The 60,948-nt window shown below is 32.1% G+C and overlaps 4 protein-coding genes and 4 pseudogenes across 5 annotated transcripts; 4 read left to right on the top strand and 4 right to left on the bottom strand.

The window, feature by feature from the left end:
* Nucleotides 1-3,655: 3,655 nt before the first annotated feature.
* LOC145578470 (uncharacterized) lies at nt 3,656-6,163 on the bottom strand (annotated as a pseudogene).
* Nucleotides 6,164-6,820: 657 nt separating this feature from the next.
* On the bottom strand, nt 6,821-11,601 carry LOC145579673 (putative glycosyltransferase At5g20260; annotated as a pseudogene).
* A 2,746-nt stretch (nt 11,602-14,347) lies between these two features.
* LOC145579771 (protein transport protein SEC13 homolog B pseudogene) lies at nt 14,348-16,180 on the bottom strand (annotated as a pseudogene). The gene is made up of 2 exons (XR_014099193.1): nt 16,048-16,180; nt 14,348-15,572 (listed from the first exon to the last, which is right to left on the bottom strand). The product of XR_014099193.1 is annotated as a protein transport protein SEC13 homolog B pseudogene (transcript).
* Nucleotides 16,181-19,310: 3,130 nt separating this feature from the next.
* On the top strand, nt 19,311-22,371 carry LOC145578469 (putative 3-beta-hydroxysteroid-Delta(8),Delta(7)-isomerase). The gene is made up of 5 exons (XM_081635780.1): nt 19,311-19,466; nt 19,640-19,806; nt 21,443-21,589; nt 21,687-21,795; nt 21,899-22,371. The coding sequence occupies exons 2-5, from the start codon at nt 19,668-19,670 to the stop codon at nt 22,152-22,154; spliced, it is 651 nt and encodes a 216-aa protein (XP_081491906.1). The 5' UTR covers nt 19,311-19,466; nt 19,640-19,667; the 3' UTR covers nt 22,155-22,371.
* An 885-nt stretch (nt 22,372-23,256) lies between these two features.
* Nucleotides 23,257-24,332, top strand: LOC145578468 (putative 3-beta-hydroxysteroid-Delta(8),Delta(7)-isomerase; annotated as a pseudogene).
* A 2,068-nt stretch (nt 24,333-26,400) lies between these two features.
* LOC145579672 (S-protein homolog 3-like) lies at nt 26,401-29,503 on the top strand. The gene is made up of 2 exons (XM_081636909.1): nt 26,401-26,755; nt 29,376-29,503. The coding sequence occupies exons 1-2, from the start codon at nt 26,401-26,403 to the stop codon at nt 29,501-29,503; spliced, it is 483 nt and encodes a 160-aa protein (XP_081493035.1).
* Nucleotides 29,504-34,883: 5,380 nt separating this feature from the next.
* On the top strand, nt 34,884-37,718 carry LOC145578467 (heptahelical transmembrane protein 1-like). The gene is made up of 4 exons (XM_081635778.1): nt 34,884-35,451; nt 35,618-35,707; nt 36,771-36,828; nt 36,913-37,718. Exons 1-4 carry the CDS (start codon nt 35,195-35,197, stop codon nt 37,576-37,578), a joined length of 1,071 nt encoding a protein of 356 aa, XP_081491904.1. The 5' UTR covers nt 34,884-35,194; the 3' UTR covers nt 37,579-37,718.
* A 9,422-nt stretch (nt 37,719-47,140) lies between these two features.
* LOC145579769 (putative sucrose-phosphate synthase) lies at nt 47,141-55,919 on the bottom strand. The gene is made up of 13 exons (XM_081637013.1): nt 55,492-55,919; nt 55,203-55,292; nt 54,338-54,564; nt 52,445-52,508; nt 51,643-52,356; nt 50,665-50,778; nt 50,344-50,475; nt 50,065-50,241; nt 49,898-49,951; nt 49,745-49,807; nt 48,709-49,632; nt 48,500-48,627; nt 47,141-47,712 (listed from the first exon to the last, which is right to left on the bottom strand). Exons 1-13 carry the CDS (start codon nt 55,672-55,674, stop codon nt 47,433-47,435), a joined length of 3,150 nt encoding a protein of 1,049 aa, XP_081493139.1. The 5' UTR covers nt 55,675-55,919; the 3' UTR covers nt 47,141-47,432.
* Between the last annotated feature and the right edge of the window lie 5,029 nt (nt 55,920-60,948).

Raw genomic sequence — 60,948 nt, 5'->3', positions numbered from 1 at the left:
AATTTATAAATAATGTCACGCAATTTATTAATCATAAATAATTTTTATTTATGTATTTCCAACTAATTTTATTTAATTTTTCATTTATTATCAACTAATTTTATTTCAACTATAATAGAGATTCAATTTACATTCAGTTTATACATTATATATAAAAATATTAGAATTATCATATTAATGACAAAAAAAATTGAAATAAAACGTTTAAATACACCATATTGCGAAAAATAATCAATATCACATTAAATCTTTTTTATTTTGAGAAATCAAAATAATGAAAATCCTTAAAGAGAAAGATTTTTTATTGAAGAATTTAAGATTTTCATATTTGCTTATGGGAATTACTACAGTATACATCTTATACGAGCTTTTGTGAATGGATATATGAATACATCTGTCACTGAAAGCGATAAATGAAAACCTGAGAATATAGTCACAAAAATCTAAAAAAAGTGATTAGGTATATATGATATTTATAATTCAATTTTTCTTGGTTCATATATCTATATAGATTTTGTTTTTGTTTGTATAATTTATGTCAGTATAATTTAGGAAAATTCTCTTTGGTACTTACAAGTTTTTTTTTTTCTTTTTTGATGAATAGCAAAAATTTTAATTATCATTAGTAATCAACTATTAGGGTTACTAGTTTAAATATTGGGATGGGGAAGGAGGGTTTTGAAACAACCATCAGTTTAAGCAAACTCCCTATGCTAAACCTTTGAACATTTGACGGAACATAAAAATATAATTTGATCCAAAACAATTTTTTTTTAAAAAAAACCTGTAAAAAACTAGCTTCCGAAAAATAAGATGTTGTTGAAATAATACCTGTATTAAAATAAAAACATTAGTACTTGTTAAAATGGAGATTGAAATTTTAATTAACCTAATAATATTAAAATTAGAATATAATAAATTGAGTTTTAAAATCTCAGGTGTTACATCTTGTGGTGCATTCATCAATTAGTAAAGTAAGGTTGCATTTTGCACCCTTTTCAATATCGACATTGACATTTGTGTACTCAACAAAATTAAGATGTCAATATACATATTGCTACCAATAATGACTCTAACTCCATTCAAAGAAAAAAAAAATTCAATTTTGCATGAATAATATACATCAATACAAATTTTATACAGTTAATGATGTTTGATAGGAATCTCAATAATATTATTGATATGGTAATCTTAGATCAAGCCTCCTTAACCATATAGAATGTAACATCATATGAATTAAATCAAATGGCTTAGAAGGCCTATTCAGTGTAAAGTGCCACTTTACACTCCTTACTCCTTTAACCAACTTCAAATATTTTTTGGTGGAAATTCCTTTCAAAATTGTCTTAATCTCAGGAATTCTAGCCCCTGGAATATGGATTGAAAATTACATTTTTTTTTTGAGGAGCCCCCCATTTTTTTCTTTTTTTTGAATGTTTTGCTCAACAATCAGAGAGAGGGGATGAAGATAAGCAAAATCGACAAAAACTTGGAGTAAGTTTTACAAATCATATCTACCCACAACCATGCACCGCCCCAGTAGCCGCTTCCTCAGCCGTTGAAGCCACCAGTCGATACCCACTCCAATCGATGTCGTCTGATGGCCCACCACTCCAATTGTTGCCGCCTGAAGTTGCCAAACCAGCGCCACTACCGTCTTCGACACCGCAAAGCGACTTGCCCATCACCACCGTCTTAAAAACCGTAAATCTGAAACCTTAAATCTCCTTCCAGCCGCCACCGTCTTCGTCACCACCATCTTAAAGAATTTTGCTGTCTCCTTCCCCTTCAAAATCGAACAGTTTACCTTGGGTTACTTGTTGGTTAACAGAAGGTTGAGTTTACCTGAGTTACATTTTGGTTAACAGAAGGTAACTAGAGTCAAATTTTCCAACATAACGGCTGTTAACACTTCCCCCGCTCAATTTACTTGTATACCCTTACTCAGAGACGCAAAATGACGCAAATACCCCCGGATAAACACTTCAAGTTTATCGAGGGGATAAACTTGAATTTCCTCTTTTTTTTTGTTTATATTTTATATAGTCAACAAGTCAAGTACAAGTACGAGCCTTGGTGGGTCAGTTAAATACTTAAATTGGTCTGGAAATTTATAGATTGAAAAGCTAAGGTACTAAAAATAATAAGAGATTTACGTTAGGGTAAATAATACTTTGTAATAACTATTGAGTTGTATAGAAGTAAGGGTCTAAGGGATACAAAGTTGAAAATACTAGGTGTGAAAAAATTAAATGTTGAAATTGATCGTGGCCTTTTTCTTTGATTTTTATATATATATCTGTAACACTTTTCTAAAATGAAAACTAACGTTTTATTATTTTTAAAGTTATTATTGTATATATATGAATTTTTTTTCTTTATGCAATTATATGTATTTCATCCTTATAATTAACATCATAAGGTGTGCATGGAAGTGATAGCTCAGAGGAGCCACTCCCCCTTTCCGTGGCTTAGACCCGGGATCGAGGCACACCCCGCGCATTCCCATTCACAAACTCCTCCTTTGACAGGTTGGACTTTGGGCCCCGCTTACCATTAAAAAAAAAATAAAAAAAAAAAAAAATTAACAGGTCAATGAACAAGTTGTTTGTATTATAATTAGATGATTGCACTTCATTCATTCTTCACTTCACCTTCATTTGTTAACCATTATGTCCACGTCTAACATCTTCCAACTATCACTAAGCTAGTGGTTGAACTGAGTAGATAAAGTGGAAAGTTTATCATTCATACTTTGATTAAGTATTTAATGAGATATAACCTATATAGATTTTGATATAAGTGTTCTAAAATAATCAAATTATTAGTTTATGGTCATAATCCTTAGTCATCAAAGAAATGACCATTATAAATTTATAAACATATGTGTCTGATAATTGGAGCAAACAAATGGAAAGCTACACCTATGACTTCTTTCTTAAGAAGCTAAGTGTGACGTGAAACCATATATTGTTTCTTAAATTATTATTGCAACATTATTATTCTTTGGAATTTGATATTTCAGTGAAAACAACATTTGAACCTTTGTTAGTTGGTAGACTACATACTCTAAAAGCTATTTAAAATTTTCAAAATCTCGTGAAATTGCTCCTATAATAGGTGATGACACCGTGATTTAGTGAGTGAAAGTACGAAAGATGTGGTAGAAACAAGATGCATCTTTATTTTAGAAATTTTATACTATTGAGGATTTGGGCTTTAGTGTAAGTATATATTTGGGCTTAGTGACTTAGGTAATTAATTCGATGTATTATGACCCACATGTGTTTAATTGTAGCTTGTATAAATAGGTAAATTTGAACTAATGATGAACAGATTGATCATTATTATTTCACATACGAGTATATGCATATTAAGATATTTCAATTCATAGTAAACGCATATGATATACATGAGGGAACACAAAATGCACCAAAAGAACCTGTATTGGTTGAAAACTAATTCTAAAAATTATGAATACTCCGTCTACAGGGCCGTAGCATTGATTTTGGGGGCCCTGTTCCAAATCGAAAAAGGGGCCCTTAATAATGTTAAAATTATACATATTTTTTAATCTATAATTTTGGTAATGCACAATTTTCCTATATATACATTGCAAAATAAAAATGCTTTCATATAACAATGACATATTCAATTACGCAAAATTAAATTCGGATATTTTATTCATGTTGATAATAGTAACTAAATACAACTCAAGGCTCATATCAACTTAAGCTATATTATCTTCTATTTATTTGAAAAGTGATATTCTTCTAACGCTCTTTGAGGCAAAATCATCAATCAAGTCTTCATATTCCACTTTCTCTAGAATATCGTTCTCAATTGCTATCATCGCCAATCCATTAAGTCTTTCTTGTAGCATCGTAGAACGAAGATATGACTTCAATAGCTTTAACTTTGAAAAACTCCTTTCTGCAGTTGCAACTGTCACAGGAATAGTCAACAAAATTCTATATGCAATAGTAGCATTAGGAAAACAACCCACATCATTCGAAAATATCAAAATATCAAAAGGTCCTTTTATGTCATTGTGCAAAATTTCTTTAAGCAACTTCAACTCCACAAATAATTCATTCCCATCGATATCTGATTTTTCATTAGACATAAGTGCATTTTCAAATTTCAAACAAGAGGATTTCAAACTTAAATCATCCAATGACTTCATCCTTTGAGGAGTGAATAAGAAACCAAAAATATTTTCATATTCCTCAAATTGCTCAAATCTTTTATAAAGAGAACTAATAGCTTGATCAACAATATAAAGAAAGTAATCAACTCTAAATGATTCTTCTGGAGATAGAGGAGCATTTGATGAAGTGCTTGGATTCTCATCAAAATGTTTTTTTTCTTTTAATTTCACGCTTTTGGGGAAATATAGGATCAATATCCATTTCAATAGCAATTTCCTTAGCCTTACTCAAAGCATCATAAAAACCAGTTTCTCTATACCCCTCAAAAAAAGAAATCAACCCTCTTATTTTTTTTATAGCCACATCAATAAGCATATCCTTTGATTGTAATAGCTTGCTTACTAAATTAATTGCAAATAGTATTTCATACCAAATTACTATTGCAATTAAAAACTCAAAATCACCAAGCTCATTATTTGCTAAGGATTTAGCTTCACTCTTTATATTTTAATCCTTATCATTGCTATCGGCTACTTGAAGTAAAGCTTCTCGTATATCTGACATTTGAAATCTGATAGCCTTAACACTTTCAACACGACTTTCCCAACGAGTAGATGACAAAGACTTAACAGTTAGTCCTTTTACATTGTCTTTCAAGATTTGCCATCTCTTCGTAGAAGCTGTAAAAATTGTATATATACGTTGGATAACTCCAAAAAAGTCTCTAGCTTTACTACATGTGTTAGCCATATCACATAATGTCAAGTTTAAACTATGACAACCACAAGGAGTATAAAAAGCATTAGAATTTAAATCCAAAAATTTCTTTTGAACTCCTTGATGTTTTCCTTTCATATTAGATCCATTATCATAGCCTTGTCCTCGCACATCCATTATATCAAGATCAAGATTTTTCAATTCATTTTGTAAAACATCAAAAAGCCCTTGGCCAGTTGTATCATTTACATTCAAAAATCCTAAGAAAGATTCCTCAATGCAAACATTATAAGTAGAGACATTCACATATCTTAATATCAATGACATTTGCTCTTGATGGCTAACATCGGGAGTAAAATCAAGAATTACCGAGAAATATTTTGCTTGCTTTATCTTTCTAATGATTTCATTTTTTATTGCAGAACCAAGCAAAAGTATTAACTCGTTTTGAATTGTATGACCTAAATAATGAAAGTGAATATCATTATTAGTAATACGGTTGACATGTTCTTGAATGATTGGGTCAAACTCGGCCAACATTTCAATCAAGCCCAAAAAATTACCATTACTTTTTTTGGTATAGTTTCCCATTTGAACCACGAAAGGCTAGATTATGTTTGGCAAGAAATTTGACAATTGAAATAATTCTTTGCATTACTTTCTTCCAATGGTCTTTTTTTTTTTCAATTAGCATTTGAGTCGTCTTATCAATAGTTTGATTCTTTTGAAACCTAAGACGCAACTCATACCAAGTAGTCATATTCTTAACATGATCTATGCTTGTCTCATGCTCTTTAAGTCTAAAGCCTACATGCCCCCAATCTGAAAATCCTTCATTTGTCAATTGTCCTCTTCCCATCCCTTTTTTAAATATTTTACAGCAAAAACAATAGACTCTATCAAGCTCTTTGGAATAAACAAGCCAATCCATATCACATTTCTCACCGTTTGATAAAACTCTAGTATACAAGTTAGCCGTAAATCGTCTTGAAGATTTATCTTTAGGACCTTTCACAATAGAATTATCTCTTTTAGGACCATTTTTCACTAATAAATCAATCATTTTAGAATCAAGACCATCCCAAACTCTAGGATCATATATATTAGGCACATAACTAGTTTCACGGTGATCAACATTATCATTATCAGAAGGCATATCATCAATATTTTCAGCATTATTATCATTCTCAATAGGCACATCGTCAACATTGCAATTAACACTAGGCACATCATCAAAAATATTACCCACATCATCAACATTCTCCGCAATAGGCATATCACTAACAAGATCAACATTAACATTATTAATATCATCAACATTAACATTATTAATATCATCAACATCAACATTATTATTCTCAATAGGGACATCATCAACGGGCTCAACAAGAGGAACTTGAGGTTCTATTATAACGAATTTATCAAGAGAACCTTTTTGAGAATTAATTAACACTTCTAATTTTCTCTTTTTGTTACGCTTTTGAGACCCAGATTCATACTTTCTAGGAGGCATAATCTCAAAATCGCAAAAAAAAAAAAACAAAAATTACAGTATCATATATATGGATTGAAAAAACCTGGAAAGCAGAAGCTTTATTTCATTCAATTGGACGAATTGGCGAATTACTCGATAACTTTGATTCTCTGTTCAAAAGAATACGACCAATTTGGACCTTCAAAAATCAAAAAATAAAATTGCTTAGATTGTTAATTGGAAAAAAAATTGGGCCCTTTTAAATTGGGGGCCCTGTGCTAAGGGGCACCTTGCACATGGCCTTCTACGGGCCTGTCCGTCTATAATAAGAGATTAAGAGAGACGACCATTATTTCAAAAATAACAAATACGAGTCAATTAGATTATACTAATAAGTGCAATATCATGCATGAAAAAAGTGTATTTCGTATATATATATTTCTACCGTATTATATGTTGTGAGGTTTTGACAATAAAATTAATATGGCAATCTTATATTAAGCCTTCGTAACCATACAGAATGCAACACCATATGAATTAAATCAAATGGTTTAGCAGGTCTATTTATAGTAAAGTGCCACTTTACACTCTTAACTCCTTGTACTAATTTCTCATACTCTTTTGGAGAAATTCCTTTTAACATCGTCTTAATCTCAGGAATTTTCGACACTGGAACATGGATTGAAAATTGACTCCAATCAAGAACATCACTGAAAGGGAACGAATAATTATCCTTAATGACTACGGGTACACAATTTGCACGTATAGCTTCGACTATACGTGAACTTGCTACTTCGTAACAACTAGGGCATAAGCAAAACTTGCTTTTTCCTAACATTTGGAAGTAATTTAGATGTTTTGGAAGGTGTTCATGGAGTTGGATTTCGTCGTCTTGCTCCCATTGCTCAAATAAGAACTTTCTAACGTGGCCATGGTTACCACCCGCAAAAAATGCAAAGATTCGACGCTTACTTGTGTGCAAACCCAAGCCTGGTTGGTTTAATTGCCTAGCCGGGACATTTATCTCGGGGATTGGTACGTCTCTCACGGGTTGGAATCCCTCGGATGTATTAGCGTTACAAAGTGCTCTTATAAGATTTTTCAACAATTTTGGGTTGCCAAATGAAATGTCCGGTGCCTGAAATATATACAAACATAATTACATTAGCTAGGAAATTATATGAGAAACAAACCTCAAAATAGTATCTTAAAAAAAAAAAAAAAAAAAAAAAAAAAAAAAAAAAAAACCTCAATCACTATCGTTTGAATTTATATGATTTGTCACGTGTATATGTAAATTCATAAGGTAGCTAGATTAAATTACACTATTCAACGTGATGATAAATTATGAACAAAGAGAGTATTATGTTATAACGACTCACCCAGTCATGGCAAGAGAGCATGAAATGATCAGCTCCATGACTTCTATTCCAATAAGAGTACTTCTCAACCACCACATTGACATAGTCCAATGTCACTCTATTGAGAGGTCCACGATCGAAGTCATGGGGCTTGTAAAATGATATCCTTATGTTTACTATACTAAAGGGAAGAAAGAAGACATGCGCCTCGTTAGGGTTACTAGCCATAAACTTGTTGATCAAGCTCATTCCATCTTCCATTTCTTGAATGAAATGCCCTTCTATGCCATAGAAATAGCTCATTGGTCCTTAATTGGTGCACCAATGGTGGCTCCCCTTCTTTGTAGGTCCATATCTTGAATCTTTTTACCATCTCTATGTGACTCCCGCTTATTTTATCAATTTAGTTTACAATTAGTAGTTAAATATAGTAATTCTATGATCATACTTACGTATCACAATGAACACATCACATGAAACAACTATTTGATATAATAACCTCTAACAATTAAATTACTAAATGTAACAATAATTCCCATAATTAACAACTAGTTTTGCCGAACTAGGCCAATGTATGATAAAAGTCCTTACAAATCGCCGGGGCATGCACGAGTCATCATCACTCATGCCATAATCCATGATCGATAACTTAACCCAGACGAGCTTGGCATAGAATGATATGCATGCAGCATACAAGTGCATGTGTACTCAAGATGTACAACATATAACATATTTTACCCTAAAATTCATACAACTTCTCTTCCAAATTACTCCACCATTAATCATAATTTAAACCATCATTAATTCCAATAATAGAATCCTGTGCCATTTCAAATATAATGTACGTACGACCATCGGACCATGTGATATTGCTACTTCATTCTACAAGTAATAACGTCAAATTCAACGAGTGTAAAATTGAGTTAAGTATAAAACAAGGGATTCAATTCTTGCAAAATGTGGGGAAAGGGGACTCTATTTATTTTATAGAGAGAAAAGGGACTGGGCTAGAATGGGTTTGGGTTTTCGGTGGGTTCTAATTAAATAAGGGAAAGAATTGAGTCCCCTTGGTTAAAGAATTGAGTCCCCTTGGTCAACTTAAAAAAAAGGAGTATGTTTTTTTTGTTTTGTTTTTTTTTTTTTTTTTTTCTGGTAAATATTTTAATTTAAGACCAACAAAAAAAAAGAGTTCCTTCCTCTTTTTGGAACAAAAATAAAGCATAAAATTACAATACTTTGAATGTTTATTTTCTTCATCATCTTCATTACATTCTCGACCTTCTAACTCCACATTTCTCTTTAATTAAAATCATGACCATCTCATAAACTAACTCTGACTCACGTGGACTGTCAACCAACCTACCACCTAATATAATCACACCCATCCACTTGTTTATAGTTTGGGCATATTAGAAATATCATAAAAGGATGCTTGACTTTCTTAGAAACTCTCCTTAATGACCTTCTGTTGCAATATACACTAGGCTTATCGATAATTTTTTTTTTATTTATTTTTTATTTATTTTTTTTTTTAAAAAAAAATTAGGGCCCTACAAGCCTTCACTAAAATTACGATGTGTGCTTCTACTACAAATGCAAGACAAATAAGCTACAAACCAGAGAGATGAAGAACATTAAAAAATTATTGAAAGAATTTTTTTTTTTTTTTGGATAACAAACATTAAAAAAATTTCAAGAACAAAGCTTTTGTATTGTTGTTGTACTTTCTTAATTTCAAACAGCCATATTTTCAAAACAATCAGCAGAAATTATTAATGAAGGGATTGAATTTGTCTGGTAATATAATCAAGGCAATAATGAGGGACTTAATTCTTCTTGGGTTAAAGGTGAGTTAAGTCACCTGAAAATACCCCCTAACACCAGAAATTTAACCCTAGTCCTCTTTTCCTCTATAAAATAAATAGAGTCCCCTTTTTTCACATTTTGCAAGAATTGAGTCCCCTGTATTATACTTAACTCGTGTAAAATTATATGTAGCGATAATCGTGTAATCATCGTATAATAAGGTTTTATATTATCCACCTTCAATTTGTTTTCATTTTTCTTGGATCTCTCAATTCAAAAAGGAAGCGTGTTTACAGTATAGTTTAAGGTATTGAGCATTTTCGTACTTTGTTTTAATGAATTACTTCTTTTTGAGGATTATTATGTGCTTCACACCCTGTATGCTAATTAAATTAATTATTTCTAAAATCATGTGTATTAGTCTTCCTAAGAACTTTTTTTTTCACTCAAAAATTTTTGTTTCAATAAATATAAACAAGCATGATGATCAATAGTATATTGATTAACAAGTCTAGCAAAAAAGGACAAAAAATAGCTAATGAAATACAAAGAATAAAAGTGTTGCAAGTAAAAATTTATATCGTAGTTTTTTTTATGCATTTCCTGTTATGCTGGAGGTAGAACGAAATTTTAGAGATTAAATATATACATTTTTGAAGTGAAGAGATTATTAATATACGGAGTACATAATTTTTATATTTGGATTTGTTTGTTTGCTAGCTTCGTATATCATAAGCATCACGAATTAATCAATACATTAATTCATGTTTCCAAAGAAATTTCCAAAACTTAAGCTCTTTTTGCCTGTTTGTCATTTCATAAAATCAACTAGGGCACATGCTACTATGTGTTATATGTGCATGCATTTATTAGAATTTTGATTTATTTTCCTTCTTTACTTTATCATGAAGACCTTCCCATTAAATAAATTATTTCCTCCAAGTCTAAGATTATGGAAAAGCACAATGAATTAAAAATATATATGATAAAAAAACCTTTAGTCAACCATTTGGAAATTCATTAATATTATTCGATTATTCCCCTGAGTTTTCCGTCAAAGAAAGAAAGACAAAAGTCCAAGTTATACATATATAGACAATGTAAGAAATGTCATTTCCCCTCTTTCTAAGGTTTTTTCCTAAGCATACCATTGCATGTATAGAACTATGTATAAGTCTCAATGTACAATTTTCATCCTACACTCGAATATAATACATATATCTAATACGTCTTAAAAGTTGTTGAAATTCTTGTGCTTGATTAACCTATTCTCATGAGATTTAACAATTTAATTATTAGTCGACTATTCATATGAACGTACAACACCTCTAAGAAAATTATACTCGTACTAGGTAGGTAGTAGTACTATGCATATTTGTTTGAATTTAATAATTTGGCATATTAACATGAACAAGTTATATTATCAACGCAAAACTAAGTTATTCCATAACTTCCTAACAGAATAAAGTAATTTAAAGTGAATTATACGAGTATATATTACTTCAAGTTTAATTTGAAGGGGAAAAAAAGAAGAAGAAATGAATAATTAGTTTTTTAAAGGCTTACTGATGGAAAGCATATGGATTCCGGTAAACGGGACCTCTTGGAAAGAAAGTCTGTTCTTCTTCTGATGTATAACTCTGACTCCGGGATGCTTCCTTGATCGCGGCATGAGCTCGAGCCAATCCATCCTCAATCTTCTCCAAACTACGATGATCGTTGTTGTTGTTGTTGTTGTTGTTGTTCTTGTCTTCTACCTCTTTCTTCTATACATACACAAAGAAAGTTAATTAAGAAAAAAATTACCAAGACATTAGAAAAATAAAATTCAAAAACAAATTAAAGCAAAATAAGCAGTATATAATGAACTTACAACTAGCATGGAAAAAATTGAGATGTTATTATAATGAGAATGGTGTGTATGATTAATAATGTTAATGGGAGGATTATTATTAGAAGAAAGTGGAAAAAAATTAGGAAAAAGATTGAAATTTAAATTTAACTTGTTTTGGTGAAAGAAAAACAAGTAAAACAAGGTTAGAATAAGAAAAGAAGGAAGAACTAATAAAAATTTTGTGGGTGTGTTAGCCATGGAAGAAGTTTTTAGTGTTTTTAGGTGCTTTAAATTAATTTTACCTCTCTTTCATAATCTCTTCTTTGTTTTAATAAAGTAAGAGTATTTATTACTGTATATTTCTTTGCTTCTTTCAGTTGGTTGTGGTCTTATATATTATGGAGACATGGAGTGAATAAAAAGATTTGAATTTTTTTAATGATATATATACAAGTGGACGTACTAGTATTATTATTATTTTTTTGAAACCAGTATTATTTTATGTATGCTTGATTATTACGAAGTATATTATTACACTTATGCAACTTAATTAGTTGATTTACTTATTATAATATGAAAAAGTCAAAGTTCAGGGACTTAGGGGTATATGATAAGTATTAGAATATATGCATGAAGTACTAGAAAAAGTATCCCTTCGTATTTTTGTATGTTCATATTTATTAGTGTACTAGCAGGTTAAAATCTCGTGTAATATACGGTTGTTAAATATTTTATTACAAAATATAAAGTATATAAAGATATTCAGAAATATTTTATTTGGGTATATATGTAATATGATTGTCAAAGTAGAAAGAAAATATCATAATTAAGGTATAAATAGTTTACTTAAAGATTTTGCCAAAAAAAAAAGTAAAAAAGGCGGGAAAATTTTTCACAAGGTAATAACAAGTGTCATGGAATTATTTGTTTTTTTGAAGGTTAATAGATTTTTCACACAGAAATTTTTTTCACAAGGTAATGAAAAATTTACAGTAGCTCACGTTTCTAAGAGAGATGAGTACTGAGTACATGTAAGAATAAAGGAGTAGATAAAAATTACATAGTAAATATCTATTTTTTTTTTTTTAATTGAGTGAAAAACCGTACTAATAAACCTATACGAAATAGTTGATTGGCTATTTTAATTCCAATACGTAATTTGATATAAGATAATAAGGTTAGCTGATACTCGAATAACTCGATCAATTGATGAAATGCTACGCATCGAAGCTTTTAAAATTTGTTCGTTCTTAATTCTACGAAACTAGGAATAAACTTATACTAATTGACGACCTATGACATGAATTTTGGCTAATATTATAAGTGAATGATATATACCAAAAATCAAGGATCAAATCACATTTTCCTACCCTTAGGAACCATATTATTCATTTACATTTTTATTTTTATCTTTTTTTTTTTTGACAGGATTTACTTATATATTGTTGTCTATTACTTTCGGATGCATTAAATCAAAGTTAAGAGATACAAACCTCAATTAATGGCTAAAACTTAGAGGTATGGTCGACTTATAAACAATAATAAGCTATACCCAATAGTTTAATTCTCAATTAAGCATATAGCTAGTAGATTGAGATACCTAGGTTATTCCATAAATCCAAAGCTATTGTGAACTTTTGATGGTAGGTTTAAGTTAGAGTCAATTATGCATTTACCCATATAGTTGAACGAAATACTTCATAGTTTTTTTTCCCCTTAAAAGTGGCAAATTAACAACAATATCCCTATCTTAGGATTTATACACTTCAACTTATTTAAGGTACTTAGATCTGTTCACATTTACTGAACTGAACTAATTGGAGCTGAACTGATTGAAGCTGAACTGAATTGAACTGAACAGAGCTGAAATGAATATTTTATGAGAGAGGGAAATTAGGAGCTGAACTAAATTGAACTGAACTGATTGGAGCTGAACTGAACTGAAATTAAGTAAATGTGAACATGCCCTAAGTTCAGTTCAGTTCAGCTCCTAATTTCCCTCTCTCATAAAATATTCAGTTCATCTCCAATCAGTTCATTTCATCTCTTTCAATAAATGTGAACATACCCTTATACTTAATAAAATCAAATACTTGGTATAATTCACAAACTTTTAAAAGAATTAGATTGTACTTGTCAACAATTACCTTAATATAAAATAAAAGACATATAATTACTAGATTTACATTGTAAAAATCACTCGTAATGTCTTATGAGGCCGATTTACAATAACATTAACGTAAAGTGTATGTATACCAAAAGTTTTTGTTTTATCTTACAAATCAACGTTAATATATCATTTTATAGAACTTGTTCGAAAATTTTAGCTCAAACTCAATTTTTAAATTATCTATTTTTTTAAAATTACATGATTGGACATAATCTCATCGCAGTTATAAGTATCATTGTATATCAATGTTGGATTTGTATTCATGTGTTGCAAAGCCTAAGTTTGATCGAGTTACTGGCGAAGATTCACTAATTTAGTGAATGGAAACTGAACACCAACTGCTACAGCTACGCTGCTCAACTCTGTTCATCCACCACTAAAACCTATCATAATGCTTCAACTAAGGAAATCAATCGGTTCATCTAAGGACGAGAAAGATATCATTGCGACTACATAATCAAATTGTGACTTAAACAGGGGGAAAACAGAAACAGATGGCTCAATGCATCGATTCAACCCGGAAGATGACACATGAAATACTACGTAAAACAGAGACCATGTCTTCAGGCTCTGGCAAGGATCAAAGTTGATAAGAGGATAACAGAATGCACATGTCACTAACCAAGGCAGCATAATTGAGCAAGAAGCAACTTCTAAGACCTTAATAGACTATAACAGCTATTTTCTTACTAAAAATCAATTCGCAACTAGCAAGCTCAACCCCTAGCTACCTGCCTTTCTCAGATCTATGTTACATTATATCACAAACACAACATGGTAATTTGCAGAGATTTACTAATGAGAACGTAATCAACGAATTAAACAATGGGCAAATAACAAATTTGGAAGCTGTATAAAATCTAAAACAGAAAGGATCACCAAGTATGTCTTTCTCTACCTTGAGTGATAAAATCATAATATTGTAAAACAATATCAGCTAAAGCATACAATCAACAGTATTCACCACACAACAAAACTGCAGCAGAATCGGACTAAAAAACTAGTTCGGTCAAGTCCATAAGAAAAGAAATTGTAGTAAGGTAGAAATTACAAAGAGAATCTGCAAAAACCTATGGCTCCACCGTTGAAACCTGCTGCCACTCTCCATCAACCGCCTCTTTCCACAATGTAACGTTGTTGTCTCCGTCTGCAACAGCCAACAAGTTCCCAGTCAAAGACCAAGATACCCTCCAAACAGGAGTCTTGAAGTCCTTCAATACTTTGCCCTCCCATTGCTCCCCTTCTTTGCCAACAGTCCATACGACCACAGTTCCATCCTGTGAGGCGCTAGCAATTGTCGACTTTGGAAGCCCTAGATTAGGAGCCCAAGCAACATCCCTGACCCAATCTGAGTGCATCTGAAGAGCAGGGAAGCAGTCCATCTTCCATGTCCCATTGTAAAGCTTCCAAACTTTCACGGTGTTATCACAACCCCCCGAAACCAATTTATGGACGGGTTCAAGCAATCCAGATCCAACAAGAGCCCCTGGAGCTGTTGCTGGAGCCCATGAAACAGATGTTACCCCAACCGGATGAGCCTGATCAATCCTGTTTGTGTCCCAACTACCATCAGCCTGAAGGGTAAGAACAGAGATGGTTCCATCAGACGATCCACAGGCCAAACAAAGCCCTATTTCATGAGGTGCCCAAGAAATGGAATTAACTGAAGATTTGTGCTCATGGAACACATGAGCTTGTGCCCACTCATTTGGATTGCCCTCCTTCCAGATAATAACTCTACCATCATAGGAGCACGAAGCAAGAACTAAGCCAAATTTCGGGTGTGCCCACGCAACCTGCCAGACAGGCCCTTGGTGGCCGGTCAATGTGGCAAGAGGTTGTGTGGCGGAATTACTGCTCACACCAATTATCTTAATCGAGGTATCAGACGACGCAGTGGCAACACGTTTACCATAATAATCCATTTGAACATCATGAACAACATCATTATGCCCGGTTTCGATCTTCTGTGCAGGCATTTTCGTTTCTCAGTCTTATCCTTCCTCAACACAATACAATTTCTTTTCCCAGTCCTCAAATTCAGCTAAACTTCCACCAACTATATGACAATTGCATTACAATCCAAGTAAATTAATCAATCAAATTTCCTCAAACAACCCTAAATCAGTAAACAACCACTGAAACCAACATAATAAAAATGGTAAAATCACATCAAACATGAAATACAAAATGAATTGCAATTAAAATTCACCCTCTTAAAAACCCCAGATAAGATCTGACGTGGGATTCAACCATCCAACATCAAAATTCAATTCTTTAACCCTAATTCTCCAAATGTTCTTCAGTATGACTATAAAAATCAGATCTATAGCATATAAAAGCAAAAAATCTAGAATACCCAGAAACTAGTTTTAAAAAATCATGAATAACAGATCGGAATAATTCACACTAATCAAACAATCAGGCATCAGATTGAGCACAAAGAAATAAATCATAATATTTGGGTCTAAACTTAATAATCATCAAGTTTCATATTTAGAGATCTAAATTAGGAGAGAGGAAGAGAAACATACCTGAAGAAAAGAATGTGCGTGGCCAGAATAATTAGAGAGATGACTGTGAAAAAAACAGGAGAGAGAATTAGGGGAATTGGAGTAATAAAACGTAAATAGCTGAAGAGAATTAGAAACGGGGTTCATGAACTGCTGAAAATCGGTGTCATATTTTATTTAGATGCAACGAAAAAAATTGTGAAATACTCCACCCCGTTTTTAGATACTTGCTCCATTTCTCTTGGACATGTATGTCGATGTTAATTCTTAATCAATAATATCTTTAATTATTATTAAGTATAAATTCTAATAATTGAAAATTGATAATTTATTCATTGAGATGATTCCAACAAATAGTCACAAGATTAATTTTTTTCTTATGTATAAACACGAGAATCAAGGTTGGTCTAGTGGGGAGACCCTCCTTTTACCCTTGTGACTCTGTGAGAGAGATTTTCGGTAGTCGAGCTGGATAAGGGGTGTGTCGGAGGTGGGGTAGGGGTGGCACATGTGAGGTGTAGAAAGGGGTTCCGAAGTTTTGATGGTAAGGGTGGGGTGGCTGGGTTAGTTTTTCCTTTTTTTTATTAGACTAATACTACAGTGACAAGTGGACATTGTGGGCTCCATAATTTCTACTAACGGATTTCATCCAAGAATTAATTAAGTGGTGGTAATTTTTATAGTTTTTTGTGATTTTTTTTTTTTTGGGAAATTCTCAATGGTAACCTCCAACTTGTGTAACACTGAAATGGTGACCCTTTTTAAAAAAAAACTATACAAAATGATCTTCATTAAGAATTTATTCTCCCTTATAACCTTATTTCACTAAATGATTAATTTAAACTAAACTATGGTTAGGTTTTTTTTTTAAAAAAAAAAAAAATTAAAAAATAACCCACCAATCAGCCACCCAAACGCACATCACCACCTCCAAATAAAACCTGCCAGCCACCGCCACCATCCTTCATTCACCGCTGGCGACCCTAACCTAGGACCCAAGAACGCTCCCCTACCACCGCCTCTCCCTTTATGTACTCTGACAACACTGAAACCCACCACCGCACACCATTTCGAACACCAACACGATTTTGATTGTAGGTGGTGGTTTCGATTTCGGGTTAGGAGGGATTCGATTTCGGATTAAGAGGGATTCGGTTTCGGGTCTGGGTGTGAGGGAGGGTGTTCGTCTTGATCGAATCCAGGTGGTCAATGACTAAACGGAGAGGGATGGAGGTGCAGCGAGTGAAATGTGGGTCGTGGGTCGAAGGAGAGAGGGAGTGTCGTGGGTCTGGTGGGGGTATCGGGTTGGGGTGAGGGGCTGGTGGCGTCAAAGCGGCGACTGAGTGAGGTTGAGGAGGAGGCGTAGGTGGCGGCGGTGGCTAGGAGAAATGACGGTGAAGGTTGCTAAGGGGTTGGGTAGTTTTTTTTTTTTTAAAAAAAAAAAATCTAACCATGGTTTAATTTTTTAACCAAATAAGACTCATTAATGTCATAAGTAGGATAAATTTTTTAATGAAGGTCATCATGTATAATTAAATAAAAAGAGAGTCACCATTTCAGTGTTACACAAATTAGGGATTACCATTGAGAATTTTCCTTTTTTTTTTTTTTTTTTTTTTTTGTTTGTTAAAAAGCATTTCTAAGCTTTTATATGGTGTTCAACCTCAAAATTTCTCTCAAAAAAAACCTCTAAATTTCTTAATGAGTAATAAATTGAGCGTAACAAGGAACAACAATATGGTTTTAAGAATCGCTATCAAAGATGTGTAAAAGAAAGTATTTACCCTTGTACTAGTTGTACACCTTTAAGCTCTAACCACTTCAGTTTCCCTCAAAAAAAAAAAAAAAAAAAGCTCTAACCACTTAGTTATATGATGTTCATAATCATATTAGTAAAGTTGAAGGAAAAATTTTCTTCATACTTAGTAGTTTAAATAAATTCATAAGAACTTAAGAAGTAAAAGTGAAAATCAATTAGAACTGAACAAGCTCTTAGTAAAAACATTGCATGAAAATAATGTGGTGATTTTGACCAAATGAATAGGAATGTGATTGTCTAGAATGGTGGGAAAAGACAGTAAGGATTTTGAGCTAGATTAAAAGCTTTTTCTCACTAAAGATTTAAGCAAAATTTTTAATAAGTATTTTTTAAAAATTCGACTACATATGTGTATATTCATTGTAAAGTTACTCTAAAATAATCAAATTTATCTCGAAGCTTACTTGTATCTCATTGCCTGTTGATATTAAAATCATTTCTGATGTAAAGTTACCCTAATACTATAAATTGATTAAAAGTTACTCTGAAATTCTGAAATTGTTCGATATACAACAAGATTTTCTATAAACGGGTTGTACAAGTTTTTGAATTTTTAAAGCTACCTGGAATTTAAGTTAAACTAAAATTCATACCACCAAACTATCAAAGCAAATTTGCAGCAAAAAAAATATCAAAGCAAATCAATTACAATAAATAGGTTAGAAAAAAAAAAAAAAAGAGGAAATAGTATATGAAATCTGAAGAATTAACTATAAGAAGTAAAGATTGAAAAAAATAAAAATAAAATAATGACGTGTAAACATAAACTAAGCATTTATAGCATTATGACGCGTAATTTTATCATGAATTTTAAAATCAATATTTTACACGTTTTTATATACATTTTCCTTTTAAACCAATTTGATATTTATGCCTCCATCTTATAATACTCCGTATAAGAGCTACGGAGTATTAAAAATTGACACAATTGTATCAAACAGAGGGGATACTTTCGTATAGTATTTTATATTTATGATATATTCGTATCTTTGATCATCAATAACTATAAAATTTAATACGAGTAATTTATCAAGAAAATGGAAATAAAAACCATATACTCCCTCCGTTTTTAAATACTTGGTCCATTTCTCCATACACGGAGTTTTAGGAGAAATTGGAAAAAGTAATAAAATATAGAGGTAGTGAGGTTGGTGGATGAATAAAAAATTGTAAAAAAACCAAAAGTGGTGGAGAGAATTGAAGGAGAGAGAATATGAAATTAATATTGTTGGGTCTATTTGGTGAGAGAAATTAATTACATATTTTAAAAGATTTCCAAATTAAAAAATGGAGCAAGTATTTAAAAACGAGCGAAAAAAAATGAAGCAAATATTTAAAAACGAAAAGAGTATTTAAAACGAAGAGAGTAGCGTGACGGAAAATTATAAACTAAAATTATTGAAAACAAAAAACGATAACGAACCCGATAATTAATTTTTTATTCGATTAACTGATATGCCTACAGCCTACCACATATTGAATTCTTGAGAAAGGCAGAAACCAAACAGGAAGTCAGGGAAAAGTAAAACCTTTGACTATTCCATATTTCTGAATTTGGCATTTCCCCTCCATTTTTCTGCACTCAATCTCCTTACCATCTCCTCCATTAGCCATCTCAAAGGTCAAACTCTCTCAAACTCTAAATTACGGAGTATTAATTTAATTTCATTATTTCTTTCCAAATTGTTGTATGCAATTTATTTATTTATTTTTTTCCGTTTTCCATGAATTTATGAGCTGGGTTATTCCCTTTAATATTTCTAAATTCTCCATATTGTTTTTATCTGTTTGTAGGAAGATCTAGAAGAAATCTGGATTAAAAATGGAGGGTCATCATCCTTATTCTCCAAAAGATCTGAACTTGCCTGGATTTGTCCCTAATTTTCTTTCTGCTTCTGAAATTTTGGGTGTTTTTGGTGTTGCTACTGTCATTGTTTTCTCCGTCTCATGGATTCTTCCTGGTAATTTTTTCAATTTATTCTTAATTTTCTGCTTTTAGTTTTAAATTTTGCTTGTTTTTATTTATAAAGTTTATCATATTTCATTTTAAAAAAAGTTGAAATTTGATCCATATACGTTGACTTTTGCTCTGCATTGGTAGTGTGCGATGTTTTCTTAGATAATTGTGTTGTGTACATTGAATCTGCGGCTTAGATTGCTGACTAGCTAACGTATTGTTAGTGAACCACGATAAATCCGTGTTTTGTTTGACCGAGAACAAACTAATGACCTTGTTGTAGTTATTGATTTAATGATTCATGTTGATGTGTTATCTTGAATGTTTGTTAGAACCTCAAGCATTTCATTATAGGAGAGTTGGAAGTTTATCGGTTGTGTTCGAGTTTATGTATGTTAATTTTGGTTTCAATATATGCCTAATCATACTCATAAGTCATAACATCAGAAAGTTGCATAGTTTGTTATGTCATGTCCAATTCTGGTTAATCGTGTTTGTGTAGTGTGTTCATGTCGAATTTGTTGGTGCTCTTGTGTCATGCAAAGATTGCCAACTCCAATAATGAATAGCGTTTCAACTGGTTTGTACTTGAATTGAATGAAATGAAAAAGTTTAAGTTAAGTAGGACTAACCATATATCTGAACTTTGAAGTCGTTTGTCAAGTCTGGACAATATGGAAATTTCTTTATCAAGTTGGTTAGGAAGGGTCTTAGGAAATATTTAGTTGTAATTCATCCTTAAAGTAGTAGGGATTCACCTTAATGGTTTACTGTTATTTGAAATTAGAGGTCATGAATTCCTGCGAGTAGCAAAGTTTGTTATGCCATATCCAATTCTGTTTAATTTGTGTTTGCATTGTGTGTTCATGTCGAATCTGTTAGTGTTCTTTTGTCATGCAAAGATTGCCAACTCCGATAATGAGTAGCATTCTTTTACCAACTGGTTTGTGCTTGAATTGAATGAGATGAGAAAGTTTAAGTTGAGTAGGACTAACCATATATATGAACTCTGAAGTCGTTTGTCAAGTCTGGACAATATGGAAATTTCTTCATCAAGTTGGTTAGGAAGGATCTTAGGAAATATGTAGTTGTAATTCATCCTTAAAGTAGTAGGGATTCACCTTAATTGTCTACTGCTGTTATTTGAAATTAGAGGTCGTGAACTCCTGCAAGTTGCATAGTTTGTTGTGCCATGTCCAATTCTAATTAATTCGTGTTTGCATTGTGTGTTCATGTCGAATCTGTTAGTGTTCTTTTGTCATGCAAAGATTGCCAACTCCGATAATGAGTAGCATTCTTTTACCAACTGGTTTGTGCTTGAATTGAATGAGATGAGAAAGTTTAAGTTGAGTAGGACTAAGTGACTAACCATATATCTGAACTCTGAAGTCGTTTTTCAAGTCTGGACGATATGGAATTTCTTCATCAAGTTGGTTAGGAAGGATCTTAGGAAATATTTAGCTGTAATTCATCCTTAAAGTAGGGATTCACCTTAATGGTCTAATGTTATTTGAAATTAGAGGTTGCGAATTCCTGCAAGTTGGTTAGGATTGATCATAGGAAATATGTAGTTGTGATTCACCTTAAAGTATACTATTATCTATTCTCCATTCTTACTCACCAAGTTCTCTGTCGCACAGGTTTGTTTTCAAAGACCACAAAACTTGAAAGATTGCTCATATGCTGGTTTACTGTCACTGGTCTAATACATATGGTTGTTGAGGGATACTTTGCTTTCTCACCAGATTTCTACAAGGACAAGAATGGATTTTTCTTGGCCGAAATTTGTAAGGCTCCTGTTTCTTAATTGTATTGGTAGACATTTTTTTCCCCTTGACATTTGAAGGTTGTTTTGCAATTTGTCTGATAATATGGCTTTCACAGGGAAAGAATACAGCAGAGGTGATTCAAGGTATGCCTCTTTCGACTCTGCAATTGTTGCTGTTGAAGGAGTAACAGCCGTTATAGAAGGCCCTGCTTGCCTTTTAGCAGCGTAAGTAATTAGCATGCTCTTCATCTTTTATCGTGCTGATAATTTAACTGAGTTTTGACAAATGATTATTAACATGATTAGATCTATCGTATAATGCATGCAGGTATGCTATAGCAACCCGCAAATCCTATAGGTATGTTCTTCAGCTGGCTGTATCTCTCGGGCAATTCTATGGTCTTGTGATATATTATATAACCGCAATATTGGAAGGGGACCATTTCTCTGTGAGTCCATTGCACTACTACGCATATTACATTGGAGCAAATTCACCATGGGGAATCATACCGTTCCTCATAATCATCAGATGTTGGAGAAAAATTTGTGAATCTGAGGGTAGAAGTAAGATAAAAACCAAATGAAACTTAAGCAGTATTTAGGCTAATGTTACATATTTTTCACATCTATAGAAGCTTCCAATTCTTCATTTACTCAATTTAGAATGAAAATTTCGCAAGGAATGATTTTTTTGTAATCAATTACAAGTATTATGGATCTCTAATTTTTGAGTTTAAAGCAACTCCTTTTTCCTGCTTTGATATTATCATTATGTTACAGGAATCTTTTCATTATACAGTACTTTGTAATTCTGCTTGTGCTATTTTGATCTTACATTCATAATTCTTCAGTTGGTCATATCTGTGAGGCAAATCTATAGTATTGTGATAATACTTAAATAGAAATTTGGGAAGAGGGCAATTATTCCTCGTGCCCATTTTACTACGCATACTGCATTAGGTGAATTCACCTTGGTGTCTGATAATGTTCCTCATATTCAATAGTTGTTGGAGAAATTTGTGTTAATCTGATGGTAGAATCAGAAGAAAATTCAAATGAAGTTGATGGTAATATTACATTACCTGTTTGTTGATGACAAGGTTTGGACTTGGTAGACAGCGAAGAATGTTATAGATAGGCGGACTAGGTTTAAACTATGTTCGGATGGTTTTCTACAATGCATTGTTAGCTATAACTGAGTTTGATCTACACTGATAAATGTGTTCCCCTTGCCCTAACCTGTTTCGTAATCTCAAGAAAATGCGACATAATCTGTTGCTGTTTATTACTGCAAGTTTTCAATTTCTTCTGTTACATTGCTACCTCATGGAGAGCTGACAGTTTATTTTGTGCTATCAAGTAATCCTCCTGTAGTTACTGTCATACGGACTTACAGAGTACATCTTTGCCTTTGCTCGCATACAAAGAACTCCCACAGTATATGAGGCTGATGAGGACCGGGTAAAATCGGGGACCAGGGTGGTGACTGGTGAGACTATACAACTGCATTAGCTCAGGGACCCGATGAGTTTACGGCGGCCCTGCACTTAGTTGTGTGGCAGTGACCAACTAACCACATGCATTTATTTTGTAAACTATACAAGTATTATATAATCTTGCTTTTAATTATTAAACTACTTGTCCATGATTCATGATTGTATATTAATCTAAAACTTAAATCTCAAGTCAAACTTCTCTTTCTCTTAATAATTTGATATCATTTGGGGAAGAACAGAAAGTAGAATGGAGGTTCATCTTCCTAATTTTCCAAAAGATTTTAATGCGTCAGATTTTATCCCTAATCTTTACTCTGCAACAACAATTTTGGGCTGCCTCAATCGCTGTTTTCTGCCTCACATGGATTCTATCAGGTATATTTTTGTTCTACTCTGTTTATACTTTATCATCACGCCCCCCTTACATGGGATAAAATCTTGGTTCATACAGCTGACCCTATCTTTGGGATTAAGGCGTTACTTGTTGATTTTCTTCTTCAATATATTCATGTTCCTTAATTTATCTTATATTATTGCTAAGTAAATTTAGATGAGTTAATCTTTGTTAGTTGATGGGTTATTTGCTTTGTTTTCTTGGTTTAACTATAATACTATAAATACATCCCTCATGGCTGTTACAATTCGCACAAAAATGTTAGATTTAAATTCAGGTGTCATGGTCAGATTCATTAGCGTTAGGTTGGGTCAAGTTTAATTTAAAGTTGAGTCCTACTAAATCAATATGCACATATATACAAGTCAAAATTTAAATCGGGTTATTTTCGTGTTGGATAAGGTGAGTTTTTAACACATGAATTAACCATATTTAGCCATCATGAGTTCATCTTTTGTCACACAGGGTTGTTTTCAAGGACAACGAAACTCGAAAAATTGATCATATGTTGGCTAACCTTTAATGGTTTAGTACATTTGACACTCGAGTTCTACTTAGCCTTCAAACCTGATTTCTACAAAGATAAGACTGGATCCTTCTTCGCCGAAATATGTACTTCTCTTGCTCATATCAATTCATTCAACTCCTTCAGTTAGTTTAAAGAGTTATTATTCTAACATCACTATAATTTTACTACATTACCTTTTACTACGATATGCTAATACATTTTGATTTTATAGGGAAAGAGTACAGCAAGGGTGATTCCAGATATTTGTCTCTTGATTCAACAACAATAGCTCTTGAAGCAATTTCAATTTTTGTATTTGGTCCAGCCAACCTTTTAGCTGCGTAAGTAACAATTAAGCAACATTTATCTTTTAACTAGCTACTACGTAGTATACTTCTATGGGTGTGGACATTATACTCCGTGCATTAGCACGAGCACATGCTAGTTTCAACTTTCAACAATCACTTAAAAATTAGAATGTAGACTAATTTAAAATGAGTTTATCAAATGGATGGAGTTGTTCTTAGCACGATATATGTCGTGTATATATATATATATATATATGTACTTAAGGACTAAGGAGTATGGACTAATTTGATCTTTACACATGCAAGGGCAAAGGAGTGAACAAATTTATATTTATCATGGAGTATAGCCACTACTTCAAGTAGCTTTCTAAGGCAAAATCCTATTTTAATCATAAATATTACATTTTTGACCCTGTTGTGATAAATGAAACTTGTTTATTACAGAGATCAACTTGTATTTACTCATTATGAATACATTTTATGATATCAAATTTATATAATTTTAGATAATGTATATCTTAATTCATTTATACTAGTAGTGAAATTATACTTAATACAACCACCAATAATGGCATCTAATATAAATATAAAATGACTTGAATTTTATACTTGTATTTAACAAAGAAGTCAAGGTTGGTACCCATGCAATAACCTCTCTTAATTGCAACCTTAATTTAGTTCTAAAATATATAATTTACATAAAAATATACGGAGTACAAAAGACAGAGAATTATAAATTGTTATACCCGAGATATATATTTTTTATTTTTTAAAAAGACCTAGGTTATACTATAACATAGACATCCAATCCAGTTTAATACTCATTGTATCTATCTATATAGTTGACACATTATTAGCACACTAGTTTAACTTGCGTGTAATGCACAGTTTTAAACAAATATTAAATCTTACGGTTTTAAACAAATACCGTGAGACTTGTTTACAATAATTTTAAATGATTAAATATCAAATCTTAGAAAGTGAAAACTAGCATAAAATAAAAATTACTATCCTATTATCTATTTATATTAAAGTCATATATACTCTGTAGATAAAAAAATTAACGAAAGAAATAGAAAAAATGATGAAATTATGACGAAAACATGGAAACCTTGTTATGCGTAGAACGCTAGAAGCAATTTACCTTGGAGATGGCAAGGTCTTCTCAAGCATAGTTATTACTCTATATTTTTTAATAGACAAAGCATTTTCTTGGTGTTTGATTAGATCAACCCACTAATTTGATTAGATCAACCCACAAGATCAAATCTCTCAAAATGACCTAAAATTACAACCTTATAGGTTCCCAACTCTAAATTCTCTAATTTCATATTATCTTACCCACTAAATTGAGCCATCATAAAAAGCACTCAAAGAATTAAAGACACTACGAGTAATTTAATTATTAACGATTAAAATTGGTTGGTATTTAGAGATAACTTGGTTTTTATTTTTTATTTTTTAATTTTTTTTTATGACGATTAAAATTGATTGGTATTTTTTTTTTTTTTTTTACACAAATTTTGATTGGTATTTAGAGATGGATCTAGCTAACAAACGCCCTCGGGGCGTTGAATAAACATTTAAAATCTTACCTAAAGTAGTATTAATTTGGGAAATCATGACAAAATCATGCGTTGATTGGTGTAATTAATATTAGTTTTAATTTAATCTTTCTACTTTTAACTAGCTTATCCAACGCCCCGGAACGTTCGTTAGCATTTTCCTTTAGAGATAACTTGGTATTAATATTAACATCACGCATATAAAAAAATAAAATTAAATTTATACCAACTAACATTATTGCCACTTGTCCTAGTTATCACCCCTCAAACAATTATAAGTTGAACTATTACCGTTTGTGGGCCATGGTCATGCATTGAACTTGCTTTAAGCCTCAAAGTCTAAACATAAGACAAAATGCAACGTTCACGCAAAAAAATTCAAGCTAAGTTTCCTTTCCAATAAAATATTATTTTTTAAATTTTTTTTTATGAGATCATATTAAAGGCTAACGTCATAATTATGTTCACATTGAGCATATAAATTTGGTGTGGAAAAGATGTTTTAATTTCATTTTAGTAACAAAATTTGTAACAAAATTATTCAGAGTAAGAAGTAACGATGTTGAAGTTATTCTTAGTTTTGTTCGTAGTTTTTTGCTTAGCCAATTTTCAATACGTTGAAGGTTGGAGTATGGGGCCGGGAGATTATCAAGTTGTAATCGTGAATGGATTAAACGATATTTTATGGGTTCATTGCAAATCGGGTGATAAAGATCTTCAACTTCAAAAACTTCCGAAAAATGGAAACTACTCCTTCGATATTCATTCGAGTATGATCATACAACGCCTCTATTTTTGTGGTTTAACTTGGGATAATCATGGACGCAAGGTATTTGATGCATTCGTTGATGAACAAGAATTCGTCGATAGAAAATGTGGTGGACGTCATTGTATTTGGAAAGCTCAAGATGATGGTATATATTTGTACAATGTATACAAAGCGAAGTACTTTAAAAAATATAGTTGGGACAAATATATTTTTAAAGCTAATGCATACAATGAGTTAAATTAAATTAGACCTCTCTTTGTATCGAGTAATAATTTACTATATCAAAAACTAAATTAATATAAAATCAATACTATCTTGATTATTCCGTATGCAGAATTTTAATTATTACTCGTACTATACATGAAACAACTATTTTGGTTGGTTTATTCAGCTGCACCAATCGTTGTTATCTCCATCACATGGATTAATTTTGGTAATTTAATTAATTTTATTGTAAATATAATAACATATATTGCTTCATAGTTACGTTATTGGTTTGATTAGTTATGTTATAGGAGTTGAGCTTGCTTGTGTTAATACTTAATGCTCAGCATAATGGTCAAACTCAACTCAACTCAAACTTGTTTGGCTTGAGATTTTAACAAACCAAGCCCGATTTATACTTTTCTTAACTAGCCAAGTCCGATCTATGGCTTGGTGATGTATTAGATGACCGCGATTTAGAAGGAAAACATTATTTGCGCGGCAAGTCCTTATTACTTCCGTGCATACTTCATTAGCTGTTGGAAAAAGATATGTGATTTTGACGGTACTTTTAGATGTATGATATTGTGTTTTCTATATGTAATTTTTTTTTTGTTCCTTGTGTGAATTTATTAAAATAGTACTAGCACATATATGAATATTAAAGGACAAGAAGAAATACTCTTTGATCTATTTACATAAGAATACCTGACTTTAATTATAATTTTCTATGTTATTACTCTTACTAGTATATAATGTACGGAGTAAGTTGTTATTACAATGTTTAATTTCAATTAATCGTTATTTATACAATTAAATGTTACTTCAATTTTTTTCAATTAAAAAATAAAAATAATCAAAATTACACTTGGATTGACTAATGTGTCAAATAAAAGTAGAGCAACTAAAAAAAATATTATTGAGTTTTTCGTATAGATTTATTGGCAATTTGGCATTGCCCTTTTCGATCATTAATAATAATAATAATGTCAAAATAAAGGAAACCAGAATTATTGTACTTCATTATAATATAATAGAAAGACAAACATGTAACTAGGTAAATACCTTTTTCAAAAATTAAAAATCATCACTTCTAAGGATAAAATAAATACGATGTAAATCAGATGCTTTATTATAATTCGTAGGTACTACTACTAGATAAACCCTTTATTTTGATCAATCACTTCAATTCCAAGGGTAAAAAACATCAGCTTCTCCATTATAAGTACTAACACTAGAAAAACCCTTTTGCTCAACTTTCCAAGGAACATCTGCGCAACACCTATGATGATCTCTATCATACTTGTAAACATCAATTGTATTTGCACCACCACTCCAATTGAAACTACTAAAAAAAACTGTATTTCCTAATAAATTAGGCTTGAAAGAAAAATAATAGGCTTCTCCATTGTCTATGGTTTTAGAACCAAGATCGTCGTCTTTTGATTGGCAATGTAACGTGAGTTGTGTATTTGGTCCTAATTGATTCGTAATGGTCACGGTGGTGTGTGGCCTAGTAATACATGTGTGGTTAAGGTCGATTTTTTGGTTTCCATTTGGGTCACTTATTATTACACGTGATGCGGATACGGGTGCCAAGGTGACAAATAGGGTGAGGGTTAGTGATGCTAACAAAATGAATGAACTTGTAAAATTGGCCATCTTTTTGTGTTTTTCCTATGATTATCGTGCTTAAAAGGTTTAAGGTTTATGAATCAAAGCTTAACCGTGTGACATATATATATATATATATATATATATATATATATATATATATATATATATATATATATATATATATATATATATATATATATATATATATATATATATATATATATATATATATATATATATATATATATATATAATGAAAAATTCACACCCAATGATGAGTTATTATGGTAAGTATGAAATAGTATATTCATACTTAGTAAACTTGCTTAATATAAGACTCGTGTATATTTTTATGATCTTCCCTAACATTTTAGGTAGTTGTTTATTACTTAATATAAGGATTGCTTTATATGTTAGAGATATCGGAAAATATATGTGATATTTTCCATATCGATATTATTAAGAGAATATTATATCAGGTTTATCTTATATTAAGATATTATTTAGTGAATATATTTTTAGGATATCTCTAATATTATATATTTTACTTCATATTACTTACTACATGTATAAACTTATAAATATGTTGATATTTATAAATTTCCATGTGGAAGCAAAACTCTCGAAGATCCTAGCTAGGGAAGATGGTAAGAAGAGAAAATAAGGGAAAAAAAAAAATGTGTACTACCTTCGAATTTCCATAAGAAGAAGATTTCGTATAGATGAACTATTATACTCCGCAATATGTAAAGTACTACGGAGTACGTATTATTTTCATACTTAATAAAATTAGCTTAAATTTTGGAAATAAGTCATGAATTCATGATTGGTTTATATTAACTTTATATACTCCTACCATTAGTGTATATAGGGGTTTTTTTTTTCAATTTAATTATTGTCTTTTGGCTAATAATATGTTATTATTCATAAATTTCTATGTTTAGTGGATGCAAATCTGTCGAAAATCCTAGCTAAGGGTCTAGGGAAGACGGTTAGAAGGGAAAATGAAAGAAAATACGTTTGTGCCCTTTTGGACATGATCGATAACTGGGCTTACATTTCAGTCTGTTAGTAGGCCATCAATCTAACCTAAAGAACCCAATAAAATTTTGGGCCAGATATTTAGTTGGCTTATTACTTTCAACAGTGCTAAAACCAAAGTTATCGTTTATAACAAAAGGAAAAAATAAAAATAAAAATAAACGATAACTTTGGTTTTAGCACTGTTGAAAGTACCATTTATTGATACATGACAATAAGAAAGTCATCCCAAAAATCTAGTTCAAGAGGGGAGAGTGTATTATCCAATATAAATCTCATATCAGCCTTTTATACAACCGATCTGAGACACAAGTCTCATATCTTGCAAAGTTGCAATGGACCATAAGATACCACAAATACTCATTTTAGGCTTACATGATTGATACTTGGGCTTTCATTTCAGTCTGTTAGTTACACAATAATTAATACTTCCTCTGCATTTTTTTTTAGTTGACACCTTTCTATTATCACGCTTGCCAACGCATGTTTTTAACGATTAATATCTCTAATTATCAATATTATAAAATTATAAAAAGTGGATATTAATAAAATATACATTGAAACGATTCAAACAAGATCCACATGTATATGTTTTATCGTATCTATAAACTACAAAAGTGAGTCAAAGCGTGTTGTGTGAATAGTGTAAAAGTCTAGCGGTGTTAACTAAAAAAACGGAGGAAGTATTTTGCAATTTCTTTTTTCCTTTTTAAAAAAATAAAATAAACCAGATCCATCATCACAGTCACCAATCATTACAACCACCAAACCATCTGAAACCCATCATAGTCATGGATGATTTTATGGTAATCATCCTTAAAATGATTACTATTATACTAATTTTTTATTGACTGATTTTGATATTTTTTGATGTCGAAATAGATTAGAACTCATTTATCTAATTTTAAAAATTTATTTACTATTAATTTTGAAAAAAAATTGATTTTTTTAAATAATTTTCATAATTAATTTACCAAATTTAGTTTTTATTATTATTGAAATTAAAAATAATTCATAAATTAATCATGAAAATATTAAAGGCCAACAAAAAAAATTAGTAATGGTTGTCACTACCATAGAATTATCGCATAGGCACCCCGCACCCCCATCATCCGTATTCTTATCGTTCTCTTCTTCTTCCTCTCTCAATAACAATAGTCCTACCACTTCGCGATCAAACAAAAAGACACCCTAGTAACAAAGAGTGTAAAGTATGATCATATTAAACCCTTAGATTTGCATCTCTTTCGCGGTAGCGTGTCAATTTGAGCAACAAATCTGCCTCCGATTTCATTGATGAAATGACCAATACATCCTCCCTAATGTATTAACTTTGTATATTAGCCTCATTAACTTGTATATACTCTTACTAACCCTACTAATTTGACCTATTCAAATCGAGAATGAGTGACATAGGTAGTGGTACATTATTTCTTTCGAGAAAAGAGATTTCATTTGTTTTTCCCACAAATGAGTATGAAATCATTCATGTATTTATGATGGATTATTGTTAGAGGTTTGGAGTTGCCTAAGGATAAACATTTCTGTTACAAAAAATATAAATTGATTGGACACGTGTCCCCTAAGACATAAAAAAGGTAGATAAAGTAGCCCATTTCCTGTTAATTTGCATGCATATATTGAACGTTGACAAATAAAGTAGGTATGTTATATGTAGAGGTAATACTACACCGTATTACGTATCTCTGGAAATTAATACAGATGATCTTCTCCAACCAAAAAAATATCATGCACCTATTGCTAGACTTCCTCCATCTCTTTAATTTATTTGTTACTTTGTTTGGACATATACATACACATTTAATTGATTTAGTTGAATTTTGATAGGGTAGGAAGCCCAAGAAACCATGACAATAATTTTAAATACAATTTATCGTTAAGTAAGAAAATACTGATGTTTATGTCAATCTTGTGGTCGTTACACTGATCCTTTATATTGTGGATTTGTGGAGAAGGTTCATATGAGAATTTGTGTATCTTATTATGTCTAAAACTTTAATTTCTTTCTTTGACGTGCACTAGTAATATTTGAAATTAGGTTTTCTAATTACTCTAATCACACATCATTTATTGATAAAAAAAACAAATATATATAGGGAATTAGAGAAAGCCTACTTGGTCCCTCAAATTAAAAGTCAAATGAAAAATTTGTTCCCTCTAAATAACTTTTTGGTTCCGCGCAACATCACTTTTTTGTGGTATTGAGCATTTGGTTAGACATTTCTATCTTTTTGCTTTACTCTTTTTATCTACAAGGTGTTTTACCTTAACTTCTTATTCAAGGTCCTTGCTACGTATCACAATTAACATTTATATTCAAAACTCTAAGTGCCACATTATTGTTCAAAATGTACTAATAACATTAGTAAATATTAATTCTCTTAGGTCATAATATTCACTTGATTTTAACAAACTTAACTCAATCAATTAACTCAATCTTGATATGATCGAACTAATTAACCTAAAACTTTTTAAAATTCATTATAATTGTAAAATGAATTTAGATAATTCTTATTTAAACTTATTTTTCGAAAATTATATCAAGTGAAAATAAGGTGTGCAAATCAGAGTGGTTTTACATGCAGGTCAAATAGAATAAAGAAATTGAAACATTAGAGTTAGACTATATATAAATATAACATATATAGGTACTTTTCAATTGTGTTTGCAATGACTCCATAACATTGAGCTTGTCAAACATGTAGTCAAATTTAAAAGGTGGGTGTAATCTGTATTGTTTAAATTATACCTCCGTACGTACAAAATTTAAAAAGATTGAAAAAACCTAGCAACCGGGTCGGCGGGGGAGAGACTAATAGACTATGAGCCAGTTGCAAGCCTAAGAATTCAAAGTTGAAGTCCTTAAAGATGATCAAGTACAGTACAAATGGATGATCCAGTTGTCTTAGTTGTCAATCATCGTCAAATAATGATACACAACCAAGTGAACCAACTAACTATCTATTACTCTTACTACGTGTAGTAGTAATGAATTTATATGGTGGACCATCAAATTTCAATGTATGTTTTTGCTCTTTACAGAATATCATGAGTGTTGAAGACTATAACTAGTAACTACCATTATTTGACAAAAATCATTTAATTTTCAATTTTTATAAGGGGAATTGAAAGAATCGTATTTGACGGCTGTTTATTGTTTCATACTTGTATATGCTCCGTACAATAAAGAAGCAATTTTTACACGCATGAACTTTTAATTGCTATGCCACATTATTTAATCGAGTTGTTATTCGGAAGTTGGAGTTTTTGTTTTGCTCAACCCATTTATATTTAACGCACATTGCTAATAAATATTTTAATGTGTTGAATTGAATTCATTTACATGATAGTATGATATTAGTACTAGTAGAAGTTTTTTTTTTTTTTTTGGAAGAAACTAGTAGAAGTTTATGTGAATGACTCTATTTTGACTGAAAATATTAACGGGCTATTATTATATTTTTATTTATTCTGTCGTAAGCTTTGATCTATAATTGAATGTCAAACCGAGCAAGACCTTAAGGAATCAAATATCGCTAGAGGTCTTTTAGGTGTTGAGGGTTCGATTTCCTTATCCTTTCTCCATTTTTAAGTACTCAATGTATATAGTCTTACGCTTAATCATTATTACGAGATATTAATGACAAAACATATGCATCAATTAATGTGATGAAAAAAATTATTTTATAATGAAGTAGGGTTTTAGCCTCAATATCTATCAAACATGTTAATCGATTATTGATAGTGCGCACTTAGATACAACTCTTTTCATCAAATAAATGATCTTGACATACTCGCTAGGTATAATTGTATCATATCTCATATGTCCTTAATCACATTATACTTCAACCCATTCTAAACTAATTTTGACACCTATGTCCTACCATAATACATTCATTTAATTACTTCATAATAAATTAAAAGTACTATTGAGTTATTAAGATTCATCATTTAAAAAATGCAATTATGACAGAAAACGAAGATATATGGTAGGAGATCGATTTTGACAAGAAATATATTCCATGATCGAGATTTCAAATGTGAAGATGTGTGATAAATAATATCGGCAAACATGTCCAATCAAACTCGAACAATAATTAAAAAAAAAACAATGGAACCATTCCTATTTCTAACAAAAAAGGTTGAATGCATGTGGTTAAGGGATATTAGTAGAGTAATACGGAGTAGTGTTGCAAATACGTGACGGCAGAATAGAGTCAATGCGGGTCGGTCGTCCATTAAGAGGCGGCCAAAAAATGGGGAATTCCTAAAACGAAAAGATAGTGAACTTCTAAAAGTAGTTGGCGGTTATAAGACCATAGGAACAGCCGAACAGGGATGTCATGAGTATGGTCAAAGCTTTTTGAATTGGGTCCAATATGTTAACTTTGTTAAGTAAAATTAGTTTTTTGACCCGTTTCACGTATACGTTGTAAATTATGAACTAAAAAAAAACAAAATACTTTTACCGATCATATTTTATTTATAGTACGGGTGTTTTCCTTAACGAAGCACGGAAGAGTTTAGTCGAGTGAGATAATTTTTTTTTTGGGTCATGTTAGTTGGGACTTGGGAGAGAAACTAATGAGCATTATTAAATTGATAAGAATATGATAGAATTGACATCGAATTCCTATATTGAATTTATAACAATTGATAAGACAACAATTTATTTGAAAAACATGGTGTTAGTGATTGTGTTTTAAAATAGTGACACCAAATGAGTCAAAACGGTGGCATGTGAGTTATTTTATCCTGACCTCATCGTTTAACCAGTACATCAACTACTAATGTTACACTAGCAAATAAGTCCATTCTACTATTGGTTGACCCTTGTCTTTAGCTCATAACCGATTGTTTATGTTCTTGCCACAATTGCCAGATCCATAAACGCTAGCCTTGACCCTTTAACCACTTCTACCCTTCATATAAGAAACGACCATTAGTTTAACCTAAAATTTCTCCACAATAATCATTTTATCTTTACAAGCTACTCCATCATAAACTTACTTTCAAAGACTAAAACAACAATAACCCTCCTCTTAAGGTGCTTCTAAGCATCTTCATAACCTTGCTTAAAAATGCTGACCAAATAAATGGGCCAAAGTCCAAAGGCATACACACACCATAGGCGTGTACACAAGCTTGGTCAATAAGTAGTCACAACTTATTATGGCAACCAAAAATTATAAAAAAAAAAAAAAAGTTGCTCAAAATTAAAGACTATCTATCTAAAATCTAAATTATTAAGTAAGTTGGTTGTGTTCTTCTTAAGGGAGGTGACCCAAACATTTATTGCTGACCTAACCATATAATATAAATTTCATACACATTCTTTTCATATATTAATATATAGTCTCATAAATAAAAGGCCTGTAAATCACTGGAATAATATAAAACTACTACTACTACCTTCACAACTAAAAACCTCTATTAAATGCAATTTTGCTAGAAATGTTGTTTATTTTTTCTTTTTTATTTCAACACATTGTAGTTGCGTCATCTCTTACAAATACCCCAATATAAAACTGACACTTTCATTCATCTTACCCACATCTTCTCTCAACAAACTAACCAACTAAGGAGAGAGAAAATCTGGGTTTTTTTTTGTTTTTATTAAATTCCCATTTTTCCCATCTTCCTGATCAAACAAGAAAACAAAGAAAAATCACAAAATTTGTGTTTTTTGGTGTGATTTTCGATGTGTTCTGCAAGAAACAGGGGAAAACAGGGGAAAACTATGGAAAATAATGGGAATAACTTCTGTGAAAACAGCAAAAAATGCAACGAAAAATATGGCCAGAAGAGTAAAAATTGCAGGCTTTTGAGTTTTCATAAGTTGCCTGATTATATGAAAGATAATGAGTTTATTCATAAGTATTATAGAGCTGAATGGCCTTTAAAACAAGCTTTTTTTAGCTTGTTTCAATGGCATAATGAGACCCTTAATGTTTGGACGTGAGTATCACTTTCTTTCTTTCTTTCTATTTTTATTTTATTTTTTTCGGAGGGTTTGTTATGACGGTTTATGTTAGCCGACCCCATATCATTCTGGGACTTCGGTTTGTTGTTAGTTGTTGTTTATGGTTTGATTTTGATGGTGTTTTTTGGGTTGATTTTGCAGGCATTTACTTGGATTTATTCTGTTTGTGGGATTGACTGTTGTAAATGCAGCCCATGTGTCACAAGCTGTTGATCTTTTTGGAATTTTTAGGTACTTTTTTGAATTTTATTTCAATTTTATTTTATTAATTCGTTTGTTTTTTTTAATTTGTGTCTGAGGTTTGAAATCTGAAGTTATTAGTGTTTTCTTTGACCAAATTAGCTGAATTCATCTCATGAGTTGTGCATCTGATTTCACATTATTTTTAGTTAATTTAAGAAACAGTGAAGTTCATAGAGTAGATATAGTAATCCAAGTTCAAAATTGTTGGGAAAGTTTCAAAGTGAAACTATTGGATAACCTAGATGTAAAAATTTTTAAATTACAAATACATATGAAGCGATGATAAAACACTTTTAAGGATCATATGCTTTATTCCAATCTCAAAGTAATTACTTTTCATATTGGAATATTCACAACTAGATTGATTGAAGGGTAATATTGGAATAAACACGTTTGAATTTACCAGATATAAGGATCGACTAGAAGGACCAACTAGGAGTCTCTCGAAACCAATTGATTCATTCTTTTATTTGATAGTGGGACTCCCTAATATTTTAATCACTTTTAAAATTCCAAATCTAAGGTCATGCGTAAAATTTGTATTATCTTAACATATATCACCGCAATTAAGGATTATAACTAATGTAGTAGCAAAAACTAAAAAAAAAAATTCTTGTATAAATGCTTCTTTTAGGCTAAAAATTGACTTATTAAGGTGGTTGTTAATTGTTAAACCATACTTAACAATTATTTAATTTACAATCTACTTAGTATCTTGTAGTTTTTGTGGTCTCTGAGTAGGTAAACCTACTTAAGTTGTTCATCTTCATGTAATTAGAAACTCGTTCAAGTTTTCGCGTGTTAATAATATTAATTAACCACCGTTTAGCAAGAAATTCATAGTTTTAGCAAAAAATTTCTCATGTAACACAATAGAGTAACATAGTAGGTAATGAAGATGAAGCAACAAATTAAACTACTCACATTTTTCTTGTAACAGAAAGCAACATTGCTGTCAATCCTAAAAACATACTTAACACTTCATCCACAATTATAGCAATGTACTATTAGCTTTTGCTTGATATCAACTAAATTTTCCTGTCATTTTCAGGACTTTTCCCTCAGGAGCAGATACAAATTCATCCCATGATTCGACTAAACTCTTTATGGTAAGCAAGTTTCTTGGTTCATCTTCGACTTACTAGCAAATTAGGAACCAGTTTTCTTAGCTTGTTTACGATTATTGTTTTCAGGGTGTTACAAACATGGTTAATTTGGAGAACATATCTCATCAAGGAGCTAATCACGTTGTGACAGAAGCAGTAAGATGGCCATTTTATGTATACTTAGCTGGCTCAATGTTCTGCCTTCTTTCGAGTAGTGTATGCCATCTCTTCTGCTGTCACTCCCACGACATGAACCTATGGCTCCTACGAATGGACTACACCGGGATCACTGTCATGATCATCACTTCATTCTTCCCTCCAATTTACTACATCTTTCAATGCCAACCCCTCTGGCAGATTACCTACCTTGCAGGGATATCAATCTTTGGTGCATTCACAATCGCGACCCTACTATCTCCTACACTGTCTTCAGGAAAATGTCGTGCCTTTCGTGCTATTCTCTTCGTGTCCATGGGCTTATTCGGTCTTATCCCTGCAGTCCATGCTTGTGTCTTGAATTGGAATAACCCAAGAAGGAATCTGACTCTTGCATATGAGTCTGCTATGGCCTTGTCTTACCTTATTGGGACCGGATTCTACGTGAGCCGTGTCCCAGAGAGGTGGAGGCCTGGTTGGTTTGATCTTGCAGGTCACAGCCATCAGATTTTTCATGTGTTCGTGCTGTTGGGTGCACTCGCTCACTACGGTGCTGCCCTGCTTTTCATGGAGTACAGAGACGCGGTTGGATGTTGACAATCACCTCAAATATTAACCTTGGGTTCACCTTCATTTATTCATCTTCATTATACTCTATAATTTATTGTAAGTTTGATTAAATATTTGAAATTTTCATAGGATTTGTAGATAAACAAAAAATTATTATTATTCATTTATTAGCTGTTCAAGGCTCTGATGAGTAGTTCAGCAACACAACATTTGCTTATATATCTGTTGTAATCTTTAACAACTAGGAAATCCAAGACAAGAAGCAATTGTACAATACTTGTATCAGTTGTATGTATAAATTTGTTGCACAATCACACATTTTATCGAATTCAGTTAATTAGTTGTATTTAACTCGAGGCATGACCTAACTTACAAGTTACAATCCCTTTAGCATTGCCTTGCATCAAAGGCAACAACTCGAGGCATGACTCTACAATCCCTTTAGCATTGCCTTGCATCAACTGCAAGAACTTGAGGCATGACTCTACAATAATCCCTTTAGCTTGCATCAAGGGCAACAACTCGAGGCATGACTCTACAATCCCTTTAGCATTGCCTTGCATCAACTGCAAGAACTCGAGGCATGACTCTACAATAATCCCTTTAGCTTGCATCAAGGGCAACAACTCGAGGCATGACTCTACAATCCCTTTAGCATTGCCTTGCATCAACTGCAAGAACTCGAGGCATGACTCTACAATAATCCCTTTAGCTTGCATCAAGGGCAACAACTCGAGGCATGACTCTACAATCCCTTTAGCATTGCCTTGCATCAACTGCAAGAACTCGAGGCATGACTCTACAATAATCCCTTTAGCATCCATCAACTGCAAGAACTCGAGGCATGACTATATAATAATTCCTTTAGCATTGCCTTGCATCTAAAGCAAGAACTCGAGGCATGACTCAACGACGAGCATGACTATGTTTAATCCTACAGCAACGATGCTTCCCTAGTTCTTCAATCAGAAAAACAGAAGTCAGATACTCCTCCCCAAACTCAGAAAACGCCTCGAGTTTAGCCATCTCCTTACACTCAATCATGAGTTTCAACTTTCAGCCCACTCAGGAAACAACCCTGCAAACCCATCTTCTTCTAATAGCGCCTTTGCTGTCTCCAAATTCTTTGGCGTCATAGCAAACTTCTCCATCTGAAAAAACCTGTTATAACTAGGCTTTAAACCCACCCACTTTATCTCAATCTTAGCTCCATACATTGTAGCCTTTTTCTTCCATTCACCACCAAATTGTCTTTGCAATTTCGGAGGAAACTCGACTAATGGATGTCTAAGGAACGCTAGGACCTTCAACGAGCACGGATCACAATCCGTAAGGGCACATATAGGAACATTAACCAAATCGGCCTTAAGCTTCCTAAGGAAACAATAAGTAGCTAAATCACGCTCCCCTTTCACAACCACACAACGTGTGTTAGGCCCCGTTCTTTAGAGCTGCTTTGCTCTGCTGAAATCTGCTCTGCTTTGCTCTGCTCTGCTCCGCTGAAATCTGCTCTGCTCTGCTTCAATCTGCTCTGCTCTGCTCTGCCCTGCCCTGCTTTGCTTAAAATTAATACTTAATATTGAATTATTATAATAATAATGTATATTTAATAATAATAATAATAATAAATAATTAATACTTAATGATAATAATAATTAATATTTAATAATAATAATAAATAAATAATATTTAATAATAATAATAAATATTTAATAATAATAATAATATATAATTAATATTTAATAATAATAATATATAAATAATATTTAATAATATATAATTAATATTTAATAATAATAATAATATATAATTAATATTTAATAATAATAATATATAATATTTAATAATAATAATATTAATAATAACATAATTAATATTTGATAATAATAATAATATTAATAATAATAATATAATTAATATTTAATAATATAAATATTATTAATTATAATTAATATTTAATAATAAAATTTAATGATTATAGTAGTAGTAGTAGTAGCAGTAGCAGCAGCAGTAGTAATAATAATAATTGTAGTAATAATAATAATAATAATAATAATAATAATAATAATAATAATAGTAATAATAGTAATAATAATAATAGTAATAATAATAATAATAATAATAATAATAATAATAATAATAATAGTAGTAAAAATAATAATAATAATAGTAATAATAATAATAATAATAATAATAGTAATTATAATATTAGTAATTATAATAATATTAGTAATAATAATAATATTAATATTAATGAAATCTGCTCTGCTCTGCTCGGCTCTGCTTTGCTCTGCTCTGCTGAAATCTGCTCTGCTTTGCTCTGCTCTGCTGAAATCTGCTCTGCTCTGCCCAGAAGCTCAAAAGAACAGGGCCTTACTCTTCTGATGAAATTCAAAACGTGTCAACAAATTTTCCAACCCTCCTTCACCTCCAAGCCATAAGATCACAAACTTAATCTCGGAATCCTTGATAAATTCAATGTTAGAAAGACCCTCCGGCATAGGGATTGGAGTCCCGGGAGGGTCAATGGCATCGACGATCATAGGCCTAGTGCCGATTTTCTTGTACTTAAGCCCAAAGAAGGTTCCATACACACGCTTGGCGCGCAAGGGACCTATGTCATTGTACTTACGACGATGCTCGGAGGTGAACACGGACCCGGGAGTGATGTACCCGCCTTCTCGGGCCATCTCATCCTCGGAGTCCGTGTCTAGATGACCATCCTCGAGGTCAGACAATGTACCCTTCTTTTTTCGTGGTGTTAAAATGAAAGTAACAACCTCAACAAGAAAAGGTTGTGTAGGGTAATCCCAAAGACTATTACACACACTTTCTAAGGTACAATCTTTGTAAGGCCCAAATTTAATTGTACCCCAAGAAACATTCATATTATTTATAGGTATTTTTAAAAGGGACTTAATTTGATCACGTAGGTTACCTATGGTGCAACCCCACTTAAGATCTATAAGAAATTCTGTATCCGCCTCCACGAGTACGCGGAGGCGGAGGGTGAGGTAGATGGTGGGGTTGTGGTCAGAAAGACCACATTCGGAAAGAGAGACCGTGTCGAGGGGTTCGAGAGGGAGGAGAGGGCCATAGGGAGAGGTGAAGTGGTAGGGTGAGGAGGAGGGTGAAGGAGGGAGGAGGAGTTGTTGATTTATAGGGATGTTATATTTTTCTTGGACAAGTGTCTTGAGATCATTGATCGTGGCACGGGGTTCGAGGTTGGTGACGTATTCGGGTTTTCCGACGGTGGTGATTAAGGGTACTACGGTGATCTTCATACTGAGTGGTGGAGAGGGGTTTTTGGTGTTTGAATGTTTCATAGTGAATACAAGCAGATTGATGGTTGTTTTTAGGTATTTTTATAAGGTAGCTAAGTCTTCGTTGACTACCCCTCAAAAAAAAAAAAAAAAGGTCTTTGTTGACTTTTGGAGTAAGTGAAACTTGGAGACCAAGGCTTAATAATTTATTTTTATTTTTTTTAAAAAGGAAAGGTAAATAAGAAGTTAGAATAATGTTCTCTTAAAACTATACTCTAACTTATCAGAATAAATAAAAAAAAATTAAAAAATAAAAAAAAATTTACTATCTATAACCAGATCGATATTTTGGTGAGCTTGCATAAACTTAGAGACCAAGGTTTAATAATTGGGAATGGAGAACACATCACAGATTCAGGATATGTTTCTATTTGACTTATTTTGTTTGAATTTATCTGGAATCATCTAAAATATTTCGTTTAAATACACAGAGTTACTTTTGAAGGTAATTGTTCGGAAAAAATAACAATTACTGATAACATAGTTTTACTCCACGTTTAAAGACTCTGAACTCAATAGGATTTTACAAGTCAACAATGGTTATGTAGTAAATTGGTAATGCAGCTTGTAAAACAAATACGAAGTATTTTCTCATATGATAGATTAAGCAAAACCAAATTATTATGATCACATTAATTTTAGGATTCAAATCGTTTCATAAAATTTGTTTATCACATAGTATTTTGGTAAATAAATCAATAACTTTATCCAGTCATCATCATTATAGGACCCACTTTTATTGAAAAAATTTGTTAATTTATTTACAAAATTGTCATGTGATAAACAAATTTTGTGTATCTCAGAAATTAACTTCAAAGTATAATGATACGGAGTAACTATTATCATAACAAAATATTTATACTTTTTTCTTCCAAAACACAACTACTGATGTAACTTGGTCCTAGTTTCCAAGATTTACATGTTTCATAATAGGTGTTTGCAGGGAACAGAGGATATGTTTTATGTTCCTTTAAAAAACCCCAAATCATATGTGCCTATTTATCAGTCAGGCAGTGCATAATTTAACAACAAAATATGGTATAGAGTTCAGCTAGATAGCAACATATTGAGCAGCAAACGGTGTAACATTGTTCCTTGACAGTTCTCCTGTAGGCCCGACCTTGACTAAGAATGGCTTTGCGCGAAGCATATCCAGTATTGGCTGAAAAGCTCTCAGATCTTTCCTGGAATACATGTATATTGCCCAATGGCGGATCCAGGATTTTATGGGTGCTGGGTCACCGTCATCTATCGACCCAAAAGGTGGATTTTGTGAATGATGATTTTTGTGATGAAGGATGATTTAATTTTGTTATGGAGGATGATTTGTGGAGGAGGATGAATTTTAGGACTAAAGAAACTTGTTATATCACATGTATTTTCCTTTTCATTTTAAAAATTAAGTTACAATTTTAATGAGATTAATTGATATTACTCATGTATTATAGGTTACAATTATAGACTACACTAGATTAGTACCCGTACAATGTACAATTAAACATTTTATAATCTAACATATAATTAAATTAATTTGTGAGAGTGAGGCGTGATTAGAACTTCCTTTTCGATTTAAGGGATCATAGCATTTTTTTAATTTTTTTTTTTTTTTTTTTTTTTTTGTAATCACCAGTTCTTATATCTCTTTAAGAAAATATACCTAATATCATTCAATTCTATAGTAAGCCTCTTAGTTTCCTTTCCATTTCGTTCAAAAGTTTCAATGTACTTGAGCAATAATGTCTATCAAAAAAATCCCATGATTATAAAATTGATTTTATAATATATTCTTTTTTTTTATAGAATATTTTAAATATTAGTAAATAGATTGAGTTATATAGCTTATATCAGGAACTTATCATCCAATTTTTTTGATAATATATCATCAAATGATACTAAGTTAAACCCATGTAGAGGGATGGGTAAGTTTTCTTCACAAACATTACCAGTTGTTGAGTAGAAAAAATTAATCTTGTAGAGATGGTGTGTTGCCTAAAATCTCCGGTGTTCTCCCCAACACCAAAATTACTAATGATACGTAACCGGCCTTCCACAAGCATATCAGAAAATTTTCTAATCAAAGACTTCTTAACTGTAGCTTGAATTCTACCACCCAATACATGCAAACAAAAAAATCAGATAAGATGATTAGAGTATATTAAAAACATGATATATGAGTTATTTAGTATTAGATATTTGGTTACCTTTTCATCTAAAAACACCATTTCAATACTGCCATCTTTATTTGGATATTCAAAACTTGGAGGTTTCCACAACCGTACAATTCTTATCTTAATAGTCATGATCCCCATCATTGGTGTAATTTCTTCCACGAAATTGGATACTTATGCCATTTTAATACTTGATTGTCAACCTTGCAAAATCAAATGTAAACAATGTAAGTAATGGTAGATTTTCCTCAAAAAAAAAAATGTAAGTAATGGTAGATAAAAGTTTTTTTTTTAAATGTATGATAAAAGGAATTTATTTTCATTTAAGAAAATAAAGAATAGAAGAGATACATACTTATGTTTGCGAAACAGAGGTACTACGTATTTTTATAAAATGGATAAGTTATGATTTCGTAAGATGCCCATCTATTTATAGTAAAAATTAATTGATTTAAATTTTAAATTATGATGTTGATATTTTTATGTTTTATCAATTCTTTAACAAACAATAAGTAGATATGGTTTGGGATAAAAACAAAATAACTATACTCAATCTTCGGTGATAATAATTTCTTTTTTTTATATATATAATATTTGTATAACATGCAAGACAATTTTGGGCGGGAAAACTTTTTATAATAAGTTGACGCGTGTCCAGGTTTGGGGGAAAATGACGTCAGCGGTTTCTACTTTAGTTATAGTTATAGATAGCTAGGATTAAATAAATAAAAGCAGTGGCGGATTTTAAAAAAAAAAATCCATTATGGGTTCAGACTTAAGGAGTTATCGAACATTGCATAAGATAATTTAAATTAGTTAATTGATGTATATAAGAAAATACATGTACAAAATAAAATTATGATTGTTTAAATATATATATATATATATGCTTTGATTTTAATGAAAATGAAAATATTACATATACAGTGATAAAAATGAAATGCAAATATATATATATATATATATATATATATATATATATATATATATATAACCAACTTATAATGAGAACCAAGGCTATAATAAGAACTAGGAACTAATCTAGGCCCTTAGATCATGTTAATCGGATGCCGGACGGTCAACATACTTCCCGTGTCATTAATGGCATTTTTGTAATATTTCATCTTTACATAGTGATTTCCAGTTTCATTTCTAAAAAGTAAATGAAAAGTTAGTAAAAGTAAATGAAATCTTTCATAAAGTAAATGAAATTGTCTTAAAAGTTAAAAAACTGGAAAATAGTTTAAAAATTCGCAAAATTACAATAATGTCATTAATGAATGCGGGTGAGATGTGAGCCGTCGGATGTAGCGTGATTAAAAGCTGAGATTGGTTCCTAGTTCCTATTATTCACCTTGGTTCTCACATGATCTCAATTATATATATATAGGGTTGGGATCCAATGATAAGGATGTTAAAATGAGAAGAATGAGAAGGAATCTTGATTGTACAAATGAATCTAATGATTCATATTTACTTGTGCGAAATGCACCTTCAGCAAAAAAAAATTGAACATCTAATACAATAGTTATGCACATTTGTTTCAAAAATTATGCACATTCGATTTAATTAGAATTGCACTCCCAAATTTGTAGTGTATGTATTTTTTTGAAAACCATTTACAAAGTAAAACGATGTCTTAACCTCATAACTAAGACATAGCTTGCTCAGCTTGTGAAAATTGTTCAATATGCACATTTAATTAAAACATACATCTTTTGTACAAATGAGCTGCACATTTCCATTAACAAATATGCACATAACTTTTAAGATATGCACATCTATTACAAGAATAATGCACATATAGCTTAAAAATTTTGCATAATTAATTTTCACTGTTAGCTTCAATTTCTTCAATTTCTTCAATTTATTCTTGCTATTGTCCACCTCACTACGATCTCACAAAATGTAGTCATTTTTTTTTGGGGGGGGGGGGGGGGGGTGGGGGGAATTTGAGAGAAAAAAAAGGTGGGGAAAAGATATGATAGTATAGGAGAGATAGATGATAGGGAAAAAGAATTATCAGGGAGGTAAGAGAGAGAAATGGGGGAAGAGTGATGAATATGGAGGAAATAGAGGGAAAAGAACACGGGAAAGAAAAAGGGAATTGAGAAAAAGACGTTTTAACATTATTTACAATTTTGCCATTTATGAAGTATCTAATAAGGGCTATTGGATCATTTTATTTGAACGCGCTAGATTACTTCTCATCCTTCTCATTATAAGACCCTTCTCATTTGACCCTAAATCTATATATTTATATATTAATAGGTTAGTATGTAAATTGTCAAGTTAAAAAAAAAAAAAAAAAAAAAAAAAAAAAAAAAAAAAGAAAAAAAAAAAGTGTGTTCTATTCACCTGAACTTATCTGATCTTATATGAACTTATTAGCCCTTATTAGAACTTATTTTAGTTATAAATTAAACTTGGTAGCTCTGATTAACCCTTATCACAACTTATCTGAACTTATTTTTCCTGAACTTATCTTATCTAAACTTACTAACCCTTATATGAACTTATTTGAATTTATTAATCCTGAAATAAAATACAAAGTCCATTGTTAAAATCACCAGCAACCTTTCCTGCCGAGTCTTGGGCCAAGAAAAAAAGTTTTCCCTTTTTCCATCTCCTCCGAATTATACTTCAACGAAATCGATACTCATATCCAATCAAAATCAGTCAATGAGATTCAGTTGCAGTGTCTTATCGCTCACACCCAGTCATTGAATATATTTTTTCGTGATCGTTAATGGGGGCAAGGTAATCAGTGACGAAGTGGAAGAAAAGAAAGTTTATGATAATGGGTTAATTGATCAAATTATTTTTTTAATAAAAAAATTCAAATTTTAAGAATACACATAATTTCATATATCACGTAATTTGTTAATATATTAATAATTTTAATATAACTTGTTTTACAGTGATTTAACTCATTGATAAACAAAATTATAAATTCTTTGGGAAAATATAGTTAATTTTTTAAATTAACCGACAAGCTTTCTAGTTGAATTTTAAGCTAAAAACCTTATTAATCTCTTTTGTAAAATCGAACTAAACTAGGATTCAGATTTATTGTTTGCATCATCAAATTTCTATCTCAAATCGTTCATAGCTTTTTATTTTAATGTATTTTCTTGTCGCAATTGTCGTTACTAACACTTGAGCAACGATATGCTCATTTGAACAATCGCCTCCGTTTAGATATGGTCTACGATATGTCAAAATCATTTCTTTGTAAAATATCTGTGATGATCGAGATAATAGCTTGAATTGCATTAATGATCATGACCAATATTTATAATCTATAAAAGATAACCTAAACAATATAAAACTCTATCATTTGTCAACTTCCTAATACTACACACTTTATTAAATTATCATAAATCTATCTTAGAATAATATCACTAACATATATTATAATCCTAAATAATATCATAAAGATCGGGAAAATTTATCACAGTAATGTATCATATAACTATATATATATATATATATATAAAGCTAAACGTGGAACGCTAAGTATCTTGCTACGTAGGCAACAATTATTAGTATAACGTGTAGGATTTATTTAAAAATATTTGAAAATCAAAACTAAAAAAAATAATTACGACAGATAAAAAAAAAATGCAATGGAAATTGTAAGTGACGAATCTCTCATAATATTGACAGTCAGTTACGACTCGACCCCAAAAATAAGTCCCACGTTATCACACACATCTCACAAGCACAAGCCAAGCTGTCACATGGAGAAACTCACATACCATCTCTATTTCTTTTTGTTTGCAACCATTTGACCTTTTCACTTTTTACATAGTTCACTTTAACCAAGATTTAAAATATGTATCCAAGTGAAAATATACTCAAATAGGATCTTATGAGATTCGTGTTAAGTAGTTTTATAATATAAACTAAAAACTGAGGTAGTAAATCTGCTATTACATTATTAAGATTCTGATTATATTCCTGCATTATTTCCATAATGAATGCTTCGGTATGATACCAGACTAAGCACTGGAGCTCACTCAAAAATTGAAACCAGTCAACCACCACGTCGAACAGATTAAGTTTCAGATTACAGGAATGAATGAAATGAATACAAATCTAAAGAAAATTTACTATGCTGTACATTTTCAGAAAATTACAACATGAAACAGGGAAAGAATCCAGGGAAGGGATAGAATAAGTGCAGCTAGTGCTTATTTTCCATACTAGCATTTGCACCTTTATTGTTACACTTGGGCCGATGCTACTAGTTGACAGTGGTAGTATAATTATATGATTATTTAAGCGACTAATCGCTACTGAACCAACTGTAAATACTGTGATTCTGAATTATCTCAAAAGCAGTACATGATGTTTCTGAGACATGAACCATACATCAGATTTCTGATCAGGCTTTAGAATTTCCGAGTTTTGTCACAATGGACTGGATTTCAGAGCTGCTGCACCCTTCCCCCACCTCTCCGATATTGGGGCTGTCAAGTGACACAACATGTGTAAGAGGGTAGTTTCTGTTAGCATGGAGAGACTTAAATGCTTTATTGCTGACCCCCTTCATGATTACGCTCTTATGGACTCCACCAAGCAAGCCTTCATAATCGGTGTCTCCACATTCTCCAACAAAGACCACCATCTTTGACAGATCAACGCCCCAACGAACATATAGATACCTGAATATTAATTATGTTTCGCAGGTTAGACGGATTTTAAAACGCTAACCTGCCAGGTCTCTGGATATGTTCATATTTTTCATCTCTTTTTTGTGGGGTGAGGATGGGGAAACAATAGAGGGAACCCCAAATAATAACCTTCTGAGAGTAGACATTAGAAAAGCAAGAAATAAAAGAGGATTTTTGGCTAAACTAATTGATGACATCATGACAGTACAAAAAATGTCCCCCAGACTACAGGCTTATTTCTTCCACTAATTTAGGGGTAAAAGGGTTAACAACATCAAATAAGATAAATTCAGATGCAATAAATTTAGATTAAGTTCAGATAAATGAGTTCACAGAAAATAAGGGCTACCCAAATTCAATTTCCAACTAAAATAAGGTTTTATAAGTTCATATAAAAAAATAAAAAAAAAATAAAACCTAGGTGAATCGAACATACCCTAAACAATGAGACTATGAAATCAAATGATGTACAGTATTTGTTAAATTAGCTCTCGCACAGAAATAAAACTTCATCAACTCCTAAAATCTCACTATGTCCTGGTTTGCCTACACATATCCTAAATTGTACAGGGTCTATCTAAGGTTTCAAGAAAAAGTGAGATTCTCAGCAAAAAAATGTATTATCATGATTATCATCAAATAGTAAAGCTTTGTTCCCTTTGACAAGGGATGCAGAAGGGGTTAATAGATGTAGATGAGATTTTAAATTTAAGTTATAGTAAAACCCCCTAGATACATTACCAAAAAATGCAATTCCGTATTACAGGGGTAGTTTTACCTGAGGGCTTGAGAACGAGATGCCAGTACGGGAATCACATTCATTTTAGTCCCGTTTTGACAATAGATCACATGGCAGCGAAGACCCTGAATTCTCATCGACTTGCGGAGCTCCTTGCTAGGGGGAACCTGCAATGAGGAAAGCAATATATGATAATTGACATCAACTATTGTGTTCACCAATTCAAAGTTTCACCTTGTAAAACATACCTTATCTTGGTTCTTTATCTTGAAAGCAAAGCAATAATCCGTCGAAACTTCATTATCTTCAGTGACAACAACTTCTTCGTTATCATCTTTCTTTACAGCAATTGAAGCTGCCCAGCGAAGCAAAGTCCTCCGAAGGCCTTCTCCACCCCACCTGTATTCAATATGTGAATGGTAATCTGAGTCTGCTACAATAGGACTCTCCTCGGGGGTCAGAGATGAATAGTACAAATCACTGCCACTGTTGCATATGTATGCATCAAAATCATTAAGATTGAAGCCCTTTGATAGCAGATATGACTGCATCTCTGGCATAGAATAGGAGGTTGACAATATAAACCCAATGGAACCTTCAGTCTTCTCCTTACCAGCAGCATCAAATATCCTTCGAATAATATCAGAAAGTCCATCTTCATAATCTCCATCTACAGCAATAACATATATATGTTTTCTCCTTCTAAATGATGGATATTTACTAGAAGCCAGATCTCCTTTATCTGAGAACCTAGCCTTACGAGCATCTTTGGGATCACCCTTTGACCATGACATAACAGCATTCTCAAGATTGTTTTTGCCATCATTTCCGAGACTCTCAACATCTTCACCCTTATCTCCATCTAATGATATTGAGAATTTCAAGTTTAGAGATATATCTTTTATGTCTCTTAACGAATCACTTGGAGATTCTGTCTCCTCATTTTCAATCCCTTCATCACTAGGTTTTTGCCACTGAGGCTGTCTTTGTCTGCAACTTGCTATTCGAGATAAGTATGTCTTGCAATGCTCAGGCCACGAGTACAGATGGATATTTTTCAGTCCATTCTGCCGACATTTTGCCCATAATTGCTTATCTGCAACAAGCTTCAGCAAAGCAGTAGCAAGAGACTGCTGCTCATGAGGATCCACAAGCAAGCCATTGTCGAGAACCTGTTAACAGTTTTACGTTAAAATGAAAAATCAGAATACACAATTACACAGTCTTAATGTAGAAAAAGTAACAGATTTCAGAAAAGTGAACTGGCTTCATTAGCTAAATTACCCTCTGGATATCAACAGGGCCTCCATTTTTTGTAGCGACCATTGGTAAACCATGAGCTGCTGCCTGCAAGAAGTAATAAACGCTAACCAAAATCACAAGAGAAAAATACATGCAAATAAAGTTATAAGTAGATTTGCCAAGTGAGATAAGTACCTCTATTAAAGTTAGCCCAAATGGCTCAATAAAAGCTGGATTAATAAAGACTCCCTGCACCGATACAGAAACCATTTAAAAGTAAATCGGATTGCTACTTTTGGACAGAGGATAAACATTACCTGACAAAATAAGGGATTATACAAAACTTAGTTATGCTTAAGTACCTTCGTCTTCGCTGCCAAACGATAAATTTCAGGAACATCAGCTTGGTTGTGATGTTTGGGATATGCTACTTGACCATAAAGGTCATATTTATCAATTAGCTTAAGCACTGACATGAGAACTGAAGAGCTGGTGCTAGACATCTCGTCAATACCATCCCGATTACCCATAATAAGAGTCTGCAAATATCAAAGGCAAATAAAAAATCAATTCAGTAAAAATAGTGGAGGTGACATCATTAAGAAGTCAACTATAAAAACATAATATCATGGCAGACGTACAAGGTTAGCTAGCTCCCTTAATGGACGGCATTCTCCAAATGCTTTGACCAAAGTCGTAATATTCTTCTTTGGGTCAGGCCTAGCAAGGGCAAGGATCATTGGTTTTCTTGGGTTAGTAAAGAAGCGCATTATCTGCAAAACAAATATATATATACAATGAATTAAACTCGGAAACAAAAAGGTGCAGTATAAGGGTGTAAACTGGTGCATAATGTTAGAAAAACAGCATCCAACCATGAACGAATAGTCCAAACAAAAAAAAAGTAAGAAAAAAAAGGAAATTTAGAGCTGTGAAAGGAGTAAAGAGAGCATGTATAAAACCTCAGTCCAGATAGACGGAGGCGATGTGGGATGTTCTTCAATTTCTTCTGCTTCACCATCCAAATCAACCTCATGTGGAACAATATGATGGAATTCCATTCCAGGAGGAATAACCTGCAGAACATGACAGACTTTCAAAAGCAGATAAAAAAAAGTGAAGTACAGAAATATGCAACCCAGCAGTTTGGGTGACCTCAGATGGAGCAAAATAATAACATTTTTTTAAAATCCATCAGTCAAAAAGTTTATATTCATTAAAAACAGCTTTTCAATGATGTCCTTTGAGACAGACCAAATCGATCAACAAAGGTCTTTTAGCCAATGCATGTCTCATCAAGTGTCCCAAACATTTTCACCTTGCCAGCTTAGGAAAAATAAAGGTTATTTATTCCGTACAAGATGAATTTTAGTGGCAACATCTGGAGGAAAGGCCACGAGATGCCGGGATGAGATACAAAGGACATGAAAATTATGCCCTAATGAGTACTAGAATATACTTAATAGCATACCAGAAAGCTGAAAAGGTAAAAGTGTAATGTAAATGCCGCTAGATACTAGAAGTGTGAACTGCAGCATCAGGCACTAAAGACACAAGTAATGTGGAAAGATTTGTTTGAGTTCCAGACTTTTTTAAAGACATAATGAGTAACACAATATGTGATCACAGCAACAAATCGTCTGAATGCTATACTGTGCATGGCATCACATGTACCATAATTCACCAGCCACATGTGTCAGCCAAAATCCTAATTTTTTTTTTTTTAAAAAAAAAAGAAAGAAAAAGCTAGGAAAGGTTTTTGGAGCTTTGATTCAAAGAATGATCAACAAGACCAAAAAGATTTCAGATTACAGTTGTCATTAATCTTATTATCAAAGTGGATATTCAAGCATCCAAAAATTCAAATATATAAAAAATCAGCAACCAACTGGCCATAAACTTTAAATCTATATATCACTACCAGTTTCAGTGAAACTTACAACCATACGGGGCATGAACCTTCCATAACAGCTTACACCACGCTTCATCCTTGCTCGGAGTTTACGTTCTAGCACAGGATCAAACCCATCATAGAGCCGCCACTGCTCTTCTATTTCTTGTCTTGTACTAGTTATGACTATCTCAGAGGCATCAAGTGATAGCTCTTCGGCTTCTATCCTACGCATCATTTTGTATGTATTATTTATGTCCTCTTTAGACATTCGACCTTGTTTGAGGAGCTGCTCTAACTTGTCTCGGCCAAGAGAATGCCCTGTTAAAAGCATTGGAACATTTAGGGCACCAGAGAGCAGAGCAGCAGAATCACCAGCATCAGCATAATGTCCATGAATGGCAACTGGCCAAACTGTTTCCCCACCACCAATTTGTTCACCTAGAACTTTGGACATCTGAACTATGTGGTTTAAAGCACCATCAACAAATTCTGGAATGTAAGGCCAAAGCTCTTCTTTTGGGATATATTTATCCCTAGGTCCAAAAGGTATACGAACAATGTAAGCACCACTGCTCTCTCCCATCTCATCATCATCATTATCATCATCAAAACCATTGGAATCTGTTCGATTCAGCATCTCAGTAGGCTCTCCATAACTCCAATCCACATCAGGAGATGAAACCTGTCTAGTTAGCAAATCAACTCGATAAACTCCTGGCATCGAACCAAGAGCCCTTGCAAGCTCAACCACATATTTCACCTGTAATCCAAAGGCAGAAATATTCATACTTATAAGTCTGTCATAATGAGATAAAGCTATGAATCACACAAACTTGGATTAATGTTACCTGACCGCCAGTATCAGAATCACGACCAAGTTCCATGTTTTCACCTCGTATCAAACCATGAAGACTGCATATAATCAAGTGGGGGAAAAAAATTAGCCACACTATATAGGGGAGGGGAGGGGGGGACTTAGAAAATTTATCACAGTTAATGACCTGCAAGAAATATATAGCATGGATCAAAACATTAACAAAGCACCCCTAAAATATTTGATAGAAGATATGAAATTTCAACATGGTGTCAGAGCTTAGGCCTTAGGCTCGTATGATTCTGGTGACAGATCCTCGATTATTCTTAAACTTATGGTATTTGCCATTGTATTATTAATAAACATGCAAAACACAGCAAAATTCTTGCTATAACTTGAAACTCTGATAATTCACAATATAACATATTCGATTTTTTAATAATTGGTTTGACACTCCAATTTATCCACCTACATCATAACCACAAATATATCCTCATCCTTTTATGTCTGGTAGATTAAAATCATCAATCGACTAAGCCATTACATCAATCTAGATTTTTCTATTATAACTCAATCTTCAAGACCAGAGAATGATAGCTCCACAAAATCTGGTTCTAGAGGTACAGTGACTTATAGTTCTTGTGAAGTTTACATCATGCTAATCATTCAAATAACTATTCAGCCAATGAAATATTGGAGTGGAAGAAACTAAATTTTTGGAAAAGATCAAGTGAGGTACTGAGGTTTCTCTTAAGGCCAAGAACAAGCTCAATTTTGTACAAAAATACTTACAAGATATCTGCTCCTAGTTTTATATTCAATAAGTGCCTGTGATGTAAGAAAAAATATTGCAAGAAGCATTGGGTATTGCAAAAATCTAAAATAAATTGAAAATGAGATATAATGATGCTATGGAGCAAGAATTTATACGCGCAAAAGGATCTTATTATCATGGAGCAAGACAATCAGTCAGTGACTGATTACCTAACCAAGAGAAAACCCTTAGGAACGAATATATTTCTGTTGTAAACTTACCAAAAGATAGAAGTGAAGCTGCAAAAGCAATGGCATAATGATTCAAAATCAGAGGCCCTCTAGGAATTTCTCATGGCTTGATAGATAATGATGGTGTTTTGAGGGTGAGATTGAAACAAGAAAAAAAAAAAAGAAAAGTCAAGAATTAATGAGCAACTCGATCTTACTTACAGAGTTACAGGCCTTGAATCGGTTCGAGTAGCATTCTTAAATTCCTCATCTCCACGCCTTATATCATGCTATTATTGTTCATCAAGGAATTCTACTTCAAGGTGCTACTAAGATCACATACTCCAATCCAGATTCAAGAAAATCAAACATGGATAATCATCAATCAGCTAAAATTCTAATTAGTAACCCATCATATTCAAGGCTTCCTCATAAGGGCAATACAGAAAAATGTCTTAAGCTGCTGCAAGGCTTATTTGGCTATCCTGGTTACTAGAAGAACTATAAGTCTGACTCTACACATCGTGTTCTTCTGCACTGTAATATCCAAACTACAGTTCATACAGCTAAAAACCCAATGTATCATGAGCGTGCTACGCATATGAAGATTGATTTCCATTTTACATAGAGAGTCTGCCTTCAATTGGCAGGTACTTAAAAAAAAGATGCATCAAAATACACTTTAGGAATTTATCATAGTAGTACCTAAAAAGGACTATCCATCTTAGCTTGAGGAACGTGTAGGATTGAACTGAAATTGGCTGCAGAGAGCCCATTTAACAACAGTACATTCACCAGCTAGGACAAGTTTGCTAGATTTTCTCCTTGCCTCTCTCTCTCTCTCTCTCTCTCTCTCTCTCTCTCTCTAAAGCAAAGCTCTCTATGCAGCCGTTTTCAACATTTACTTCACACTATTTAACTCTGATGCAACATGGAGTATTACCTTATCAAAACAAGGTAAAGCTTTTTCCCCTTTTGCTGACTGATCCAAGTCTCCATGGCATCAAGAGAATTTATTCTTGGCAACCTAGGACGGTTGCTTTCACCATGAGCTGAAACATCCTTCTCTCCCTCGGACAAGTCCTCCGACATTTCAGCAGTTGCTTCTCGACGACCTCTCTCAAGCTCCATGCGCCGTTTTGCCTTTCGCTGAGCCTCTTCATTCTCAAGCTGTACATCAAGCCAAAAACACATGTATATACCAAGCAAAACATGAAGCCAAGCATCACATGCCCTGATAGTACTCTATAATTCAATACAGAGTTGACTTAATAGCCAAATGAAAGACCATATCAGTCAAAATAAGCAAAGTAATACAATACTTTAAAAGCAAAAAAGTCAAATTAACCAATTAAACACCATTTTATGCACACAGATAATTTGACTGACCAAAAAACCTTTTATTGAAAAAGGCAGAAGTGTCAAAATCAGCAATTGACTAACCATATGATGTACGGATTATTTATACACTACCCATTAGCCAAAAAGCACACACCTCCCCCCTATATAAACCAACCTTATACACCCCATCCTAGCCAACGCTTCACGGTATCTTAGCTAAGTACACCCGAGTGTATAATCGACACTCCCAATTCCAGCAACACTGAACAACCAACCAACCCAATAATCATACACCCAAATCATAATTATAAATACCCACCAAGGCCTCATTTAATATTACTTTTTTTTTCCAAAATTCGCGGTCATTCTGAACAGCCTCTATCCATGAAACTCAAATAACTAGTAAAACACAGAAATTAATCCAAATATCATCAAAATGGAAATCAAATTAACAAAATTGCAATTACCTGCTTCTTCTGACGAGCCAAATTCCAAATTCTCCAACACATATTCTCCAATCTAGTATTCCTCTCTTGAGGACTCCTCGTTGCTTGTGCCTGAAAACCCATCAAATCATGCAAAAATCAAACCTTTGTTTTCATCAAAAAAATCAAATTTATTACAACCCCACTTAATCAGATCAATCAAAACTCCAAAAAAAATGATTAATATACCAAAATTCACATAAAAAATCAAAAGATCAACACACTAAAATCAGCAATCTAACAAAATTCGATGAAAACAATGAAAAATTACCCGAGCCCATGAACGATGAAGATCAGTTTCATCAAAACCAGTGATAACTTCTTCAACAAAGTAACGAGTAGGACTAAACCTTCCTCTTTCTCTCAATAAAAGAGATGATTTTGCATCATCAAGACCAGGACCCACATCCAGAATTGCCTCTAAATAACTGTTAATCCAATCATTTCCCGCCATTTTTGTCAATCAGAAGAAACTACCCCAAATACTAGCAATTGTGATTTTTCTTCTTGTTAAAGTTGAGATTTTTCTGGGTTCTTATGTTTCTGAAAAAGGGTATAAAAAGATGGGTGCTTTTTTCGAGAGTAGAGGTGCAGCAGAAGAAGAGGGTGATTTGATTTTGGGGAGTGTGTGTAATTGTATGTGTGCCACAGAGTTGTAGGAAATGTTGTGTTGAGGAGGGAGAGTGCCGATTAATTTGTTGTGTATAATTATGGTAATTTTGATTATTATGGTATATAAAAAAAAAGACTTATTTTGTCCGAAATTATTAGTCACGGAGTCACATTCATATTGTAATTTAAAGTATTTATTATAGTGAATCAAGTAATTATGAAATAAACGTAATAAAATAAATAATTCTTTCAAAAAAAATAATCAGTACTCCGCATAAACTATGTACTTGAAGTACTTTTTATATTTCAAAAAACTTATTAATATAATCAAAATTTGATACCTTACTCTTCTCTCTATTTTCAAAGTGTCTGACCCTTATATACTAGATCAAAAAAAAAAAAAAAAAAACATGAGAGTTTTAGTACGGTCAGGATTCTTCTTCTTACCTTAAAAAAAAATCAAAATTGAATCGCCTTTGATAATTAATGTACATGTAGTATAAGAAAGTATCTCATCTCAACGTATAAGATCTTATATTAATTACACATTATAATGTATACTATAATAATAAGCTATCAATGTTATTGTCAAAATATCTAAAACATGATGCATAAGATTTTTATGAAACGGAAAAAGTAGCTGATTGAATTATGTATTAAAGTATGAACATTAAAAGTCTTACAAAACCATGTAGGGGTAAAAGCTAATTTATTTTATGATTTTATAATTTAAAATATGATTCTGTGGCAAATTATGATTGCATGAAATTATATGCCAATTTTCACAAACCATAAAAGAGAAGGGACGTAAAGAACTAGACCAAGTTTGTTGGGGTCTTTTAGTGATTAAGCATTTGTCATTTAGTGACTTTTTAGCTGGTCTTAAAGTAATTGTGTATAAAAAATAAAATTGAACAAATTACGAATAAAATTAATATAAACTAAATAACTAATACTGATTTTTGTGTTTTATGTGAATTCTAAAAAGAAAAAGAGGGAACCATCAATGATTTTTAGGTAACATGTCATGTGTTATGTTATGTTAATCATCCGAGTTTTTTAGGGTCTTTGGTGTTGTATTTTCTTTGATTATTAAGTATGGAGTATATTTTTTCAATTTTTGGTCTTAATAAATGATATGATCAAATATTCTATATTATTGTTATTATTATTATTATTCAAAGTAAGTATGACAGAATCTCCATAAACCACTTCTATCGAATTACGTCAAAAATAATTAAATTCACTAAAGAAGCTGGGATTCAATTAATTTCAAATCCTAGACTAATTAACATCCGGTGATAATTAATTAAACTTTAATTAATTAAACTAATTAACATCCGGTGATAATTACTCCATACATTAAAAGCGTGCATTAGTGCCCTCTTACAATAAACAACTCTTATTTGTTGAAATAATATTAAGTTAGGAATGCATGACAATATCATGCGTCTTTTAGTGTAATTGATGTTAGTTTTACTCTAATATTTTCACTTTTAATTTTCTTATCTAACACTTCAGGGCGCTCATTAGCTTTTGCCTTTTTTAATTAATTAGCATATTATATTTAGTAGTAAATAAATATAAAAAAAAAATATGAATATTGGTCCACTAATATGTGAGGATGAGATTCTGGTACTTCGTATATACAGTGGTTCTCACGCAATTTAAGGAAGATGAACAATCATTCTCCATACGTTAAAAAATTATATAAATAAACAATTTTCACCAATTTGATATTTTAATTTTGGACTATACTTGCCTCCTTTCGCCACGTACTATGTTTGGAGTATTATAATAATTTGATTGAAATTAGCGGTCCAAGTTAAAAAGAAAATAGCTAAGGAATCATTCGAGGTATTATTCCATTTGGAATTTTGACGATGATGCATAATTGACATTAATTAATTTATTAATTGTATATATGGTGCTATAATTTGCCCCCACTTATTTTTGTTTTTAAGATTTGTTAGGCAAACTTCTAAAAATTGATTTAAGAAAAATATACAACATGCACATACACTAGATATTAAAACAGATTACTACGTATATTATTATTGACATTTTATAAGTTTCAATATAGTATAAGACGTTTGTATTGAATTGATTGCAAACTCTCAACTCCACATAATTATTTTGTAATTTGTATACAACTATTATTGGACATGTTTTTATTTAAACCAAAAATTTATGTTGAAAATAATGCATGAACCCAAATGTGAGTTACAGATTTATTATCATATACACACGCACTTTAATTTATTTGTGTCAAAAAACTTCTCCGCTCGTACTTTAATTCTTGTAAATTCGGCTATTATTATAAGTGACAGTGTGCATCATATATGCTACATTCTCCAATCTTTAATACAAAGCCTCTTTTTAGCATTTATTACTCACATAATAAAGAGAAAGAGGTTTTGTATTAAGGGACAGAGAGAGTAGCATTTATTCGTTGATTATTTGACAATCATATGAAACCAATCATCATTAGTAAAAAAACATATACTAGGGTACGGGATAGTGCCGACACCATTAGGATTAGCCCACTAAAATACGTTATGCTGTTAATTATCCAGTATTATGCATATCGTTTTAATCTCCATAACAACCTTTACCATGGCCACGTGGAGTGTTGCTTCCGACTTGCCTACAAAGTCAACTTGTCACCTGTGTTCACATGTGGCACCAGCTTGGTTGTGATCCTATAAATACCCTAGCACATATTTCATTGTTAAGGTATAATCTTTTTATCTCTCTAACTCTCTCTCTCCCCCTCTCTTTTTAAACACTAATCTTTTTTCTTATTCTTCTCATCAAATTGCTGACTTTAGCATTGGAGCGGTAATCCCCGAATAATCCCTGGTTTAGCTAGCTAATTTGTGCTGACTGTGCAGGTGTTTGATTGGCCGGTAAACCTTTACGCATCCTAAGACTCATAGTACCGAATCAGAGCTCACCCGAACCAACTAGTATTAGTAGTATATATTTCAAGCATTTAGATGTTAGTTACAATTCAAATGATTTTGAACCATTATTATAACAACACTATAATTGTCTGTTTTTAATCACCTTATTTCCCACTTATTTCAGGTGTAATAAGTTTAGGTTAGATTTGTTCGGGAAAAATAAGTTCTGATAAGAGTTATCCAAGTACAAATCTATTAACTATTACTAAAACAGAAGTTGCTGACATCACCATTGCCCACGTGTCGCTTTCTCAATAAAAATTTTCCCGCCTAAATGCAATGATGATGTCATTTTTTTTTTTTTTGTAGAACTATCATATTTAACATTTTTGAAATTTAAATATTAGAAGCTTCTACATTACAAGTAAAACCTAACAATTTATCGTAGGAAATTGAAACAATTTTAAGTAGCACACTAATAAATGACCTCTTACATTGAATTATGAATTAGACAACGTTGAACGAATACTATATCATAATTTTGATGAAAATAAAAAAAATTTAAAATTACAAAATATACGTAATTCTTATTTATATTTATGTATAATAGCGATTTATTTTCAAAATGTACAAATTAAAAATAGGTTTATATAAACGTGTATCGCACAGATTCTAACCTAGTTGCAACTAAAATAAGTTTTTATTCAAAAAGTGAAAATTAGGTGAATAGAAACACCCTGTAAGAATATACATCATGAAACCATTTATTATTGTAGATATTATTTCAAATAAAAAAGCTTTTATCAATTGCAAATTATATGTAACACCCCAATAATTCTCTCTTTAAACCTCTGAGGACCCTGAACAATATTCAAGAGAATTACTGGCGTGCTACCGCCACGTGTTCAAACGTTAAGGCTTTATCAGAAAATAGCAGCGGAAAAACTAAATCAGTTATAAGTAAGTTTCAAAATCAACGAATGAAACCAAATTAAGTCATACAACTTGGAACCATTAAGGCCCTTATTCAAAACCCAATAAAAGTAGTAAGTGATTAAATTCAGTGTTCAAATAAATTCAAACCCAAAAGAAATAGTGTCGAATAAAATCGAATTAAAACAAATTCAAACTTGCAAAAGAAATAAAATGAAACAACCAACTCTCTACTCAAGATCCCACAACCCTGATGAATGCTGCATGTGTAGGAACCTGTGGTAATTCTGCTCCCCAATATTACAAGTGTAAAAATTGGATCGTCACAGGGTCATTGAAAGGCGAAGGCCATGACCAAAGAAAGACACACAAAGCACGCAATCAGCAAAGCTGAGTACATACAAGCTGCAAAATAAATTAAGAATTCCATAACATGCTACTAATAATCAATCATCATGCATCATTAAATTATAGACTCAACACACGACGACTCAACTATTTATATTACTAAGACTCCATTAATTAATAATAGGTAAATCATTATTTTTTTATTCATTGGATTACGCAATAGACAAGGTTGTCCAACCCATGCTCCATTTGGAACATCAATAAAAGAAAAACCCCATGCCTCCTTTCGGAAACATCAATAAACATCCAACGACCACGGGCGCGACTCCGTGACCGTAGTTAGTATGAGATCTCACCTAACTCCTAGTTTTGAAAAATATTTGAAATAAGAGACTCGTAGATCAGACGGCCTCGAGAAAAGTACACGGCTAATACCCCATGTACCCCAACCCCTGATTGTCATTACTCCAGAAGTGCACCAATCCAGAGTTTTATTGCTCATCCATCTTGCACTTTACGTGATTTACAGGTTTAGACTTGGTGATGACTCATATGCATAACAATACAATCAATCCAATATCAATTCAATCAAGTAAAGCAACTTTTCAATTTCAATTCTTGATTTATTAGTGGCAAGCAACATTTATTATTTATTCCTTTACTACCTCGGTGTATAAACACCTTGAGTGCATAAGGCACCCCAAAACCTCAACCTCGTCTTAGAAGACTTAAATTCTTCCTTTACTCATCCTGCTTGCATAATCATGAATGAGTAATAAATTAATCATTACACCAATCACATACCTTTGCCTCTAAGCGCACCTTGCATAATTAGAGCACAAATAATACTTGCAATATAAAATAGTGCACGTCATACGAAATTCACAATGTATAACCAAACAATTTAACTCAGTCGTCCCTATACATGA

This window comes from Chenopodium album, chromosome 14 (assembly GCF_948465745.1).
Source record: "Chenopodium album chromosome 14, dcCheAlbu1.1, whole genome shotgun sequence".
NCBI lineage: Eukaryota > Viridiplantae > Streptophyta > Magnoliopsida > Caryophyllales > Amaranthaceae > Chenopodium > Chenopodium album.
Note: the sequence above shows the minus strand (reverse complement) of the source record. Positions and strands in the feature narration are given on the sequence as shown.

What these genes read in the sequence shown, in the direction of transcription:
- LOC145578469 (XM_081635780.1), top strand. Translation starts at nt 19,668, where the DNA reads ATGGAGGGTCATCATCCTTATTCTCCAAAAGATCTGAACTTGCCTGGA. An exon ending in ATTTTTCTTGGCCGAAATTT is followed by an intron (nt 21,590 to 21,686) that starts GTAAGGCTCCTG and finishes TGGCTTTCACAG; the next exon opens with GGAAAGAATACAGCAGAGGT. An exon ending in CCTGCTTGCCTTTTAGCAGC is followed by an intron (nt 21,796 to 21,898) that starts GTAAGTAATTAG and finishes TAATGCATGCAG; the next exon opens with GTATGCTATAGCAACCCGCA.
- LOC145579672 (XM_081636909.1), top strand. Translation starts at nt 26,401, where the DNA reads ATGTTGAAGTTATTCTTAGTTTTGTTCGTAGTTTTTTGCTTAGCCAAT. An exon ending in TTGGAAAGCTCAAGATGATG is followed by an intron (nt 26,756 to 29,375) that starts GTATATATTTGT and finishes TTCTATGTTTAG; the next exon opens with TGGATGCAAATCTGTCGAAA.
- LOC145578467 (XM_081635778.1), top strand. Translation starts at nt 35,195, where the DNA reads ATGTGTTCTGCAAGAAACAGGGGAAAACAGGGGAAAACTATGGAAAAT. An exon ending in GAGACCCTTAATGTTTGGAC is followed by an intron (nt 35,452 to 35,617) that starts GTGAGTATCACT and finishes TTGATTTTGCAG; the next exon opens with GCATTTACTTGGATTTATTC. An exon ending in GATCTTTTTGGAATTTTTAG is followed by an intron (nt 35,708 to 36,770) that starts GTACTTTTTTGA and finishes TGTCATTTTCAG; the next exon opens with GACTTTTCCCTCAGGAGCAG.
- LOC145579769 (XM_081637013.1), bottom strand. Translation starts at nt 55,674, where the DNA reads ATGGCGGGAAATGATTGGATTAACAGTTATTTAGAGGCAATTCTGGAT. An exon ending in TGGCTCGTCAGAAGAAGCAG is followed by an intron (nt 54,565 to 55,202) that starts GTAATTGCAATT and finishes CTTGATGTACAG; the next exon opens with CTTGAGAATGAAGAGGCTCA. An exon ending in CTCCGTCTATCTGGACTGAG is followed by an intron (nt 50,476 to 50,664) that starts GTTTTATACATG and finishes TTTGTTTTGCAG; the next exon opens with ATAATGCGCTTCTTTACTAA.